The following is a 72,089-nucleotide window of genomic DNA, read 5'->3' as shown; positions in this document are numbered from 1 at the left end:
TAATATAACTCATTAACATCGTGTTTATGTGTTGTTTTAATTTTATTGTCAGTGAATAAAAATTAAATAGAAATGTGAAAATGTTATAGGGATATTCACTTTGCCCGGGTTAATTATTCGCTTTGCCCGTGTACCCGGGCAAAGCGAATAATTAACTATATTTTCTTTCTCAAATCATATCACTGTCCGTAGTTAGGAGAAACGAATTGCTGTTTTTTTATATATGTGGACAACATGTGTCACAACCAATATCAAGAAGATTTTATTTCGGGAGCACCAAAATATAGCCTGTGGCATTGTTTGTTCTTAGCTTATCCGTTTTGCCCGGGTTTACCCTACGATACAATTAAACGACAAGACGAAACATGTGTTGAAATTTATTTTGGATCTCCTTTATAGTATACAAATCTCTTCCATACACATTCCAAAAAGAAAATAACAAAAACACATTTAAAACTTAACAAAGGATTGGAAGAGTGGAGGAACTGGGGTTTGTGGCTTATGAAAATATGAGTAAAATTACTTTATCGGTACTCTTAGAGACATTACAGAAATTTTGCACGTGGGAAGAATTACATGATCAGTGTAGATGTGAGTTGCTGTAGCTGGATGCTTTGTGGTCAGAGCTGGCTTCTTCAGATTTGTGGTGATTGATTTCCACCTTCTTCTCATAATGGACTGGGTGAATGGCGTGACCTGCTCTGTGCATATGAGCGTGGAATCCGGTGTGTTTGTCAGCGTTGTAGTGTACAGTGCGAATGGTTCCATCAGCTTCAACCAACATATAGTGACCCTCGACTTTGTGGCCGTCTCGTTTCTCAACCTGTTCCTTGATGTCGTGAGTGTGTGGATCCTTCACTCCGTACTTGAACTCGTATTTTGGATGATGCTATTGGAACATATAAAATTAGACGAATAAGTATTTCTCTCTTTCAATTACATAATTCTTAGTGATGTAATTAGAACTACTTTGAATACATTGTAATTACATACTACTTACATGGTGGTGTTCTTAGTGATGAATATCAGCAAAAGATGGAGCACAGATCGCGATGAAGACAACAGCAATCTTTGTGAAAAAATGAAAGGGAAAAAACTCATGAATATTTATTTACTGTACAAAACAGTTTTCTGGAAAAGGAAAATAATATATTGCAGTACAAGCGTGGTAAGTGCATTATAACAGAATCGAGGCTTGTTTATTCAATTTCCGAGATTATGTTACACACTTAACGCATGTTTATTGAGTAATATTTTTTGGACGATCGTCATTTAAATAAATTTATTTTTAATTTTGAATATGGCAGAAATTTGTTTGATAAGTAAAAATTTGTCCTATAAGAAAATTGTAACGTCGTTGCCAAGGCAGTATGTAGGTTATTTTGTTTCAGTGTAAACAGTCATTGTTTCATCTGGTAATGAAATTTGTATTAATCTGATCAATATGAGAGTTTATATGTTTTGTAATCATTTAATGATTATGGTAAAAGAATTGGTTGAGGATTTAGTGAATGAAGATATTAAAGAAATATGGAGGATCAGATGCTGTAAGTTAATACCGAAAAAGTCTAAAAGAAGATATGAAATTGTATATTTTTATAAATAAGGTCTTCATTTGTTTCTACTTACTGCATAAGTTAGTAGTTTAGTGCTGTAAGTGATTATAACAGCGCTGACTTTTTTCTGTTTCTATAGCAACCAGAGAACGTGAGGTATTGTCCACTTACGAAGCATGTAAACAGCAATCGTAAGTAGGGAAAAAAGGCATGAATGTCCGAAAACTTATAAACTTATTAACTTTTTCATGTGGATGTGAAAATTATTGTTTTCAGTATATGAATGTCTGATGATATTTATATCGTAATAGAATACATTAGTAATTAACGAGTTAAGATTCATGAGAGGGGCCTACAACTTTAAGTTCGACGTGTTTGATTAAAGGAACTAATGGTATGTGAAACAATACTTTTTAGTTAGACCTTATATCATTTACTAGAAAAAATTAATTTTCGAAACTCATTAACCAGAAATGTGAGATAATGTATGAACGTTTTGAAGGGCTCGAAATCAGTCGAGGACGATGCATTTTGAAGGGCGAAAAAACTCTTAGCCTTCTTCACTAATACATTAAAGATGTATGTCCCAAGTAGTAGACTTACAGTACGTAAAAAAACCCTGTCTTTGATAGTTGGCTCGAGGAAATATTCATCAGCCATTTCTCGCCCATATTCACTTTCGACGATGAACTAATTCTGCTGCTGAATGTGTCGTTAAATAGAATATTACTTCTGTATGAACATCATCTCATGTCACAAGTGAATACATTGAAAATGAGCATTGTTTGCTTATTTAACATTGAAATTTTATGCTTTTCTTGTGATGAATGACTGTTCTGAACAGTACAGTACAGATATATTTAGTTTCTATTGCTATTTATTATTATATTTAAATTAACATGTGAATGAGCAACTGTGTAGAAATTATTAAATAGTATTAGTTGCTACATTTGTGCAATTGCATACAATTTTATATAACCAATGTTCTGATACAAAAATCTCCACTAATTAAATTTATAGTTATAATTACACTTACATAAAACTTATATGCTTCTAATTTGTCCAAACTACTGAAATGAAAACAAATGAGAATCGAAAATATTACTATTGAAAAAACCAAAATCAAATAAAGAAGTGAATATGCAAGTCTGAACCAAGATTATGTGTTATCTTTTACATCCTTGTGAGTATAAATTGAAACTTACTTTCGAGGTGGCCATGGTTGCTATAGGAAACTGTTGAACTGCGATGAGGTTAATGTGTGTCTACTAACATTTTGACTGTCTTTTTATATATATCATCACGAAGTAAAGAATGTGAAGCGTGAACTATGGTCACTCTTGAGAGAGTTATTAGTATTTATTGCCTTTCCTGTAAATGTGTTGATCGCATCGCATACTTCTGTAGGCAGTCAACAGCCCAAGGATTAAGTTACATAATATTCTATTTTAGATTCATTGCATTTCAAAGCTGCGGTTATATGACCGATTGACAGATTAACCGAACAGTGTTGCTAAAAACATTAGCAATTTTCAGGACAGAGTTATGCATTTTTTGGTATGGAATAGGAGCCATTTTGAATACCTTTCGTGAACTAATATCAACACGTGACAAAATTTAGAACACTGTTAAATTATTTGTAATGTTTCTCTTGTCTTTCAGTGTATTCTGAATCTCACCGGACCGGTGGACAACAATGATGTCACACAGCAGTGAAATAGGAACAAAACTGCTGGAAAGTTCGATGGCTATCATGGCGGCTGTACAAGTTGTTGTCTGTGCTACATGACAGAAGCGTTGCGATCGGAAAAAACAACTGAATGTCACATAGCGTGGTAGGCCTGTTGCTATGGTAACAACGGTTGAGTTAAAGCGGTTAGAACTTACCCACCAATGCAGTTCTGCCCAAACTCAAGAAGACTGAACTACCAACAAGATATGGAGGAATCCATCCGAAAGACAACAGCGTAACAATAGGCAACAGTGGTACAGTCATCCCAGCCAATATAAAGACTTCACATTTATTGTGCACACAATGTTATCATTGGTACTGTTCATCTTTGATTCTCTGTCGATTTTTGTATTGTCTTTTTACCTTCGCGTCAATTGTCAATTAATGTTTTAACATCAGTCATCTTAACGTCAATTGTTAGCTTTCATCAGGTGACAGCGTGGTAGTCCATATTGGCAACATAGCACTGTAGTTCCAAGCTCGGCTGCTTAACTGTCATGTCCCATCTTAAAAAAAAAAAACAAGTATAGTAAGATTTTGCGAAATTTCCGTACTGTCATTTCGTTCAAAGAAAAGAGAGCATAAACAATTTATTTCTTGAAGGAGTAGTAATAACTGGTCGTTCATAAGCCATTAACATATTGTTTTTACGTTGTGCTCATTACAAACAATACAGCAGAACCAAAGCAGAACACACTGCCATGACACAACAGTGCACGATGTCATTCGACTGCTAATTCCCGCCCTATACAAGAACCAATCAGATTCACTGATGGCGGCTGATGGATACTGCCACCACCTCTGCAAGCTAATGGAACTGGTGCGACACTGGTGGAGCATCAGTGACGTCATCGTTGAAATTCGGAACACCGTGATGCCATCAGATTGCTCAGCGCTGAGATTCGGAATACGCTCTTTACATTCTATGTCTTATACTAATACTATTGCAGTTAAATTTAAATAGTAGATCTACATTTTCTAATTTGTTTTTATTGTAATTTATGAAACATGTTTTTTTTGTATTTTTTATGTTTTGACAAATGAAAGATTCAAAAATTGAAAAATAACTGCATGGGAGCATAAAAAACAAGCTTACATAGCAAACTCTTTATAAGTGAAAAGCAACATTTTTAAAAATAAGTTGAAAATTTGAAAATACTTCTCTTTTCAGCGTCTATGCTTTTGTATGTAGAAGTTCTCCATAAAAATAAAAACTTAAAATTGTTTAGTCGACAAGTTAAAAAGTGTTAAAATTTATTTAAAAAGGTATATACCTTGGATAGACGGCCCGTTTCGACGCGGTGTTGCGTCTTCATCAGTGTCCCACGAACTACTGTTGATCTTGAATTCTGCCATTTGCATTCGTCAGTTGTAGGGGTGGGGCTGTGTTGCTCTTATGGTGGGGGTGGTTGTTTGTGTTATGTATCATGATATCGAACAATGTGAGGGTATTGAACTGTAATTGCGTATTAAGTATATGTTGTGGTTATGTTATTGTATGTTTATATATTTCGTATTGTTCTAAGATGTTTAACTGTGAACTTTTTGTTGTGATGTGTAGAATTTCCATATCTGTTTTCTATATTATTGTAGTCATGATTATTGTTGATAATATGTTCTGAGTAAGTTTATGTGATGTAGGGTTGGTTATAGCTTTAATATGTTCATTATATCTTGTTTGAAAGGATTTTCCTGTCTGTCCTATGTAAAAATGTGGGCAACTATTGCATTTTAGTTTGTAAACGCCAGTTGAATTATATTTATTTGAATGTTTGATGTGATTATTTAGATATTTCTGTGCTGTGTTACTTGTTTTGTATGCTAGCTTGTATTTTAGTTTTCTGAATGAAGTTGCAATTTTGTAAGTATTGGTATTATGATGTTAATGCTATGTATTTATTCTCACGTGGTGTTTGTGTTGGTTTGTTCTGTTTTTATTCTTCCTTTCTTATTAGTGTGTCTATCATGTTAGGGTTATGTCTTGTGCTATATATTTTATTGTGTTTAGTTCTTCAGTATAGTTGTCATTGTTCATTGGTATGTTAATTACTCTGTGTGTCATTGTACGGAAAGCTGCATGTTTATGTTGTATGGGATGTTTTGATAAATTGTGTATGTGTGTTGTGGTTGTGGTGGTTTTCCTGTATATTTTGAATTCGTGTCTGTTATTTGTTTTGGTTATGGTGATGTCTAAGAAATTTATAGCTTGGTTATGTTCTGTTTATATTATGTACTTTAATTTGGGATGTATTTTGTTGAGTTGTTGATGTAGGTTTTCTATTTGTCTTTTGTTTTCATTATAGGCCTATAGGACTATTATGTCATCTACATATCGATGCCAGCAGGGGCAGCTTTAGAGGTAGTGCCGTTGTGCCATGGCACAACCAGAATACAGAAGGAACAGGAGAATTCATATTAGGGAAGACCAGGTAACTTGATACCCTAAGGGTGAAACCTAACCATTTTTCCCCCATTACTACATATGCTAGTGGATTATGGTGATTTTCTAGTTTGAAGGTTGAATTTTCTTTTGCCAACTTCGTTTCGAATTTCGGTACTGACAAATTCTACAACTGGTAGTGTTTTTGTAACTGTTATGTTGGTGTTACTGTCGTACTCTATTTTAGCGGCGTCAGTACTGGCGTTATTGAAAATGTAATAGCACTAGGTTTCTGAGTCGGTTACTGGAAGTTAGTGAAATTCGAACTTATTAATAATTAATTAATATTAGTATTAATATTAATACATAATAGTTATTTTATGTGTTGCGTTGCGGTTATAAATTCAAGAATAGTCAGATAAGTACGAATAAATATAATATACTTGGGCGTGATAATGCACGTGGGTAATCGATAGAAATATTATTTCACATTTTAATTAATTTCTTTCGTGTTTAGATTTTTATTACAATGTAAAAAAAAAAATGAAATAGTGTGGCAGTGACTCCTACAAGGAAGAAAATGTGTGGCATTCAGAGTACGCTTCAGAAATCTGTAGTTCACATGTATAATGAGTTGAAGAAAGAAGATGATGAAGAAGGAATTATGCTAACGGAGACAGCAATTACAACCAGAATAGCAAAATTATTAGGAGTAAGTATTCTTAAGCATACATTTCAAAGTGGTATTCAGTTTTAGGAGTTTGTACTAATAATTTCATGATTGTGGTCAAACAAAACAAATTTTTAGGTTAGGCCTAGATGTTTAATCAAGTCAGTGATTTTCATATTGCCAAACTAAATACATTTAAGATACTGTAATACTGCAGTAGGTGACAGCTTAAATACATTTACAAATTAGACGAACAAATAATCAAACAGCACGAAAGTAAATTTCCTGTTTTCTCTTTTGGTATTAAATTAACCGTTCAGATCACAATTTACATGCCACATCGGCCGAAGAAAATACAAGTCATATTGTAATTATTAACTTGATATTCCAGTAAATATTACATGAATGTTGGCCTGTTATGGTGCTTAAAAATAATTCAGTTTTATATAATAACTATATAACATACTCTATAAAGCATAGGAACGTTGACTCTGGCTGAATAATTTATCCATGAGTGATCTAAGTAATATTAAATATGTTGTTTCTTCAGAAAAGCTACCCCATCCAAAGTACTTGTTAAGATATAACACTCGAGAGGACGAGGACGCACTACTGGGAAACTAACCATTTCTTTTCGTCCTGGACCTCTCGCATGTTATATTGGTAATTAGTAACAAGTTTGAGGGAGGGACTACTACAGTGCATTAGAATATACAGGTAAATGTCAAAGGATTTTTGTGCTGAAAGTATTTGTGGCTGTGAACTAAAATCACGTGTTCATCGCTATGTAAATATCACAGAAATCAATTAAACAAAATAAAATTATACCTTCTTTGATGTAGCTTTTCTGGAGAATTACCTAAATATTAGCCTACTTAAATCTATCATAGACCCAACCTAACATGTTGATCATTTTCTATTCATATAGCTGGTATCATGCATGAATTTTATGATATAACAATTTTTAGAAGTGTTATGTTATTGTTTGTTATTGCAGCTTGGCTTTACTACTGCTAGAAAAGTGATACATTCACAGAAGGGGACCCCACTTGTGACACCAGGAAAACATAGACTACGTAAACATCCAGTGACTGATGCTAATGATTTTACGAAAGATGCAATTGCGAGATTTATTTATGACAAGTTACATAAAGGTAGGAAGTTACAGGAATTATTGTGTTGATTTATGGAATGTAATTCTGATATTAGTCATATGTATAAAATTATGGCATAATTTTCATTTATTGTTACAGGGGAAGTACTAACAGCAGCAAAAGTTCTGGAACATATGAATGATAATTATGAAACATATTTATTTAGAGGATCCTTATCATCAGTGAAAAAAGTTTTGAAAGAGATGACATTTCTATGGAGCAAAGGGGATCCTTATACACATGTACGAGAAAGTGATGTTATTCGTTTTTGAGAGAGTATATAAGAAATGTGGAGCGTGAGAACCCTAAACCCGTAGTATTCTTGGATGAGACTTGGATTTTTATGAATGGTAAATTTCAATGTATTGTGAGACATTGAGTGATTGAAATTTTTACTGACAAATAGGTTAACACTTATGTGGAATATGAAATTGCAATTAGTATAGGCTACTAACTTAGTAATGAATTCAGGTGGGAACAACATGTTTTGCAATTAATAGTTTCATATTATAACTAGAGGTTAGTTATAAAATTCTTGAACGGTTTTCCTGTGTTTAAAATTTTAGTGTCTCTTAGAGTTTCAATGTGAATTGCTTTTCTCTCTCTGTTTTTTTAAGTAGGATCACCCACTTAGTCATGGAATAAACCAGGTGACGTTTCCAGTGACATGAATGGTGTTATTCGTAGACCAACAAATGAGGGTGGAAGATTAGATGCCAGAACGAAAGGTGGATTTATACTCTGTAAGTTATATTGATTTATATTTTACATAAATTTGGCAAGAGTAATTTTTTTAATCAGGGTACAAAAATATAAAAATTGGTGACTAAATAAAAACATGGGAAAGCCTTTCACCAAAGAGGATCTCATGTCATGTTATGTTCTGTTATGTGCTGTAATTGCAATAAAAGAATAAATTTGTTTTATTTTCTTTATTTAAATGCTGTGAATTCATGTGACGTAATTATATGCCCAGGTATAATTCTTATTGCAGGTGCTGATTTAATTTTTTCATGCAATTGAAAGAAAAGTCAGGACTACCATAGTGCTATGAATGGCCCTGTAGTTGAGAAGTGGGTGCAAACACAGTTGTTGACCTGTGAACATTAGGGCAATGCGTTATTGTCATGGATAGTGCTGCATATCATAGCAGACTTGTGGAAAATCAGCCAACAACAAAATGGAGGAAAGAACAGCTATTGGTGATTGCAACTGAATATAATAGATTTGTTGTATTAAATGATAAGAGTTGATGGTGTGATATCACCTTTTGATATTACATTGCAATATTAATTTCCATACTTTACAGTCATTATTATTATTATTATTATTATTATTATTATTATTATTATTATTATTATTATTACTACTACTACTACTACTACTACTACTATTGCAACTGTTTCTCTTATTTCTCATGATTAGGCACACTTATAGATGCTACTTTTTTCTTTCAGGTGAAATTGAATCTACATAACAATCCTAAGACAACAGAGCCTTGCCAATTACTGTCCTGAAGTGGCCTTGTCTTATGTGTTGTGTCTATATACAATTAATTCTTTCAGCTTTTTTCCCCCTTAATGTAATGAAGTTGTTGGTTGATTGTTATCTTGCACTCCAATATTTAACCGGATGATTGAAAGTTGTGTAAAGTTGGACAGTCAAGACAATGATCCATATCTTCATTGAGATTTCAGAAATGGCACATGGGAGATTCTGAAATATCAGTTCTTTGTAAATATTTGAGACAATCATGGCCTGTGATAATATGAGTACTGCCACTGTAGATTTTCATAGAAGTTCAGTTATTAAATTAGGTGTATTATTTTTACTATGTATTGTACTATATTTTTGTTTTGCTTAATTGATTAATTTTATATGCTGTAAATTGAATAGTAGACTGTAGGCCTATAGCTTAACTGATGAACTGTATGTGCTATTAATTAAATAGTAGGCTGTATATCACAAGTGATGAATTGTTTATGCTTGTAATTTGAAGTAATTTGCATGATATGTATTATCAATTTCTGTATATTTCAGCTGATTGAATTGTTTATACTTTTAAATTGAATTAACTTGCTTGCTATGTATTATATTTTATAGCTTAACTGATGAATAATTGTTTAGGTTTGTCAATTTAATAATCTGAGTGCCATGTACTTCATATTTTTAGTGGAGCCACCAATGTAGCTTAGTCGGTAGACTCGTTGGCCTGCAAATTCAGAGCTGCACTCGAGAGTAGGTTGGATCCCCCATTTGGTCTGATTAGTTAGTTTCTTCTGAGGATTTTCCTCCATCGTGGAGCGAATGCCGGATGGCCTATTGCAATTTTTTTCATGTGCTTTAGAATCTTTCCCATTTTTGTTACCACATTGTCATGTTCTGATCTTGTTATTCTTTTAACAGTGTGGTAAGATGCAGGTATAGATAACCTTACAGTAATTTTGCTACCTTTCAGCTACCTCATTACCTCCCACTCCATGAAGTTCAGGGATCCACTGAAGTACCAGTCGTCGATGTAATTCGACCATTTTGCTTAAAATTTTAAAACACTATAAAATATTGAGATTTCTTGCTGTTACGTCCAATACTGTAGCAAGAATATCTGATTTTGAATCTGATAGTATGACAGCCTTCTCAGATTTATGAAGTTGATACTGGAGATTTTGTAAGCTTAAAAGTGTGTCTAAATTTTCACTATCAAAATTAGTCAGTGTTTGAAGTTAGTTAGTTAGTGGCGTTTAAAAAGGGCGCGTCAGCTACTATGGCTATTTGCGCCCTTATCTAAAATCTTTCACTAAACACAAACACAATACAATAACCAGAACGTTTAAAAGAACTAAAAAGCATTGTCACGGTTAAAATGGGGCAAACAAGTGTTTGAATATAATTCCCTGTAAAAGGGAATATACTGGTATTGTACTACAACACCACTACATCTATAGCTAGGTAAACAGGATCCATCTATAAAAAATACTGTATGTAGTCACTCACTGACCAGATCATTTATCGTTTCTAATGATTTTTAAAATGTCTGGAGAAGTATCACATTTCTTAACATCATCTGTTAAAGTTAACTTATATACTATTCATTTTGAAATAACTTGGGATTGTGTTTTATTAGTAAAGTTTCCCTTAATTGAGCAAGTTTGAGTTCTCCAAGTAGAGTCAAAAAGTTTGTTGGGATTTTGGCTCAGTTTATTAATATTTGTGGACTGTGATTTTTTGTTCTAGACAACCATATTATCTGCAAATGATGAGATTATCATAAGATCTATCTCTTTAGTTAGACCATCGACATTAATATTGGAAAATGTATTCCTGAAAACAACAATGTGGGAAGCCCAGATGAATCTGTCTCTATTTACATATTTGTGACAATGAATCAAATAAGTCACTGACCCAGTGTAACACTTTATCATGGACACCCTAAGTTTGCAATTTCTTAAGTGATTTATATCTACAGAGCCATATGATCCTTGAAAATAAATTAAAATTGCTAAGGTGCTTTGTTTTCTGTTTAAAATATCTTTAATATCTTGACTAAAATTTAAAATCTGCCCATTTGTTGAATGTAATTTTCTAAAGTCAACTCAATAAGATGAAAGTTAGTTACTAGATTTCAGGAACCAATTCAATCTATGAAATCATCTCTTCTATAATTTTGGCTATCATACTGGTAAGTGGTATCTGTCGATAACTCGAAAAGATATTAGTTGAATAATTGCTTTTCAAAATTGATGTTATAATAGATTTTCTCCAGACAGATATTGTATTTTAGATGAGATTACAAGATAAAAGTAGTGAGTTTGCTTGTTTGCCAACATGTTTAAGAAAATCAGCATGTGTATTGTCTGGACTTGGAGATGTTTTGGGTCTTATGTTATTAAATTAATAGTAATATTCAGTTCTTGATTAAATATTGTTATGTAAACTAGATTGTAAATTTAATATTTCTTTCAGTTTTTCCTTAATAGTCTGACGTACACAGATAAAACTAACAACCACACCACCAACTAATCTAATAGAAATTAAAATATAATTAAATGTAGATAAAGTAATTAAAATTATAAATACACATAATAAACCATAACCCCCTAATTTCAACAATATACTATTTTATTCCCTTTTACAGCTTGTAGATAATTATTAATTATAGTTATTACTTATTAGCGTAATATTTATTGAACTTATTGGCTATTTCACTTCGTTTGAAAGATGTTATTGTGTATAAAAAGCATTTTTGGATGATCGTTTCATGCTGTATGTTGTGTATAAATCTATGATTTCTGGCCATCTGTTCTGTGTAATCCAATCTTTTGTATAGAATTAATAAAATACTCTTTTGGTAGTAATTATTTTATTAATTGAGTACTTAATTTTCACCAGCTCACATTTCTTGAATCATTTGTTTTTTCTTATTTAAATTTAGGACAAGAGCCAAAAAGAGACTTCACAGTTATGTATCATACATTTTTTCAATGACAGACATGGAGTTGCAGAAATAATAAGTGCAAGTGTAACATTACTAAGCAATTTACAAACAAATGAAATCTTTAAAAAGGTATCTAGAAGTGAAATTATTTATGGCTTTTAAGGAACAAAATTATTTTTGTAAGTTGATTTATTATTATTTCAGTTTTAGCCTATTTGCATTATCCATTTCCTTACTAATTTCAAAAGATAATCAGAAGTTCATTCGAATTCCAACCAAAAGTCAATTGGTTATTAATTTATCTACCTTTAGGAAGTACAGTATATGTACGCTGGAATCTTTGAAGTGAAGTGACAATAATTTAATTGGTCTTGGAACAGATTTGATGCTTGAATATTATATACTATACTTTGTTGTATATTTACATCTAGTAACCTATTAATGCTAATACTAATAATGTAAAGGAATAAAAGAATGGAACATAGCAATACACTTCTCATGTGATTCATTTCCTCCATTTCTCATATAGTTCGCCTACGAAAATATATTACAAATTATTGAAACTATTCAGAATAACCTTCCAACATAAAGGTAAAGTACGGTGAGTAAAGAAGTCATTCAGTACATAGGATCGTGATTTTACTACATGTGGTGATATCTGGTAACAGTTGGCAACACTGACAAGACGGAAATATTTGCTGTTTGGTAACTGAACTTACGTGATCCTCACAATTTCCCGCTCAAAACCTGAGAGAAACAAGTTACGCTTATACAATCTCTACCGTCAATATGATCTTTGCAGCGAAACACGTTGTAACCAGTGTTTGGAGGATGGATCTGTGCCAGGCACTACATCCTATAAGAAATATAACAGGATGCGCGCGCAATCTTCATGTTCGCTCGTCCTTTTCAGCATCTAAAGCATGATCTAAAATGTGCCAGGCACAAATTGCAGCTGGCTTTTGCAATGCTTGTAAAACTGTATACATCCACATTTTCTATGGACCTCTCGCTTTGTCTGTCCTTCCGCTTTGTCGGAACAAGTTTCTTAGAGAAAAGACTGCAACAATAAGATAATAAAATCTCTCCCGGTTTCTTGAAAACTTGGCTTGAGAAAGTTTTCACTTTATTATTTCCTCCAACAGTAGCAATTGTAGTGTGAACGTGTTAAGTCGTGAGGTTGTCATCGTTTTTTTTATTTTCTTGGGTTATTTTACGACGCTGTATCAACATCTAGGTTATTTAGCGTCTGAATGATATGAATGTGATAATGCCGGTGAAATGAGTCCGGGGTCCAGCACCGAAAGTTACCCAGCATTTGCTCGTATTGGGTTGAGGGAAAACCCCGGAAAAAACCTCAACCAGGTAACTTGTCCCGACCGGGATTCGAACCCGGGCCATCTGGTTTCTCGGCCAGACGCGCTGACCGTTACTCCACAGGTGTGGACTTTGTCATCGTAATAGTGATCGTGTTATCATGTTGTGTACTGTGAAAAAATGAATTCGATTGGCACTTTATTGAAATCTCCGTTTTCAACGTTAACATATGAAAACAAACTTCGTGTTAAAGAATTAGGCAGACCTACACCGCACTTAAATATTCATCAAAAGCAGCAAAGTGCTAAAGTTAACAGATCTCGCAAATTCAACCCAGATATTTATTTAAAAAGCAACTGGTTGTGTGGATGTGATGTGAAAAATGCGTTCTGTTTCCCGTGTGTTCTGTTCAGAGGTGAACTTAGCTGGTCAAAAGTGGGTGTGACAGATTTAGTACTGTTATGGGATAAAATAAAAACACATCATAAGTCAAAGGTTAACATGAATAATGTCGTCAGTTTGTCTGTGCTGGGTAAAGTGAACATTGAAAATGAGTTAAATTCACACTACAGACTCGCGATTGCAAAACACAATGAGCAAGTTGATAAAAACAGATATGTGTTAAATTTAATAATAAATTGCATACGATTTTGTGGGGCACTAGATTTAGCACTAAGAGGGCACGATGAATCTGAGGAGTTTTGTTTGCAAAATAGACAACTTCAGCAAAAAAATGATGGATTTATTTTCAAGTCAGGAGAATCGGCGAATGGGTTTTATCTATCGTGCATATTAAACCTGATCAACAAAAGTGCTCAAGTGCTCCAGTTGTATAAACTTTGGTGAGTGATTATTATTATTATTATTATTATTATTATTATTATTATTAGAGACGAGAATTTCATGCACTATAAAATCCCAAAATATGCAAGCATTCATGCACTATCAAACAATGAAATATGCACGATCAAGCGAAAAATACATTAAAATATGCACTTTTATTTTTGTTTCAAACGTCTTATTTCACTTCACTTTTTTTGCACAGTTAAAAACCTAACAACATTTTTAAATTGGTTTCTGTGAGGTTCCTTCACTTGTCAGTCAATATGTTTTTGTAGGCAGAGAATGACCTCTCTATATTGCAAGAAGTTACGGGTTTAAACTTGAATGAACATATTTGTGACAGTGTCAGGTCAAATTCTTCATTTAAGGTTTTGCCACAAATAACCTTCTTCACTGAACAAAAGAATCCGCAGTCCGGGTTAGCATTTATGACCCTGTCCAATTTGTTTTTCGCCGCTACATCCACTTTCCCATGGGCATAACTGAGGGATCTATGAAATTCTTTGAAGATTCTTTCTTTCGTTGCATTCTTGCAATATGTGAAACAGATGCGACATGCTGGTCGACTTGAAATTTTTTAGTACATTTCATCTGAAATTATAATAGACCTTACGGTTACCTAGATACGATTTAAAAACGGACATCGTCATTTAATAATTTTTTAAACAAGTTTTGTAATTTTTTTTACAAAGAACAATAAAATTGTCATATAAAATATTCGGAAACAGAACAGCATTGCTTAACTCTTTACTCCAACAGTCGCAAAATACGACATCCTCATCTGACCAAATAACATATTTTCCTTTACAGTAATCCACTGTGCAAAGAGTACACTTTTGGAATCTTTAAATTGGAAACATATTAGAACCACATTAACACGCGCAAACAGAATAAACAAGCACATTAACAACTTACGATATTCACACACTGCAAACACAGTTTAACGATGATTCCAATTTTAGAAAAATCTAAATTGCTACTAGTCCGCCGCGGCCCGCAAGGTGAAGTGACTGAAGTGGCTCTTCACCTACATTTTAAAATTATAATCACAATAATTATGCGTTTTCATTTTATCATAGTTATAACCTGCTCACAAATCTCCTATCGCTATCTGAAAGATGAAAGCCTCGTGAAGTGTCTGGGTGTATCGCTGCACACTTTCCCTTTCGTGTCGCTTGCTGACACTCACCCCCTATATAATGTAAGAGTAGGTACTGGTTTTCAAGAAGAAACGCTTCTTTTTCCACATTTCTAATACACAGGCCTGTTGTAGGTTGCCATGGTAACGAGCATTGACCCTCCAAGGATAGAAGAGCCGTTCCTTTGCTTATTCAAGGAATAAAGAAACAGGTTTCTAAACACCCCTCGCTTGTCCAACCCGCCGAACCCCGACAAGGCGACAAGTGCAAACCCATTGTCAGTTTTATCCATTTCTTGGTGAGAGAAACAAGTTAATTTTGTATTTGTGTATTATTTAGTGATGTTCATAAGTGATTTTGCGAATGAATCCAGAAAACGATGTAGTGTGTAATTTATTAGAGACACCGTTTTCTCGTTGGCGCGAGGAAGATAAGAGAGACTTATTAGTGTTTAATCGCCCAACTCCGCGTTTATCAGTGTCTGTTAGAAAACAAAAAAAGTCCGGAAATTCTTATCAATTGCATTTTAAAAGTACCTGCCTGGTATGGGGAGTATACCTGGTTATGTGGCAGTGTTTTTCTACAAAAACTTTTCTGCTGGGCTTGCCTTTTATTAGGAGTGAAAAAGAACGTTTGGAATAACGCGGGGTTTGGCGATTTTGCGAACTCAACTCGTGCATTTCACAAAAATGGGGATTCGAGTGAGCATTTGAAGTGCGTATTGCAATTGAAACAAGTCGAAAGAAATTTGAACTCAATTCGCGATGCGTTACAGGAGTCGTCCTTATTGTGTATTAAAATATTTAATGAGAATGTTCGGTTAAACAGGAACTTTATGAAAGTTGTGGTTCAAGCCGTTATATATTTAGCGAAACAAGAGTTGCCATTTCGAGGACATGATGAACAAGTTTCGTCACATAACCGCGGTAATTTCAAAGAACTGCTCCAAACTTTGCTCTCCGTAAGTTCCGACGAAGTTAGAAATCAATACAATAAAATTAAATGTGTATTCAGCGGCGAGTCTAAGACAATACAGAACGAACTAATTGAATGTATTTCAGACTACGTATGTAACCAAATCAAGAAAGAAGTAAGTGAAACTGATTTTTTTTTTCATTGCAAATTGACGATGCGACGGACATTGGACAAAACTGTCAATGCTCTATAATAGTAAGATTCGTGACTTCACATGGTAAACTGGTGGAGCGTTTCTTAGGTTTTTATGACTGATAGGACTGCACAAGCCCTGTTTGAACTAATAGACAGCATCTTAGGGCCTTTGAATTATCGTAATAAATTGATAGGACAGTGTTACGATGGCGCTAGTGTAATGTCAGGCCACATAAATGGCCTACAGAAAAAAGTCAAAGATGAAGTTCCTCAAGCTATTTTCATTCACTGTCTAGCGCAACGTTTGAATTTAGTTCTGCAACAGAGTTGCAACAGTATTTCAAGTTGCCGAATTTTCTTTGCAAACCTAAGCGGAATTCCCACTTTCTTTCATCATTCAGGTAAACGTAACCACATTCTAAATTCGATAGTTGGAAGGCGAATTCCAACAGCTGTGGAAACGAGGTGGACATCGAACTCCAAAATACTCAAAACAGTAGTAGAGAATTGGGACGGTTTAAAAGAGGTTTTTGAAGAAATAAAAATAAATCCTGGAACTGATAGTACTTCCATCCGTCAATGCGGAGGGTTCTTGAATGACATGAATGACTTTGAATTCAGTTTTTTGGCTCTGGTTTTTTATGACATATTCAGTCTAACTGATGTTTTGTATGATGTTCTGCAAAATAAATGTTTAGATATAAGTTACTGTGCAGCTAAAATTCGAAGTACTTACGATTTGATTAATAGTAAAAGAAATGAAGAATACTGCAACAAAATATTTCGTAATGCAAAAGTGAGAAGTAACTCCAACCATAAAAGACACCATGCCCAATTATCCGATGAAGACATTTTCTTCAAATACAAGTCATTGTTTTACGAGATAGTAGACAATATTCTGTCACAAATTAATACTAGATTTTATGACTTGAACAAAGTATCATTTCTAAGTTTGGTAGATACAACAAAATTTAAAGACTATTCTAAAGAATTTCCATCAGGTGCTTTGCAGAACTTGATCGAGTGCTACCCATCCATATTTAAAAAAAATCAACGTTTACAAAATGAACTTGAACTTCTTTATGGTGATAGCAATTACAGTGGCGTTAACGCTTTGAAAGCATTGGAGATGTTACGTCAGAGTGATGTTCATCAAGACGTATTCCAGGAAGTGTATAAGTTGTTTTCACTTGTAGTGTCTTTGCCATCCACCAGTGTGTCCGTAGAAAGAAGTTTTTCGTGTCTAAAGAGAATAAAAACTTATTTGCGGAATACAATTTCCCAGCAGCGTTTGTCCTCCTTGGCCAACATTTCTATTCATAGAGAACTTCTTTCGGAACTTGAAGGAAAACCCAGCTTTTTAGACGACATCATTGACAAATTCGCAGCCCTGAAGAACAGGAGAATAGACCTACTCTACAAGAGATAAGGTAAGATAGAAAAAATATTGTTTCTTGTCACATACAGTTGTCAGCACTTCACTTGTCTTCTGAATCACGGGCCGCCCCTGCTACTAGTACTAGAAAAGGAAGAGAATTTACAACCCTCCCTGACCTAAATTATTTGTCGGAAATTTCCTTGAACCCTCTATATTTCCTCTCTACTTACTATTCTCAAAATATCCAACGTAATAAATTCATTTATGACAAGCAGTGTATAGAGGGTCGTCGGCAAAGTGTTGTAAAAGTGGAATTTCGTCCAGGGCAAGGTCCTCTGACACCTTATTGTGAAATTCTTTACATTTTATTTAATTTTTCTGTTGTTTAGTTTTTTTTCTTTTTCTTCTTCAATCCTGATTCCTGAAGCTAAAATATGGGACATAAAATCGAGAAACTGAGGTGTCCACACAAAACCATTAAGACATGCACTTAAACTGAATGTAATGTATATTATATGCATTATTAAGCTAAAAATTACCTAAATATGCATTATGCATGTTTTTATCCCTAAAAAGTCGAAAACATGCAAATATGCACGGGAAAAGTACACATATTTGGAACCGGAAAGTAATGAAATGGATAAGTACAAAGTTTGAGCTATGTCCTATGTTCCTATAAAACATGCATTTGCAATTCTCGTCTATAATAATAATAATAATAATTATTATTATTATTATTTATTATTATTATTATTATTTATTTCTTTTCTTTGGTTTAGACCATAGGCGGATCCAGGGAGGAAATAGTAGGAAAAAGAGTTACCCTCCCCCTTAGGGTATCCTGGATCTGCCACTGATTTTGGCACTAGGCATTAAATATATATGAGCCGCCACTGCTTTGAAATGACTAGAATTTTCTAATTCTAATTCGTTAGTTTGTAATTCTATATCATGCACTCTGGGAAGGTGAACACTGAAGTCAGTGAATTTTTTTAATGTATTTACACATATAGCACACTTCAAAGCTATAGTTCTGGACGATTCCTGGTCCGTACCAGAGTACCCAGAATGTATATTGTTGTAGTGTCTTTTTAAATTGAATCTTTTATTAAACGTCTTGTCACACAGTTCACACGTGAAACAATTAAATGTTGACATCTTGACAAATAAGAAAGCTAAATAAGACTATATACACACATACCCAACTATATATACACATACTATACATAACTACAATGAAACACGCATACGGTATGTTAACAACGAAATGAAATGTTACAACAAATGAAACCAAAAAAACATTGCACGGGACTTAAAACAAACTCAAACACAACCCGCCAGTGACAACTCTAGTAACGTAGTGGGAGTAAAGCCGAAAAGCCGAACTTAATGACTGTATCACATATTCTGGTTTTTAAGTGCATACGTGCATGCAGATTTGCTGTTTTTCAGTGCATATGAATCTGCTCCCTACTTATAAACAATGTAGATATTATTGTGTGGTTAAGTCTACAGTAAATTGGTGTCATAAATGAAATATGATTTATTACCAAACTAATTGCAAATAACACGAAATAAATAATATCATTCATTACTAAGCATTTATTTGTTTAACAAAACTGTTGAATTATAACTAGCACAAACCACTTCATACGCAGTAAACTGAGTCATAATACATCAAAATAGTGTATCACTAATAATAAAAATATTACGACTAACAAACAACACAGATACAAAGTAAAAATAAGAAATAAAATTCAATAAAATTTTATATGGTTAAAAAGTGTTTACCTTTACTAGTGTCAGATAAATATACTTATTTAAATTGGTTTCTGTTGCTTTCTTTCTTGTACTGATTTTTACAGTTTGTTACATCTTTGGCGACAGCTAAATGTGAACTATTTTTTATTTGTAACCGATTCCTTTGTTCTGTCTTTGACAGAGTTACTGCGAAAATTATTTCGTAAATATAGGAAGACGAAAAAGAAACAAACTTCGCTGCTCGCTCATATTCTCTTCTGACTTTACTTTTATCAAAATTGGTAAGTACTCACAGCCGGCAGTAGAAGTTTAAACATCCTGTTCAATATTAATTTTGAAATCTCCTGTTCTTCATCACATCAAAGAAAGTTTTCCTGTTGTAGAAAATAATTAATTTACAATCCTCATATTTCGTTTCCGAAAATAACTTTCGGACGGAAAATACAGATAAGACGTTTCCACAACTGCATTGAGATGGTTCGAGATTAAATTACCACTTTTGATTCATTAGTGTATTTTTTAGATTCACCAGCAAACTCTGACTGCATTGAAAATTAAAAACCTTCCTTTTACAACCATCTAGCAATCGTATGTTTTTTTTTTCTTGAATTCTTCGATCTCGTTTGTGCTGTGAAAGGGGGTTGCCGCATGTTCTTGAAGACTTAATTGAGAAAATTTATTTTTGAAGAAATATCACGAATATAATAATATCTACACTACAGTACAATATAGCATTTACCAAAATTGAAGCGAAATTTTAAGCTTTCAATTAAGATGTTTACTGGCTCGGTCTAAAAATTTCCATGATCCGATATTGGGCAGTGTCACGATGGTTGGAAGACACTGAGTTAGATTATTCAGTCACTAGTGGGAAAAAAATATGCAGTCTATTTTCCTTTTTTTTGTACATAGTATTGCATACGAATTATCAAAGGAAGTTACGATCTGAAAATATAATGTAGTCTCTTATTTCTGGCCTTCGCTGAATTAATGGGGAGACAATGCATGTATAGAATTTCGGAGCTGTAATATAGCACAATCAGACCATGATTTTGATAATTTATATAGGAAAGACACAAGATACTTTAGGGAAATGTAGAATTATAAGAAAGATTTTAGATTTAGCTAAAAGTCTCGTATCTTAAAATTATATCAGGTTTAGCATTGACGTATATTGATTTTTATTTTATTTTTTTCTCTGTACGTTTGCTCATTTATTCGTTTATTTTTTGTTCACTAGTTTCTTTATTTCCGTACTTTTCAATTCAATTGTTCCCCTGCTTACTCATATGTTGAATCATTTTCTTCTTCGTAGTTTAAATTTTTGTTTATTGTTTGTTCTTGGTTCATTTTTGTTTATTTCTTCATCTTCGCTTTTCTCAATATTTCATCTTTGTTTTATTTTAATTCTACATAGAAAAATTCACAACATCGTCTAGCCTCTAGTGCACTAATTGCATCTATTTCGTAAAAAAAAAAAAAAAAAAAAGTTTCTTGCTAAAAGAAATACGACACAAAATATTAATATGCAATATTACTTGTACGTCTATTACAAAGAATGGTAGAAGTATTTTATATAAAGAATTTCTAAAGTCATAAACATATATTACGCAATGCTGTGTGTTATTGTCTCCGGAAGACTGTAACGTCACTCCTACAAGCACAGTGAAGACAATACATTACCTAAGTTCCTCAAGGGTGACCAGATTTCGTATCGCAAAGTATTTACAGTAGGTTCTGATATATAAAGGCAGCTTATATATTATCGAGCATACTATAATCAACACATTGGAGTTAACTGTTCCTTACAGCTATGATGAAGCTAAGTTTCAGCCTTATTTCCAATGAATTTCGAATTAAACAGTTCTTTCGGAATGCCTTCAAAAGTACGATAATTGTACGTAATCATATTATAATAAGACTCCTTTAAGCATAGCCTGTACTGTACCAGATAATAATTTCATGTTGGAAAATTTATTGCTCTTCAATTATTAAGAATTGTTAATTCATAACTGAATGGTACAGTACAAAATATTTTTTTTTCCTATTGGCACACATTAATTTTAATATAGATTTAACAACTGTTATTCGTATCTAAACTTTATTGGTGGCATCCAAACAGATCCACATTTTTCAGTGACTTGTGTTCTTGCACATATTATTTTGACAAAGGAAAGCTTCAGTAATGCCTGGAAGAGACAGAGGTGTAGAACTGTACAGCCAAGTACCTAAAGCCAATGCCTGGATTTTTAATAAGTCTGGACTATCTACATCTGAATGGGTATGCCTCAAAATGAATGCCAATTTAGCAGCAGTTAGAGGAGTACCAGGTTGCTCTTTGGACGGATCCCGGTGCAGACATGGCTGCCCGGAGACTGAAACCCTTGTCCACGTCCAAGGTCAGTGTAACAGAGGTTTACTCCTCCGAAATGCCAGACACCATCATGTTCGATCCTTAATTGCAACTGCTTTAAGAAAAAAGTCTTGGATAGTAGAAGAGGAAGTTTTTTGCCTTGCTACTAATGGCTCCTCTAGACGTATTGACATCATAGCGTATTCCCAGACTACCAAGAAAGGATATATAATTGATCCTACCATAAGGATTGAAACGGGGAGTAGCCAGCCGGAGGATGTCAATAAAGAAAAGATCAACATTTATCTGCCAACAGTTGATTACTTCAAAGCAAAATACCAGCTTGAAGACATTGAGGTGATTGGTCTCCTTATTGGAGCTCGTGGTGTGATTCCCAAGTTCTTTGAAAGCTTCAGGAAGACTTTTGAACTACCACAGACACTTACTACTGACATCATAACTTCAGTTTTGAAACGCTCTTGCCAAATTCTGAGTCATCATATTCACTCTGTTTAATTTTTTTTTATTCACTTTATATTCATATATGTTTATTTTAATTTTCTTTCTACAAAATTTATGTAAACATTTAATATTGTAAAATTCATGTAGGAGAGTATACTGAGTCCTTCTGGACTACCTCCAATGGGAGGCAGTTATTATCTTATCTATCGAGTAACTTTATAAATTATTATGTTTTCTTTATTCTGGAGTGCAGTAATATCAAAAGAGGAATTTAAAAATTAAGCAATTGTCAATTTTACGTTGATCTTTTATTACGTCACTTATGCAAATTTCTTTTTCTGAAAAAGATTGCTGTCGTCTTGCTGGTGGTCTTTTCTCTCTCCCTTGCTGATGATCATCACGAAGAACATCACGTAAGTACACTCCATAATACATTTAACATAATTATCAAATCAGTGATATTGACCTATTCTGGTCGGAAATGGAATATTTAATTTCTGTTTTAATTTTAACAGACACACCCAAAGTATGAATTCAAGTATGGAGTAAAGGATCCACACACTCATGATCACATGGAACAGGCTGAGAAACGAGATGGCCACAAAGTCGAGGGTCACTACATGTTGGTGGAACCTGACGGAACCATCTGCACTGTATGCTACAACACTGACAAACACACCAGATTCCACGCTCATGTGCACAGAGCAGGTCACGCCATTTACCCCATCCATCACGAGAAGAAGGTGGAAATCCACAAAGCTGAAGAAGGCAGTTCTCATCACAAAGCATCCAGCTATAGCAATTCATATCCGCATTAAATAGCAGGGTCATATTGATATCAAATATTTTCGTATTTATTTACTTCTAATTATATTACTTTTAGTATAAGTCATGCGTCATAAACCTGTTTAACCTACATTCATAATTTATTTTTACTTATTTGAAGCATGAATAGAGAGATTGTTCAATCATTTGTTATTTAATTTAGATTCACAATAAAATATGCTCACATTTTACACTTTGGTACTTAATTGTTTGAACTTCATTTTACAATAAGCCTACACATTTATATTTAATCAGAAAGGAAAGGTTGTAATTCCTTACGTAAACTATTTACGTTACATAAATATATACATATTTACATATCTTAGAGAATTGGCAATTAAATTAATTGAGAAAAATTGAAAATGGGATGAATAAAAACCCTGCAATAATGAGATAAAAATTTTCTTACGGTTCTTCATTACACGTACTTGTGCATATGATGAAAAAGTTGGCAAGTTGCATGCATTTTATGAAAGTAAATAATCTTTCTGATAAACTCTAAATAATGCACGAATTCAGAAGGTACCAGTCTTCGCATTAAGAATATATCAGTAAAATACTGTAGTTAATTAAATGTTAATAAGATATATTGAGTGAAAGGGATTATAAAATAGTATCCTAAAAAAATGAGTTATCTAGAATCAAAACTGCACTTTATCCAAAAATCTGATTTATTAGAAAAGAAGAAAAACTAGTACAGTTAGACCCCAAACTAAATTTAAGGCAGATAAGTTCTAGTTTGACACCAAGCGAGCAGTTTATCACATTTCCTGCAAAATTCTGCACTGAACATTCTTTAATTCCATATTTCTTAATTTGCAGTTTGATTCTAGGTGACTCAAATCAAAATTGTATTCAAACTTTAGAGATCTCTATAAACTTACACAGGTTTATATGTAGAAGTTGAACCTGAAGTAATGTTACATATTCTGATGAATGATGATTTAGTAAAGAGCAACAGAAAAATTATAATGCAATTTTATTTCTCCAGAAGAACGTGCATTTTAAAATACATTAATTGTGCGATCGTACAACACTGTAATCAGTAGGGAATGCACTCTAGGTTGTTGCATTGTCCTGAACAACCCTTTCACCTGGCTCCAACCAATACGGCTTTTCGTATATATTTCACCAAACATATTCCTATTGCTGATCCTTAGAACTTCAAAGTATGCTAAGTAACAGAATTAAATTACGTATTAAACTGGTTCAGAAACCTAAATAACTTCAGTTTCTCCAAACAATAAAAACAAGGATGTTCCATGTTGAATCTTTCGTACACTACTTTTAACACTTGAATATAAATAATTGATTAAATGGCGATCTTACTCGTGTTAATTATGTAAGCATGTGTGTCTTACAGCTGTTTCGGTGCTACTTTACACCATCCTCAGAGCCTACTAGATCTCGACGCTATCTCAACTTCACTGCCTGTTGTGTGGGTGCGTTCGTGTGATGAAGAGTTGTGTCAAATAGTGTGTGTGTTCTGAAATTGATCTGTGTGTTGAGAATTTGATTAGGGTGTATTTTAGTCTGTCTGTATATTTCATATTGTTCTAGTATGTTGAGTTTTTGGTTTTTGGGTTGTATGTGTAGGATTTCCATGTCTGTATTTATGTTATTGTATGTGTGGTTAGCATTAGTTATGTGTTCAGCATATGTAGATGTATTGTGTCCTCTGGTTATTGCTTTAATGTGTTCTTTGTATCGAGTTTGGAATGATCTGCCTATCTGTCCAATGTAGAAACTGTCGCAACTATTGCATGTGAGTTTGTATACGCCTGTGTGGTTGTATTTATTTGTTTGTGTTGTTTGTGTGTTGAGATGTCTTTGTAGCGTGTTTTCTGTTCGGTATGCTATGTTCTATTTCTGTTTTCTGAATGAGGATGCGATCTTGTGTGTGTCACCCCACACAACACAAACATGCTGCATTCAGGACAATGGTACACAGATTACTCAACATACCCATGAGCCAACAACACTACAATGAAGAAGTGAACACAATCAATACATAGTACAAGAAAATGGTTACAACCCAAACATACCGTAACAGAAAACATCATAAGGAAGACAAAACAAAAACTCAACAAACACAAAAACACAACACAAACACAAGAACACAAGAAATAGGCCTACATCACAGTAATATACGAAAACAAAAACACACACAAGGTATGATGAAACCCGTACAAAAAATTATAGACATCGACTGTAATTCTGATCATTAGTGTGAGAAGCATACAATTTTATTTTTAAATGCTGAAGAATTATGCTTTCAGTTTCAAAGAACAAACAATTTCTTGGTACAGGAGTTGTTTTTTCAAATGAGGAATACTTAGGATGGTAATTTTCATACTAGGCTACAAATTTCTGGGGTTGTTTTACCAAATGAGGTATACTTAGGATGGTAATTTTCATACTAGGCTACAAATTTCTGTGTGTGGTGGGTCCCTATCACAACAGCATGGCGTGTCCTCAGGTTGCAGATAGAGGAGACAGCCTCCAGATATGGAGGGTAGCTGCGAATATATTGAATAAGCAGTCGTGAACAGCCGATAAGGGGTGATCCTCCATCTTGAAGATTGGGCGAAGGGCTAACAACCCATCACCGTAAAAAAAAAAAAGATTGTTATGAAACCACAACATAAGACTTGGAATGAGACTGATTCTCTGGCATGACCACAGCAAACTAGGCATAATAGCTCGACTATTGATCATAGTTTTTTGTATTCGACAGATACTGGAAAAAAATGGGAATATAAGGGTACAGTACATCAGTTATTCATAAATTTCAAAAAGCCATATGACTCGGTTAAGAGAGAAGTTTTGTATGATATTCTTATTGAATTTGGAATTCCCAAGAAACTAGTCTGATTAATTAAAATGCGTCTCAGTGAAATGTACAGCAGAGTCCGTATAGGTCAGTTTTTATCTGATGCTTTTCCAATTCACTGCAGGCTAAAGCAAGGAGATGCACATACTTTTTAACTTTGCACTAGAATATGCCATTAGGAAAGTTCAGGATAACAGACAGGGTTTGGAATTGACCGCGTTACATCAGCTGCTTATCTATGTGGATGACGTGAATATGTTGGGAGAAAATCACAATCTTTTAGGGAAAACATGCAAATTTTACTTGAAGCAAGTAAAAACATAGATTTGGAAGTGAATCACTAAAAGACAAGGTACCGTATATGATTATGTGTCGTAACCAAAACATAGTTACAAAATGGAAATAAAGAAATTGGAAACTTATCCTTTGAAAAGGTGGAAAAGTTCAAAATCTTGGAGCAACAAACATAAATGACACTCGGGAGGAAATTAAAAGCAGAATAAATAATTATGGGAAATGCTGTTATTATTTGGTCGAGAAGCTTTTGTCATCCAGTCTGCTCTCAAAAAACCTGAAAGCTAGAATTTATAAAACAGTTATATTACTGGTTGTTCTGCATGGTTTTGAAACTTGGACTCTCACTCTGAGAGAGGAACAGAGGTTAAGGGTGTTTGAGAATAAGGTGCTTAGGAAAATATTTGAGGCTATTGATGGATCAACTTAATTTTGAGACTGATCCTGATGAAGTTCTGGAGCAGATGCGTCGTTATGTCAGAAGAGCAAAACGAATTAGGCTGCGACCAAATAATTTTGAAGAGTGGGATGACGAGGAATTTTTGAGACGGTTTCGAATAACGAAATCTACTGCACTTCATGTATTACATGAAATCAATGATCAACTGAAACATAACACAGTTAATAATAAGGTACACTATATCGGTATTGCATTAATATTTTGTATAATAGCACTATAATAATTATTTTTAAGTACATTGACCTGTAATACAGCAGAAGTGAGGTTAGAATGTTGCTTCATGCATGTCTTCTGTTGCCCTAAGAAGGTATTAAAGTGATTGATATAATAACACATGGCAACCTACATTAATAACAGTTTCAAAATACTTTTGCATAAAAAATAATAACAGTATATAATATATACAAATAGAACTTTATATGGTGAACTACGAATTCTTCAAAATTGTTTTACCACTTTAAAGTACACATGTATTCACATATTTGACTTACAGTCAAGTCGTATGTACCGTAAACGAAAGAAAAATTGAGAGCCGACACCAATTTCGCACCAAATAAGGGTGGAAAGTTGCTGTAAAAGTAGAGGCCGGTGGAGAGGTATGGACAGGGGAGATCGCTCTGTCCAGGTGGAAGAGGTAGGCTGCAGGGAGGGGCAGCACATTCATCTCATTACTGTGTTTCCTTACTTATTACAGAGAAAAGACAAGTTTTCATAAGATCGAGTTAGTGACAGGTTAGGTTAGTAGGCTTGCATATACTCACAATTGTCTAAAAAAAAAAGTCACTACTACATGCAAACCTCTCTCTCCCAGGCTATCCTATAGGGAGTCCTTGCTATTTGCCTTCTTTTGGTAATGCTATTGTAAACATTTACCGGTAAAGGTGTAACCATATCTCATTATTTGTACATTTTTCAGAAATAATGCCTTATCTCCAATGGACCAACTACTACTGGCATTGAGGTTCTATGCCACTAGAGGAACACTGACAACAGTAGAAGATTTTGTGGGGTTCACAAAGTTACAGCAGGAACTGTTATCAATCGAGCTAGTGCTGCACTTGCTGCTTGGTTTAATTAAAGTGATGACTTTTAATGCTTCATTGGGAGTAGTTTTATTTGCGCCAGTTATTAAGCGCAAGGCTCGATTTTTTTTTCTTTCAAGGGATATATATATATATATATATATACAGTGAAACCTTTCCTTATGGACACCTCCAAGATACGGACACTCCTCATATACGGACAGGTTTTTATGTCCCAACTGAAATAATATAGAAATAATGATAAATTTAACTCTCGTTTACGGACACTCTCAGACACGGACAGCTGATTCACAGTCCTAAAGCTTGCTTTACCTGCTGACTGCGGACAGAACCTGGATTTCAAGATCTAATATGTTACAAAAATGGAAAATTTTGTACAGAAATTCCTTAACATGAAAGAAGACAATAAGAGCCTTGTAGGCTACCACTAGCCCAGCCGGCTACCCCTTCTTAGCTGGAAGCAGGTGGATAAACAGAGGCATAAAATTTAACCTGTCTGATGGGTCCAACGTTTCCGCGATCGTGAAATTGTATTCGACATATGATAGGGTTAGTAGGATTATTCTCTTCACTTCAATCAGTTGTTCTGTTTCGAGAGACATGGCACCTGAACGTAAAGGTTAAGGGGACACTCAACTTAAGAATTGGAGAAAAAGTGTCATAGAAATGAAAAATTAAATTTCTACACTAATTTACGTGACAGAACTAAATCAATACGCAGAATTCTTCCCCTATTCATTGAGAAGTCACAGTCAAATGCACAAAGCCAAAAAGTAAAAAATGATAATTAAAAGTAATATTTCAATTAATGATTGATTAAAAATTGAAATATTTTTTATTTTGAAAAGTATTGGATCTAATGAGCTGAGATTTTGCATGTTACTTTTCATGTGTATATTAAACTTTTTCTCCAAATTTGAAAAAGATTGGTCAAATAGGAAAAAAGTTCCAAAATATAGTTGAGTGTCCCCTTAAGTTGAAAAACTGTAAATTATATTACTGTACACCAGTACTGTATTTTCCTTTTTCGGTTTTATCTACTGTAGTTCAAAGTTGCAAAGAAGTTACTGTAGTACAGTAGACTGTATTTAGAATTAAACTACAGTAATACATTTAATTTAAAGCGTGAAAGGATACATAATGCATATTATAAATTTACTGTTAGATTGGGGAGACTCCCTCCCAATAAAGGACACCTCCCAGTTGCGGACAGATTGTTACGTCCCTTCGATGTCCGTAAATGAGAGGTTTCACTGTATGTATGTATGTATATATATATATATATATATATATATATATATATATATATATCCTCCTCTCTCCCCCACTACCTCTCTCTCTCTCTCTCTGATGCTGTTATGAATACTTCTGAATAGTATTTAATACAGGTTTTATGTACATATTATAGGTCTTGATTAAAGTTTTCCTAGAACTGTCTCATTTTGTGTCTGCTAGTTGTTGTTTAGTCAACTGTCCGAAGGTAGAGTGGAACACCAATAAGGCATCACTCATGAGGCAACTGTCAGGAGATAATGTGGTAGGGTAGCCAGTACCCTTCCCCTTCATTGCATGTATCACTCACCAGTAGGAGTAGGCCTAACATATTTCACTAATCAGATTTAAGATATGCTTGCTATAAATTATTAATTTAACAAACTAAAACGGTTTATTGAATTTTAGACGTGACAGTTTTTCTTCATTTCCTGAAAGTTTTGGAATTGGCATTTACGTTTTGCAAAAGTTAACTAATCACAAACATAACAAAAATTGTTTATGTGATTTATGCAGTATTTCGAGATATGTTTCACTTTATAAGATACTTTTACCACACTTAAAATTAGGACAAAGAAAACACAGGTTATAAAACTCGTTTTATGAATGTAAGTTCTAAGTTCCAACTCAACTGGAAATTAATACTAACTCTCACAGTCTAATGAGGAATAAAATTTATTTTTATGAATTCTAACGTCACAAGCAACAATGATCTAAAGTTACAGGTCAATTGTTAAAGCAATAAAATGAAATATTTGAAATAGTTTCTTTCCATTAGCATGATAAGGATTGTATATAGTAATAAAAATAAATAATTTTTTCTACAATTACAAAAAAAAGTGGTGGGTGGTAGAAAAATTCTGACTTCATTTTTGGAATCCGCAGATGACATTACACAATAAATAGTAGAAATTGTACATTTAACAAAATCACTGTTGACCATAAGAAGGCCTAATATCCTATATCTATTATATTATTAGAAATATATTAACATTCTATGTATTTTAGCTTAATTCTGCTACATAGGTTGTATTTCAGTGTTTAATTAATAGTTCATAGTACTTTGTTGTTTAATTCGTAAATAACTCTTGTATACATGTAGCTCTTATCTAAATCAAATTGTTGAATTCTTTGTACATATGTATGTATACTTTTTGCTGGTTGAGTGGAAGAGAAGGCCTTACGGCCTTAACTCTGTCAGCTAAAATAAATCATTATTACAGTATTATTATTATTATTATTATTATTATTATTATTATTATTATTATTATATCTATGACAGAGTAGAGACAAAACAAATGCCGTTACAAAATACGAAATTCGAAATGCACAGTAACTTATGATACCAGTAATCTACTGTTCTGAATGGATGCCGGATGGACATCATTCTAATTGTGTATGCATTTGAAATCTTAGTATTATTTTTAATCAGCATATAATTCGAGGAAAAGATTATATGCATTTCCTTAAGGTCCGAGCCTGACAAGCATAAGTGAATTTGAACCCAACACCGGCTCATGGGCTTGACCTGGGCCCATGCAGAGCTCTACCATTTGTAGCATGTAAACTCAATCACACTAACACTTGTAGAGAGATTCATCTACCTACTCCGAATTGCCTTGAAGTAAGGACCTGAAACAGAGGAATTACAAGAATGTATTCATCAAAGCTATAGAGGCAATTAAAGATACTGTCCGTTACTCAGGAGAAGACGAGCAGAAAGAATGTGACCTTCTTGACCTTCACTGCTGATTATTATAAACATAGCTCAGATAAGCATCCCAGTAGCCATGTTATTACTCGTGCAGGAAACATGAGTAACAACGCGTATGGAAATTAAAGCTAAGTTGAACAGAAGGAGACCTAATGTTTCCGCTTACTGCAGTACAGATATTGCACATATTGTCGTACGTTATCTGTTCACATCCCTTCCTCCTCAGTCCGCTCTCGTCTTCTCCTGAGTCACCGACAGTAGCTTTGTTGTTAGTGATGCTACTACTTAGGGTTAGTAAGTTACTGCTTGAAATGTTCATATCATTTAGTCAGATTTTTTTAAGTGTTCTTTTTAATTTTTATGTCTAATTTTAAGTTTAGAAGTTGTGCTTTTTTAATCTCAAAATATGTTTTCTTTGCTATTTCTATGTCATAGGCATGCAATTCCTACTTCCTCTTCTCCCTTTGGGCAAAATGTTCCTGCTGTAGGGGACTACACAAGTTTTCTCTGTGATCCAATGAATTTAGTTTCTGCCACTAATTGAAGATGGAAGATGTCCTTGTAGATGGGCCACCCATTAAAGAGGGGTGGGGAAAGTAATGTAAAAACTGCCAATGTTGCTTTTGATATTCCAAACCCCATCTATTTCTGAACATGAGGACATGACTTACTTTCATTTCAAATCATTCTTTATTACAATGTTAGCATTCAACTTTCAACTAATAAATTTTTTTAAGAAATCACTGTAATAGTACTGAAGTTCATGAATTTCTAACATCTCAAGTATAATTAAGTCAACATTAAACTTACAGTTCACAGATGGAGAAGGATTTTTCATTGTGGCTAATGCTTTCCTCAGAGGCTTGCTTTTTCTTTCCTTCTTTTTTCTTTTTTAAGCATCCTTGATGTGTAACTCGATCAGCTATTATCCCATTATCAGCTGAAATATTTAAAAGAGGGATATATGCTTATATTCAGACCTTTCTACACTGAATAAACCAGTAATTTCACTTAAAACTTACATTCATTACATTACGTAGACATTCATACAGTGGAAAAACCTCCATCTGCTGCACCAGTTGACCCTATAATATTTTAAGAGTGGAATTAATTCTTAAGGTATTTAATTCTGGAGAAAGATTATGTTTTATCATAAATGTGTGGACACTTCAAAGTCAGCAGCTGTAACAGTATTGTATTTTCTAGCGTGCTCTTAACCCAAACTCATTTTTAACAATAAGGAAGTGAAGCTGCAATAGAAAAGAGAGAGAGAAGAAAAACAAGCAAATATTTCTATTGTAAATATAATGCAGTCATTTTCTGTTTTATCTTGTGAAAAGATATTTTTCAGTTTTTCTGTACACAAGATGTCATTCACAAGTTTCAAAGTGAGAATCCTCACAGTAAAATTGAAATAAAACTTAACATAGGGTAATGTAACCTAATCTGATTACAAACCCATTACAGAGAAATCTCAAAATAAATTCTTCCGTTTAGTGCACTTTCTACTTTTAGGCCTACATTTATAATTTTCAAATTCTCACTCAAATCCCACACAATATTATAATAAAAAGATGTTTAATTTTTATGACATCCATTTTTTGTGACCATTTCATTTTATGTACAATTTATACTTTAACTTATTTTTTTTAAACTTTTGCATCTAATTTATCTACTGCTTGCTGCGGATTTCATATAGTATGTGTGTTAGTTTTATTTTCAACGTGTTGGCTGAAAATGTGTTTACATGTTATAGCTATTTCAGATTGGAAAAGTAAGCATCATACATTGAATGTGAAAGAACATTTTGTAGTAGCTATAAATCAAATTATCTGGAGATATTGTTGAAACGTCCAGTTTCACTTTAAAAACTAAAGAATTGCATTGTGAACCTGAATAAAAATAAATAAAAAAGAAATAATAGGATTATAATGTAATACCAACATTAAATTAAATTTGTACAACCATTTTCAAGAATCTAGCATTTTTTCCATCTCTAAACCTCATCATCTCTTCTGCTGGCTCTTAATTCCTTACAAGCTAACCTCATTTGTGTTATTAGCTGTAACGGTAACAGTGGAACTTGGTTTAGTTACTACTTCAGCTGTAAATAAATGAGTGAATCAATAAATAAATAAAAAGAAAAAGAATTCAAAGTAGGCTATGTATTTTTCAAAATCTGTGTTATACAATTTTCTCTGCTTAATATTTAATAGTTTGTATAACATATAAGTGAACTTATGCATTGAATATGAATCAAAAACACTGGGAAGACCCTCAATTGATAGGAGAATTAAATCACTTACCTTGGCTAAGTTTGGATTTGGTTTTGCTTCAGTTGGAGGGCCTCCACCTGTTTGTAGCCTGCATTGTCTCTCTGCAGCAGCAATTTTCTTTGTGTTCTTTTTCAAGAATTCAAATTTGCTTCTCAGCTGTTTTCAGATCCTTGTATTTGTGCTGATATTACTATATTCTTCCCATGTTTCATCCTACATTACTGATAAGGAAGAAAAACTAGGTTAAATCCATATGCAACCTGCAACATTAGACAATATATTTCTCTTTTTCCCATATCTAAGTTTCTATACCTAACTAGGCAAAAGCTTTTAATGAACGAGTGTCAGTACAATATCAAACATATGACTCTGCATAGAAAGTTTGGAAAAAAAACTTAATATCTAGTATCTGTCCTCTCAGTCCACTCTCTCTCTTCTCAGTCTACTCTATGTACTCTCAGTCCAATCTCTGTCCTGTCACTATATTCTCTGTCTTCTCAGTCCACTCTCTCTCTTCTCAGTCTACTCTATGTGCTCTCAGTCCAATCTCTGCCCTCTCACTATACTCTCTGTCCTACCAGACCACTCTCTCTCTTCTCAGTCCAATCTCTGTCCTGCTGCCACACTCTATGTCCCATCAGTCCACTCTCAGTCACACTCTGTGTCATCTCAGTCCACTCTATGTCGTATCAGTCCACTCTCTGTCCCCTCAGTGCACTCTATGTTCTCTCAGTCCAATCTATGTACTTTCACTACACTCTGTCCTCTCAGTCCACTCTCTGTCCTCTCAGTCCACTGTAAGTCATCTGCATCCACTGTCCCCTCAGTCCACTCAATGTGCTCACAGTCCAATCTCTGTTCTGTCACTATACCCTCTGTCCTCTCAATCCACTCCATGTCATCTGATTCCACTCTATGTCTTCTCAGTCCACTCTATGTCCTCTCAGCTCACTCTCTATCTTCTCAGTCTCCTCTATCTCCTCTCAGACCAATCTCTGTCCTGTCACTACACTCTTTGTCCTACCAGTTCAGTATTTGTCCTCTCAGTCCACTGTCTGTGCTCTGAGTCCACTCTATGTGCTCTCAGTCGAATCTCTGTTCTGTCACTACACTCTCTTTGCTCTCAGTCAACCCTCTATCCTCTCGGTCCACTCTATGTCATCTGAGTCCACTCTATGTGCTCTCAGTTCAATCTCTGTTCTTCCACTGTCCTCTCAGTCCACTCTATGTCTTCTGAGTCCACTCTATGCCGTCTCAGTCTACTCTCTGTCCCCTCAATCCACTCTATGTGCTCTCAGTCCAATCTCTGTTCTGTCACTATACTATCTGTCCTCTCAGTGCACTCTCTGTCCACTCAGTCAACTCTATGTCCTCTCATCCACTCTCTGTCTTCTCAGTCCACTCTATGTGCTCTCAATCCAATCTCTTTCCTGTCACTACACTCTCTGTTCTTCCAGTCCAACGTCTGTGCTCTCAGTCCAATCCATGTTCTCTCAGTCCACTCTCTGTTTTCTCAGTTCACTCTGTATGCTCTCCATCCACTCTATGTGCCCTCAGTCCAATCTCTGTTCTGTCACTACACTCTCTGTGCTCTCAGTCCACTCTCAATCCTCTCTGTTTACTCTATGTCATCTGAGCACACTCTATGTCCTTTCAGCCCCCTGTCAGTCCTCTCTATGTGCCTTAAGTCCAATTTCTGTTTTGTCACTATACTCTTTGTGCTCTCACTCCACTCTGTCCTTTCATTCCACTCTATGCATTCTGAGTCCACTCTATATCCTTTAAGGCCACTCTCTGTTCTCTCAGTCCACTCTATGCCCTCACTGTCCGCTCCCTATCTTCTCAGTCCATGTATGTACTCTCAATCCAATATTTGTCCTACCAGTCCAGTATCTGTCCTCTGAGTCCAGTCTCTATTCTCTCAGTCCTATGTCCCCTCAGTCCATCCTCTGTCCTCTTAGTTCACTCTATGTGCTCAGTCCAATTTCTGTTCTGTCACTACACTCTCTGTTCTGTCACTACACTCTCTATACTCTCTGTCCACTCTATGTGCTCTCAGTACAATCCCTGTTCTTTCAATACATTCTCTGTCCTACCAGTCCAGTATCTGTCCTCTCAGTCCACTTTATGTCCTCTCAGTCCACTCTCTGTCTTCTAAATCCACTCTATATGCTGTCAGTCCAATCTCTGTCCTGTCACTACTCTCTGTCCTATCAGTTCAGTATCTGTCCTCTCAGTCCACTCTATGTCCTCTCTCTCTCTTCTCAGTCCACTCTATGTTCTTTCTGTCCTGTCACTATACTCTCGTTCTACCAGTCCACTCTCGTACTTCTCAGTCCATTCTATGTGCTCTTAGTGCAATCTCTGTGCTATCACTACATTCTCTGTCTTACCAGTCCACTCTCTGTCCCCCAGTCCACTCTATATCCTCTAAGTCCACTCTGTGTCTTCTCAGTCCACTCTATGTGCTCTCAGTGCAATCTCTGTGCTGTCACTACATTCTATGTCCTACCAGTCCACTCTCTGTCTCCCAGTCCACTCTTTGTCTTCTCAGTCCAGTCTATCTGCTCTCAGTCCAATCTCTGTCCTGTCACTACACTCTCCGTGCTACCAGTCGAGTCTCTGTCCTCTGAGTCCATTCTATGTCCTTTCAGTCCACTCTCTGTCTTTCAGTCCATTCCCTGTCGCGTCATTGGATCTTTACATATTCTAATTTTACGATAATTTGCAAGGTGAAGTTTTATTAATGTGCTGCCAGTATAGGAAATTAAAAACAAACACTGAAAATACCTTAGTTTTGTAGTGTGGAGTAGTAGAAACTCGATATGATCACTGGGAGAGCTGTGGTCCCACCGAATCCGCCCTAAATAGGTTCCTTACTTGTAGGAAAATCGTCATACTTGAAGGAAGAAGGCGGCCATATTTCGTCGTTGTGACGTTACTTGAGGTGGAGTGGGAGAATGATTGCAGTGTTGTCAACTGTGGTAACCAATCATATTATCTTACACACCTAACAAAACAAAACATGACCTAACCTAACCTAACCTAACCTAACGTGCTACACACCTATTGTAACATTCCTTAACGTTTAGCACACCTGCTGTAACATTCCTCACAGTTTCATTTCCTTTGCCGATATTGGCATCCCTGCTACACCTGTACCACATCGTCTGCTGGAATTCTGAGTCCATCTAGTGGAAGTGAAGTGAAACTGCGACTCTGTTAATTACGTTTCCGAAGTTGTTTCTGTGTTATCTGCAAGAATTATTGTGTCATTGTAGTGATAATTGCATTTATATTGTACAATAAAAATTGAAATGTGTCGTGGCTGAGATAAAAGTGTTCTAAATTGATTTCCAGCGCCACAAAAAGTGTGAATATCCATTAGGAGTCCGTTGGAAGTGGCCGTAGGGTACTAAAACTCGACCATTTGCAATTCTCTCATACATGTTCTAAGGAATTACGTCTATACGGGAATCGAACCCTGGTAATAATGTGTTTGGTTCCTTTTCCGCACGGGTTTCCTGAGCTGGAGGCATCGTATGAATGCAACTCTGGTGTTGTCTATAAACTACGTCCACGATTTCATACAGTTACAACCGGGAACTCTTCGTTAACAGAAAAACCACAATTTAAGTCACAATGAGTTAGTGTGCACTCGAAGTTGGTTGCTTGACGGTTGTCAGCCCACTTTGAGGTCTGTGGATATAGAGGGAAAAATTGGATCGGTGTCAGATAGAGTTCCCGGGTAGCTCAGTTGGTAGAGCATTGGTACGTTAAGCCAAAGGTCCCTGGTTCGATGCCCGGCCCCGGAACAATTTTCCCTCGAAATTATTCAAATCAACTTTACAGGGAGTTATATCTGAAATCTTGATTTGCATAATACACGTCACTGTTCGTTAACAGAAAACCACAATTTAAGTCACACTGAGTTAGTGTGCACTCGAAGTTAGTTGCTTGACGGTTGTCAGTCCACTTTGAGATCTGTGGATATGGAGGGAAAAATTGGATCAGTGTCGGGTAGAGTTCCTGGGTAGCTCAATTGGTAAAGCGTTGGTACGTTAAACCAAAGGTCCCGGGTTCGATGCCCGGCCCTGGAACAATTTTTCCCTCGAAATTATTCATTACACTGATAGTTAACCGTAGGCTAATAATATTGGTATATCTATTCGCTATTCGCTCGTTATGTTATATTAATTATTATTTTCAGGAAAGAAGAAGAGTAAAACGGAAGTTTGCTGAAATCTTTCTCTCCCTCTCTCTACTGTGATAGTTGTAGACGAAGTTGAGACCTCCATTATGACATTGGAAGCTGATACTGAAAATGAAATTCGGGTTCTGTCGAAGAAGAATAAGAAAGTTAAGGAAAGAATAGTTTTGTGTACGAAAAGAGAATAAAACACTGCAACAGTATAAATGGCAAGTGGTGAAATCAGTGGGTGATTTGAAAGATGTGTTGGAAACTGCGAAACAGAAAATCTTGTTTGAACACGAGTTTTGTGATATGTCACGTTTCATTTCAAAGACTTTTGTATCTCTTCTCAAGAGACATATGAAAGGTTAATGGTAAGAAGCAAAAGAAACAGTGTGATGGAAACATACTGGTAACAATTAATTTTCTTTCCCCAAACACATATAACTTTGTTAAAGAATTTGATACAGCTCTTCCTAATCCTCGGACTCTATACATTTGGTACAGTATCGTAAACAGGGCCATAGAGAGCCGAAATGGGCCCCCTCGCTAAGATTCTACGGGCCTCCCTTTCAAAGATATACGAGTGTTGAGAACACTCATATGTGAAGTAGCATAACACTGACCAATGCTTTTTATTATAGACATTACAAAAGTGAACAAATATTTTACACTACTCTATTCTCTATTGTTTATTTTAAATATACACACACACACTAAGTCACTAACTTACATTTTAGGAGAACATTACTTTTAAGAAATCTTGCCTTTAGACTTGCAAAATAGTCTATTTTCTTAAAGTCCAACTCTCGTGCAAGACTGCTTTCCAAAGCTAAGGTGCCAAGACATGATAGTCTCCCTTGCGACATTGTTGAGCGAAATATGTCCTTCACACGCGCTAACAGGCTAAACAACTTTTAATGGCAATGTAGTAAATATGCGCAAAGCAATGCAGAATTTGAAGATAGATTGATCAGTTTCTTTTGAGTAAGGACATTCAGGAGTTGAAAAGTTTTTAAGTTATTCTTAAAGTTTACTGGTTGAATAGACAAATTAATTCTAAGATCCCAAGGAAGTTGCCACTCCTGGGATCACCAATAAGGTGGGTATCCCCTCTCAGTGGCAAGCCTCTTTCACATAAAAACAGAATCATATCCAAAATACGGATTAAAATCTTTCTCCAATTGTCCACTTCATTCTTAAAGGTTTTAGAATGTAACACATCAGTGCTAAATCCTCACTTAAAGGTTTCTCCAAGCTCCACCGCTCTAGATAACAAGCCTTATGACTAGCACTATTTTTATGTGTAGGTAATTTATCATAGAGTCTCTTCCACCAGAAAAACCTCCAAGAGAACATAATACTGAACGTGCAACTTGCTGAAGATGCAACAGTCAGTCTCTTGGTACGCTTTTTCCATTTTTCAAGGTTCATTGCAGAACACAATGAGAAAATAAATTACACATCCATGTCACATGGAAACTCTTTGGGGAGTGATTTAGGCCCACGAAGAACTAATTCTTGAATAAACCCAGTAGAAAGCTGCAAATTTTCTAGTGTCCCGATGTCAAAATCAAAAGGTCTAGAGGTTGCTGCCCATGATATTGGTCATGGTGCAAGTAGGGCAAGGAAAATCTGATCGTGTTGTATTTATTGATTCGGAACGTTCATTAGATCCTGATTTTACTTCGTCTTCATCTTGAATATCTTTTCTTTGATCCAAATATTCACTTTCCACTTCCTCCTCCTGTTCACACATTCTTACTTTCTTCAACACAAAACCAAAGCTTTCAAATGTTATCTGTCTTTTCTTAGATAATTCTTCCTTCGTCTCTTTCTCCTTTCTTTCCTGAGTACCAGATTTATGATAACTCAGCCACCGGCGTAGCTCAGTCGGCTAAGGCGCTTGCCTGCCAAGTCGGAGTTCCACTCGGGCGTGGGTTCGATTCCCGCTTGAGCTGATGATCTAGTTGGATTTTTTTCGAGGCTTTCCCCAACCGTAACGTAAATATCAGGTAATCTATGGCGAATCCTCGACATCATCTCGCCAAATATCAACTCACTATTACCAATTTCATCGACGCTAAATAACCTCGTAGTTGATACAGCGTCGTTAAATAACCAAGTAAAGAAAATTATAACTCATGATCTGCAAACAAAATTGATTAAAACATTAACATACACGGTTGTCAACTTCCGAACAAGCCAACCAAACAACTGTTAGTCTGTGTGTGGCGTGGAATGGAGATGGAACAAGCGTGTAGCCTACTATCTATAGTAGTAGAGAACTGTTTTCCCAGTAAATGCCACGCCCAATGCAACGATTTCACTATGATCCGTGTGTGTAAAAATGTCGCATAAATTAAATAATATTATTACTTTCAGTTTTACATTTTAAATTATCTATATACGAGGAAGAGTCAAAAAGTAACCTTAATAATAATACTTCATCACTTTTCAACATAGTATACCAGGAACACTTGCATTGAAAGTTCGTAATTCTATCAGCACGTTATCCAGGCCCCCCAAAAGCCCCAGGCCCCCAGGATACAGCCATGCCTTCCATACCCTCTCACCGTGCCTGATCGTAAATGCAGTTCATTGTAGGCTACAGATAAATGAGATATTAATATTCTCAGTATAATATAAATAAAATGTTAATATACAAATAATTGTATTTTTTCTATGTTTATTATGTTATAGCCTGTAGTTTGGGCCTTATAAATCATCCAATTTCTTAATAAAAATATAGCAGTGGATCAAACCAAGACTCAACAGTTTAATAATACTAAAAAGGTAAGTAGTTTACATAATTTTGTGGTGCAAAACATGAATTAATTAAATATAACGTTTATTTTCTTTGAGAAGTTTGTTGCTCCATTACCATGAAAAGAAAAAGATTTAGGCCTATATTGCATAAAACTGCAATAAGTTTATTTGATATACTAATGCGAAAGTGACTCTGTAACTATGCGTTTTCAATTTTTTTTCACGGCTTTCAGTAACTATGACCATGGCCGACTTGATGCTCGCTTCACTTCTCCTTTACCGGCCTTGACAATTCATTTTGATCCCTGTGTTAAAGCTGTAATAGAGAAAATGTGAAATTCCCGCCAGATGGCACTGACTCCCAAGGTTCACTGAGGAATGTGTGTATGGTTTCTTGTACGATTATAATTAGTAATATTGCGCTTCTTTCTATTGGTATGTGAGTTTATAGTGATACTAGCCGTACCTGTGCGCTCCGCTGCACCCGTTAGAAATAAATATAAAGTAATTACATAATTAAAATAGGACGTTTGATCCAGGGAACATTCGTGTTTGTTAGAAGGATAAATCGTTTAATATGTTACTTGATTGAAATTGTATTTAAATCATTAAAATGCGATCATTTTGGTCCAGATACTTCTCATTTAGTGCAATGACAATTCCTTTAACATGTTTCTTATTTGTTATTACATGCAACCATAGTTTAATGAAGATTAACATATCATTTAGTTTTAATGTGTAAACTTTATATTACTTGCTATATGTTTCCATTGAATTATGGTAATAACTTAATTTTAACCATTGTTTTCTACGTCTTCAGTAAATGGCGCGTGGCCCACTATGGTTCTGAACCCTTCAAATAACTTAAATAGTGATACAGCATAAACAGTGATGTGTAATTATATTTCTTTCTTTCGAAAATGTAAGAATTCACGATCTCCTATGTACCACTCCCATGGAATGAATAAACGTGTTTTTTCTTCCTACTCAAAAATTTTATATTTTGCACATAGGAATTACTGCAGGAACAACAACGCTACAATCTGAGGCGGCAGTGAAAATGTATTGTATTGTTCTTGTCCAAGACCCCTTATAGACGAAGTCATTTGTTATTTCATTGCTCCGTCTTAGATGGCGTATTTTAATTTTAAAACTCATTTATCTCATTAAATATCAGTCCTATCAAAATTCTGCAAAGAATAAAACTTATCGCAAATCATTTTTAAAGAAACATTTGTTATGTAACATTTTTGACAAAAATCAATAATAAACGAGATATTTCGATTTATTTACTTCAGGCCCCCTTATAACCCTCCTTTTAAATAGAGAATTTTGAATGCCATATAGCCTAAAATCTAAGTTACAGCGAACTTAATTTATATTCCAATTTTCATATAAATCTGTTCAGCCATTATCGCGTGAAAAGGTAACAAACATACAGACAGACATACAAACAAAAATTTCAAAAAAGCGATTTTCGGTTTCAGGGTGGTTAATTATATATGTTAGGACCAATTATTTTTGGAAAATCGAAAATTGCCAGAAAAATTTCGGCTACAGATTTATTATTAGTATAGATGATTCAAAATGACATATTGTTGTGTACCATTGTGTACTTCGAATAGAAAAAAAAAGACTGGAGGAACAATATCATTCCACGTATTTCCGAGTGACAGGGAAAGATGATTATATTTCGTGACCAGAATATTGTACGAAATGGAAATATAAAAATTGGAGTTGTATCCTACGAAGAGGTGAAATAATTCAAATATTTTATTTTATTTTAGCAGGTTATTTTACGACGCTTTATCAGCACCTTAGGCAATTTAGCGTCTGAATGAGATGAAGGCGATAACGCCAGTGAAATGAGTCTGGGGTCCAACACCGAAAGTTATCCAGCATTTGCTCATATTGGGTTGAGGGAAAACCTCGGAAAAAACCTCAACCAGGTAACTTGCCCCGACCGGGAATCGAACCTGGGCCACCTGGTTTTGCGGCTAGACGCGCTAACCGTTACTCCACAGGTATGGACAAAAAATTAAAATATCTTGGAGCAATAGTAACAAATATAAATGACATTTGGGAGAAAATTAAACGTAGAATAAATTTGAGAAATACCTCTTAATATTCGGTTGAGAAGCTTTCATGATCTAGTCTGCTGTCAAAATATCGGAAAGTTAGAGTCTATAAAAACAGTTATATTACCGGTTGTTCTGTATGGTTGTGAAACCTGGACTCTCATTTTGAGAGAGGAACAGAGGTTAAGAGTGTTTGAGAATAAGGTTCTTAGGAAAATATTTGGGCTAAAAGCGATGGAATTAGAGGAAAATGGAGGAAGTTACATAACACATTGTATTCTTCACCTGACATAATTAGGAACATTAAATCCAGACGTTTGAGATGGGCAGGGTGTGTAGCACGTATGGGCGAATCCAGAAATGCATATAGAGTGTTAGTTGGGAGGCCGGAGGGAAAAAGACGTAGATGGAAAGATAATATTAAAATGGATTTGAGGGAGGTGGGATATGATGATAGAGACTGGATTAATCTTGCTCAGGATAGCGATCAATGACAGGCTTGTGTGAGGGCGGTAATGAACCTCCGGGTTCCTTAAAAGCCATAAGTAAGTAAGTAAGTAAATAAGGGAAAGATGCGAAAATGCCTTAAAGTGATTTCACACCAAGAATTTGTTCCTAAAGCAACTCCCCATCTTCAGTCGTTTGTAGTTTACATTTCAGGGAAGAAGATTATTCTAATAATGGGAAATTTAGACTATTAAAACCAAATGCTGTGCCAACAATATTCCCTCATTATCCTAGGTTAAAGTGACAGATATCAGAAGACCATGACGAACAGTTACTAAAACTGATCTCCCTCCACCCAAGAAACGCAAATCTTTTAGTAATATTGGTTTTTCACTATTTCAACAAGATGTTCCGAGTGGCTCAGCATCAGTTAATGACATTCACTTCTTGCCAGTTTAAAATGACCATAAAGCGGCGCAAACAGACGTCAACTGTGTGAAGCTAAAAAGAAATTATTAATAGATTGCATGTGAAAATTAAATTACTTAATCAGGTGTTACAAGAGAACCAAGATGAGATAACGAAAACAACCGAAAAACTCCAACTAATTGAAAGAGATCCGTTACATAAAGAACTGGAAAATGTAAGGAAAAAACTGATGAAGCCAGTATTCATGCAAAATTGATTCTAGATCAGCTGCTTAATCATCGAAAGAGAATACCAAACAAGAATATATTAGAAAATTTGTGTTCAGAAATTGAGCCGTTACTGTGTAGATGCCCTCTCTTGCAGTGCCAATTTGTGATGAAGACGCCCAAAAACGACTTGCTAATATCATTACTGTGAAATTTGTTAGGCCACTTCTAGATAACATTGCAGCAGCTTTAACTGAAAAACTTGTTCCTTCGAAGAATGCAGCTTATATTCCACTGAATCGCAAAATCTTGAAACTATGATTCTTGAATCTGCAATATCAAGTGAAATGTATCAGTGCAGTGAGTGAAATAATAAAACTTAGTACAAGTTATTGTAAATAATTACCCAAGTGATTACTTGGAAACATCGCAGTTTAGCCTAGGGGTGCTACCCAGTGAATGAACTACAAAATTAAGCCTCTGTCATCATGTTACTTAAACTGAACAGGTTACTATGTGTTACCTTCCCTGCTTTTAAACTCTCGTTTTTACCATAATTAATTAAGAGAACTAAACATAATAATACTTATTGTTTTCTTATTTATTATTTATAATTGTTGTTATTATTAGTCTACTCTTTAATCATTTATTTTAATTCATATTGAGTATTTCTTCTGTGGACACCACACCTTGGCAGACAGTGCCTCGTGGTGGAATTGAGAAATTATCCAATTTCAACATAAGATCACAGTCTACTATATACAGTCGCGAAGCTTGAGGTGATTTTTTTTGCAAATCTCGTGATAAAGCACTCCAAGTGGTTAGCAACTAGAAACAATAGACTGTCCACGGTCGACTTTGGACTGTGTCGCATTTCCATCGAGTGCTAGCTCATTGCGTATTTCACATTGATGCTTGTGAAATGTTGTTATTGGTTGTAATGAAAATGTTAATGGCTAAAATACAATAATTGGAATAATAATATTTTACTAGAGACGTAGACAAATTAAGTTTGTTTTAATGAAATTTATTGATCACGTTTTATTTTCAATTCTGATGGGATTATTATTGCTTAGGCCTACTTTTTTTTTTCAAAGGATATGTTTTTAATTATAGCTGTTAATTTTGTTGTTATTTTTATTTGTTACTTTACTAAAGACGTAGAAAAAGTCTGTTACAATAAAATTTATTGATCACGTTTTATTTCCAATTCTGGTGTGATTATTATTGCTTAACCTCATCCCACTTTGTTAACTACGTAAGCCTACACTACAAGTACCGGTACACGTAAGTTACTCCATTAATTCATATTTCCATTATTATTGTTGTAAAGGGAAATGCAAATTAATATTTATTGGTTTTATAGTTAATTATCGCTATAATCTTGAATTAGTGAAGCGATTATAGTAAATTTGAGTTCGTTTTGCACAAACAAAAATAATATTAACCTATTTCTTGCAGGTATCTTCGAGTTTATGGTGGAATTTAATATACTTCATTAAAATAATAAATTAACTTTATGCATTTAATATTTCAATAATGGAAGGAAGGCGTTAATTTTTCCAAAAGAACACGACAACGAAAGTGTAACATATTTTGTCGTCTGCTAGGAGAGAGATCTGCGATGATGAGGCGATAGTAGCGATCCTAGTGGTGGGCAACTACTCATGTTTGCAATTTTACTACATATTGAGCTTCGCGACTGTATATAGCAGACTGTGATAAGATTACTATTGTCAAGGCCGTATACAAAAAAGCGAAGGTAACATCAAGTCGGCCATGCTATGACAATGTGGTCATAATATAGGAGGTGATGGAGCGTCTTTCATGGCACCCAATTATATAAAAAATATTTGGCAAAATTATCAACATAAGACGCAATAGTTCCAGCACGAATTGCTAGGGAAATGACCAGTTTTCATAGTATTGCATCTTGAATCTAATGAGTGTTATATTTGTAATAATTGAGGGGGGGGGACTACAACAATGCATTAAAATACAGAAGAATCAAATTTGTATAATTTTAACAACTGTGGGCTACAACAACGTATTAGAATACACAAGTACCAAAAGATTATTATCCTGAAAGTACAATATTTGTTGCTGCAAACCAAAACCATGTTTTTACCACATTACACATCTCGCAGAAGCCAGTGAAACAAAAGAAAATTGTGCCTTCTTTGGTGAAATTTTTCTGGAGAAATACCATTATTCCCTCACTACATTAAACGGCATGCAGGAAATTGTATTTCACTTTATCGCGAAACGGAATGATAGTGTTCACATTTTCATGAACAGAAATAGCATTCTCTTCAGTCAAATAATGCAACCCCTGCATCACGAGTACAATGAAGAAAACTGAATCCTTAATAAATTATCATGTTGACTAGCAAGTAATACATAGAGTAATATCTAATATAAAATCATATATTTTCATTGTTAAGTATCATGTGATAATAAAGTCATAATTTCATTCATAGCCAATCTTATGTTGATTGGCATTGCAAATCAGAAACATAACCTAATTAATGTATGATTAAATCGGTTGATATCTGCTTCCAGTTCTTCTTTTATTTGAAAACCTCTCCGGAATAAGGACATAACCAACAAAACTGTAAATTCATGTTTCGTTAGAAAGGAAAACTATTTCTGGAGCATATTTCATTAGTGCAATATTTACTATCACAAACATTTCACTAAACAGGGATAAAAGTTTATTCTGCCATTGAGTTCAATTTATTCTTATAAATAAATGCTTTAAAATTTATTTTCCTACCGACATCACATATTTCAATAATATTGATATTGCATTCCTTTTACCGGGGAGGTTTTCAATTTAGTATTATTATAGTTATCGTCTCGTGTATCATACTTATTTGTATGACATCAAAAAATTTCACTAGCCGATCTGACATATTAGAACAATTTTACTAAGTTTTCTGCATTTAAAACAGCTGAAAAATATTTTCCCGATACCTGTGTGTCAAATTCGCTAGGCTAGCGATCAGAGTGAGAAATGTGTTTACCTCGCGCGAGGTGAGCGAGAAACCACAGTATAAAGAAGATACAGTAAGGTCAACTAGCCCATTTCGTGGGAACAAATTCTGAGTGCACATGTCACGAAACCGGGTGTATTGTCTGGAACCTCCACCAGATGGTTCTCCATCTACGACAGGCTGGCATAATTTAATATTAACTGAAAAGATTTATTACTCATCTTTTAACAATATGAAAGACATGAGGCAAAGGAATGGCAACATAATCATAATAATAATTACTTCCGTATATAAACATCATGAAAATATTTACTAATTGACGCTAATTTTAAAGTCACTGGTAGATGCTTATGTTGGTAACGTAATATTCAATCATTAGCTACATAGATCATGACATTCGTTTCGATGAAGTTACGTCAACAATGGCTATAATAAAATTTTGTTGACTAGCTAATAACATTATATGGAAAGAAATGCAATGGATATGAAGAAACAGAATAAAACGGTAAGCACTTCGCTAATAGTAGTCTATGTTTTACTTCAATCATAAACACTGCGATTTTATATGTATTTTGAAAAGAAAAAATGAATTTTCATTAGACCTACATAATAAGACACAAATATCACTACAGAACAAAGGGATAATTACAACAGTTAATACAAAATTTCATCTGAAAGTTTAGCATGTATGAACAGCTGATCGCTAAAATCAGCTGTTAGCGCTGCCGATACTAGCGACATGGTTGGATTCATTGAGAACTACACCTCCCTAAGTTTGATTTTAGTACCAACAACATCAAAGGTGCCGACAAGAGTTGTCTCTACTGTATCTTCTTTATACTGTGGAGAAACTAGTTGTAGCACAGTCTATTGTCCGCGCAACTTATCTAGGCACCTGGGTTCTCTACTGCTCTCTCGCTGCCCCGTAGCTATCTGCTGGCTTCTGACTGTCGCTGAAGCAGTTGTACGTACAGTTACAAAAACATCATTCGGTATTTAATTTCAGTGCATTCTATTGGATATGATATGTGAAAGTATATGGTTTCACAAAATAACAAACATAAATAAATTACATTTTTCTTCTTCTGTGTGCTATACAGTATGATCACAACTCCAATTAAGGCCCATTCACAATGAAAATTAAACATAAACATAACGTAAGCATAAAACCTTGTGTCCATGTTATTTAATGAAAGCATTCACAATGAATTACATAAGCATAAACATAATCTTAATCATAAGACGTTAACATGAAAGTTTGCAAACTCCAAACTTTCATGCTTATGTTTATGCGATTTGGAAACAGTACCACAAGCGGAAAGCGTGTTTTCACTTTTTGTTTAACATCTCATGGGCTTTGCCTACAGGCAATATTTTGATCTATTGGCAGTGATGATAGCTAGGCGCGCAACATGGAATCATATGACGAAAAGTTGATTATTTTATACCAAGAAAACCCTTGTCTATACGACAAGAAACATAAAACATACAAAGATATTACATTAAAAGAGAATGTTTGGAAAAAAAAATAGCACAGGAAATGAATTCTGAAGGTAGGTATTAGTTAAATCATTTTATAGCTAACATTATTTTATAGTTCAAAGTATTGGTGTTTCAAAATATATTAGTATATGAATGCAGTTCGCATTATTTACAGTAAATATTAAATTAATTATTAAAATAGCTATCATTTCGATATATGCAACATCTTCTCACGTGAAGAAGAAATCTCTGCTATTGTTGCGTGGTTAAGAAACTAAATGACTTAAGGGAGAACACTAGTGAGTTTTTCTTTTGCAATTTCCAACCAATCTGAATGATTTTTATACACCACATGCAATGTTATAAAACTAAGTACCATGCAAAATTTGAAGCTGATTGGTTGGGAAGTTATTAAATATATTATATTTTGTTAATTTGCATATTCGATGAGCCCCAAAATTTCACTTGGGATGTTTAAACGTTTTTAAATAATTAATTGAACCCTACTTGTGATTTGTGAGTGCAAGTTTGCCACTTTTTGTATGTAGACGTAGGTTATTAATTTTTTGTAATTTAATAATCATATTTAATTTTTTTTTTTTTAAGTTTTATAGGGTATAAATGCTCCTTAACTAGGCCATATTGTGAATATCCAAAAAAAAAAAAAAATGCCACTACAGTTCAGTGGCGTATACTGGTTAAAGGGTTTGGGCTACCGCTGACCCTATTATTACACAAAATATATCTAACAATTACTTTAATTTTAATTACTATGGTAAAACTAATAATACAAAATGATTACATTATGTTATATTATAAACTTCTTCTTTTGTAATTTCCTTGGGCTACCGCCGGTAGCCCCAGTAGCCCGCAAAATACGCCCCTGCTACAGTTTGTTAACCAACCTATTAGTGATATATATGCAAACTTTCACAGCAATCAGACGAAAAATAGTCTGGAGTGTTTTGAAGATATGAAAATGTCATTCTGAGAAAAATGGCAATTTGTAAAATACCATGCGACAAGTGAACTCACTTGTCTAAAACTACCCAGGACCATAATTATGTTCCTGCTTTTTTTTTTCTTTTTAGCTTCCTCCTCTACATGTTTTTTGGGTTTTTTTATCTCTCTCTGAATCTTCCTCTTTTCAGAGCTCGCTTGTACGTTTTCTCTTTTCGTTGCATTTCTTTTAAACAATTTGGGCTACCTCTGTCAGTTCAGCATCTCTAATGGCTATTTTAAATTTTTCACTTTGGAACCAGCCCTTATTAAATTCTGACATACCATTTGTCACTGCAAAATCAATTCCTTTCTTTGAAACAAATATTTGTTTTGGACATTTGGCCCAGATAACTGAATGAACACATTCACTTGCATTTTGTGTGGCACCCCGTGTACACCAGATTAGAATTTCATTACATACCAAACGTTGACATAGGGGAAAACTTTGTCACTACTTCAGGGCTGATGCTTCATTTTGTTGTAACTCTGAGGCTCCTTTCCCTTAGCCTGGCTTCTGTTGTAAAAGCACCAGGAATCGACACCTGTCGGACAGTGATTATGGCTTGGTTTCTGGTCAGTTGACATGCAATGGCGCAGAGTTGCATAAATAACCGTTTTCATATCCTGTACATCAATTGCAGCTCTATAGAAATTAGTGAGAGCTGAAATTGTATTTTTTCATTCAGCTTTCCCACAACTCTTCCTCCCAGTGTTATGCCTTTTACCTTACACTCCTTGACCAAATTAATCAGTCCTGTGCCCATTCGCGTGGCAACATGGTTTGTGCACTCCTCATTCATAATTTTGTCATCACCATAAATGTTTAGTTGAATCTAATGTTGGTATGTTTTAGCATCTCTATCTGACAATATGGTGTATCTAAATTTACATTTTTCAGAACGAGACCACAGTTGGTCTGCTGCTACCATCTCCATTGCATTGGAGAAGCCAACATAGTTTTTCTGGCATTCCTCACATCTCTTGTGGTCTTCAAGCCAGAATGAAAATTCAGGGGAGTCAGGACCCAAATCTGCAGCGACATATGTGCACATGTGACAGAATTTAGATAAGAATTCAAAATCAGCAACAAGACCAGTAAGAATCTCAATTACTAAACCGATTCCATAATTCGACATGTGACCTCGCTTATGCCTTGTTCCGTCATATGACGCAGCAATGTCGATTACGTCTTTACTTCTAATGGCAGGGTCACATCACATGTTTTATGAGCCTGTCGTACTGCACTGTGGGACTGGGAGAGGGTTTTTCTTTGTGCAGGGCAGTTTCTTTTGCAAGAAGGAATGAGTGACTGAAATGTTACCAGTGTCATTCCTTTTATTCCTTCAATGACACTAAATTTTTCCATTGAGGAATACCCTGCACCAGCACTAACAAAAGTCTTCACAATTGTTTTATTTATTTCAAATGGTGGTCTTTGGCTCTTGCTTTTGATTTTAGGGCCACAATTTGAACCACAGCTAGTACATTTTACTATTAGCTTAGTACAAAAATTTTTACGTCCTTTGGGACCTACTGTCCATTCCTACAAAATTAGTTGGCCTATATATACCCCCTAAACAATAAAAAAAGTCCTACACACTATGTCCTACACTCTAATTACTAAAAATTACACTCCTAATCTAAACTAAAACTAGGCCTATAAACACTTGAACTTAATCTAAACAAAAAATTAATTAAATTCATCAACACAAAATTTACACTATAGTGGCTATAATGACTAAATTATAATATATAGCATGCGCACAAAATAATATAATAAAAGGCTCTGAACAACTAATACAATGCAATTTATATCACCAGTTATTGATCATAATAAACGATCTGTAGATACAAACACAACACATGTTTGGCTCTGAAAACATGTGCTGAACATAGAAAGAAGTTCTAAATTCACCTACGAGATACCAGAAGAATGCAGGTCCTTTACAGTAAGAATTTTGATGTGAAAATAAATTTTAAAAAATTAAAAATAATTGCTAATGTCTTCATGGGGCATCACATCTACTGCATGAGATTTTAAAAGGCTCGCACAAGGTAATTTCAAAATGGCGGGACATAAAAATGTACTAAACATTTGTTACACATATATTAATAAGTGTTCAATGCTAAAAGAAAAAAGAAATTTCGATTTTTTTCCAGATTTTGGCAAAAAGTCACTAGTGTTCTCCCTTAAGGAAGCCGAAGGTTCATTACCGACCTAACATAATCCCTCCATCACACCCTATTCTGGACAAAGTTAATTCAGTCCTCAGCATCATAACCCATCTCCCTCAAACCCTTTCTACATCATAACAAGTAATTCAATTTAAATTATTTTGTTACAGTTAGCCTGTGCCAAAGTCGAATGAAGAATTTAAAAGAACGATGCACCAGAGAGAAGAAGATAATGACAGACAGTAACAAGAGTGGTTCTAAAGCATCGTACAAAGAACCATGGCCCTTATTAGCAATAATGAGTTTTCTGGATCACCATATAAAACCAAGGAAAACATACAGTAATTTTGCATCAACCCTACTAGACTCTACTAGCTCAGAAACCTGCAGTTCGATTGGAACAATCAATTATGACTGGAATGATACTACAGTTTCTGAATTTGATGTGATGTTTGATAGGGAAATTTACTGTTCAGAGTGAAGAAACTCCCCCTTCCCAGGGTAAAGAGCAAACTGATTCTAGTTTTTCAAACACAGAATCAGGGCCAGCGCCATCAGCAGTATACAGAAAAGGTAAAACACAACAAAAAGCTACATGTGAAGACAATTTGCGGCTTATAGCCGAGGCATCAAACCGATTCTCTCAAACTTTGGAAAGGAAAAGATCATCAGAGGATGTATCATTCGCGGAGTTTATTGCAACTCAGTTATCTTTATTAAAGGAAGATATAAAGGATGAAACCATGTTAAAAATTACAGAAACACTTATGGAAGCAAAAAAGAGAAGTCGTTTGCAATCTTAAACAGAACTTATTGTATTTTTACTGAAACAATGTTTTATGTACAACATTACTCACATATTTAATTGTCTTTCATAAATACAATTTAATCAGTGGCGGTTCCTGCATATTTCTTAAGAGGAAAGAAGTTAACAGCACAAAAGGACATGAAACATTAAAAAGAATGAAACATGCTATAAATTTATTAGCCTACATGCATATATATAAAACCAGGTATAGTTGGGGTTTGCCATTCCTTTTGTATAGCAATAATCTGTTCTTGTGAACTGAGTTTTCTAAAATATAAATATAATATAATATAAATATAATATGTTTTCACCTCCATTATTGTTGAATAATTGCACAAATTAACAATTACAAGGCTCATTCACAATTTATATAAACCCGACTTTAACTTCCAAATATCCTCCAAAGTTTCAAACCATGAATATTAGCCTATATCATGTACAATGAATAATATTTGATTTATAATTTTTAAAAAAAGTTTATATGGTGTCTTTCAAAACTCTGCGTTAAAACTGTTTTTATTGTGGCTCCTATGTGTTGGAGTCTGGTTGAATGCAACATCACTAGATGGCAGCGATAGCAAGCTTGCTGGACGACCAGTTGGTTTCTGTCTCCTACACTATTTCCCAGAATCAGAAGAGGATCTCCTCCTTATCCTTTCATTTACTTGCTTTAAAACTCTGCTTCTCTCAATGGCCAGTAGTGTGTTGTTGTCTATATGTATTAACTGCAGTAGAGGAGGAGAGGATTGACTTTTATACTCAAAAACAATCTCGCATCCTTCTCACAGTTTTCGCGCAGCACATGAGAGCGCTTCGTTTAAAACTCGATCAACCGAACAAACTGTGAACTTAAAAATTATCGAATCTTCCTCGAATTTCAAGGCACATATTTTAATTTATATTTACTCTCAAAAGAAGAATAATGTGAGGATGACGTTCCTCCCTTCTCTCCCCGAGGAACCGCCACTGATTTTAATAACATTATGTGAAGCTGAAAGTGAAAAGAGACTGCTTGTCGAAAAAAAAAATTAAAATATCAGGACATTTTTTAGATTTCATGAAAATAACATAAATTCTCAATCTTAAATTTTCGACTAGTGATCCCTTTTTGCTTTCCGCTTCATATAGTGTATTGTTGAACATGTCTATGTAGGCCTAATTATCTACAAGTCCACGCAAAACATATTGAGTTTGTCCTTGAATGGCACCAGCAGGTGTAATAAAGTAATTAGCAATTTCTTCTCGCAGTCTTATTGCTTCTGCAGAAGCATTTCTTGCACCAATTCTCAAATGGCCATTGCGAAGGTGATTTAATGCACCATGCACTGGAACATTCCTCCTCCATTCCCCTTCCTGTACTTGCCCATCATTTTCTCTGTCAACAAAACCTGGTGGACTGTAAGTTTTCTCTGCATTATTCAGTTCACAAAATCGAAGGAAATTGTGGAGACAAACTGTTGCTTTAATTATGTTATCTACGTTTTCAGGTTTAGCATTAATAACCCGATGGAAAACTCTCCAGCGGGCAACCAATATACCAAAGGTGTTTTCAATAACCCTGCGAGCTCGAGCATGTCGGAAGTTAAATATTTTTCTTTTCAAATCTGTTAAGGAAGCTTTAGAAAACGGTCTCATCAGCTTTCCTAACAGAAGGAATGCCTCATCACCAACTAGGAAATACGGAATGGAAGTTGTCATTTGAGGAAGAGGAGCTGGAGCTGGTAATGGGAGCAAATTATTTTTAACCTGTGATCAAATTCAGAAACCTTAAATATTCCACCATCACTCTGGGACCCATATGCTCCTATATCGACGTGTGTAAAACAGTATCTTGCATCGCAGACTGCCAGTAATACAACACTAAAAGTATGTTTATAGTTAAAAAACTGAGATCCGGAGTTTTTTGGGGCTTGAATTACTACGTGTTTTCCATCTATAGCCCCAATGCATGTTCCAGAGTTCATTGAAGTAATGCGCATATTGCATGTAATCATTTTCTGTGGGAACAGGAAGATATATTTCCTTAAGAGCACTCCAAATAGACTGTGTTGTTTCATTAATTATTTGGCAACATGTTGAGTGACCAATTCTATAGCTCCATGCAAGAGTAGACATCGAGTCACCAGTAGCCAAGAACCTGTGAAAGAATGTTAAGATTTAGAATTTCATCTAATTGTTTTTTGGTGAAAAGAGCGTTGAACGGATTCCGCCAATTTTGGAATAGGCACCGACGTACTTGAACTGCCAACACAGAAAACAAAAAATCACACTCAATCGCTTTCACCTTCATCTTGACGGGATAATAAAAGCTTAAACTAAACTAACCTAACCTAACCTAACCTAACCTAAGTGCGTCGGTGTCTATTCCAAAATCGGCGGAATCCGCTCAACGCTCGTTTAACTTTTTTTTTCATTTAACAATGTATTCCAACATGCCCTATACTGTTTATAAAATATATATCAAATAATTTTCTTACCGGAGAGTGATAGATAGACGGAGAGCTTCTGGTAATGGAGGACGGTTACTTTCCTTTCTTAAGAATGGGGCAACCAAGTTCAGTAATGTATCAAACTGGGTTGGGTTCATTCTCATGTATTTCACAAATTGTTGGGGATCATCAACTCTCATTTCCTCTAAAAGGTTATAAAAGTCCCCCTGTTGTATTCTTCTCTGATTCAATGGATGAATCCACCATCGTTTTTTACATCTCCGTTTCTTTGATTTCAAGTATTGAAAGCCATATACTGATGCCATTGTAGTTATTAGAAACATAAATTGAATAGCTACATCGTCAGTCATTGTGCAATTCTCCATTTTTATGTAATAGATTATGTAGTTTTGTTGATTTGGTATGTTTGTTTCCACACACGTGTTATGTTTACGTTATGTTTAATTTTCATTGTGAATGGGCCTTGGCTACTTAAGTTTGTGGCATATGTTTATGTGTTTATGTTAATGTTTACGTTATGTTTAATTTTCATTGTGAATGGGCCTTAACAAATGTAAATGACACTCGGAGGAAATTAAAAGTAGAATAAATAGCCTCCTATTATTTGGTTGAGAAGCTTTTATCATCCAGTCAGCTCTCAAAAAAGTTGAAAGTCAGAATTCATAAAACAGTATCGGTTGTTCTGTATGGTTGTGAAATTTGGACTCTCACTTTGAGAGAGAAACAGAGGTTAAGGGTGTTTGAGAATAAAGTGCTTAGGAAAATATTTGGGGCTAACAGAGGTGAAGTTACAGGAGAATAGAGAAAGTTACACAACCCAGAACTGGACGCATTTCATTCTTCACCTGACATAATTAGAAACATTAAATCCAAACGTTTGAGATGGGCAGGACATGTAGCACGTAAGGGCGAATCCAGAAATGTATATAGACTGTTAGTCGGGATGCTGGAGGGAAAAGACCTTTGGGGAAGCCGAGACATTGTTGGGAGGGTAATATTAAAATGGATTTGAAGGAGGTGGGACATGATTACTGTAGAGACTGGATTAATCTTGCTCAGGATAGGGACCGATGGCGGGCTTATGTGAGGGCGGCAATGAAGCTCCGGGTTTCTTAAAAATCGTAAGTAAGTAAGACATTTATCTTTTGCCTCTTGATCGCAACAAACAACCACTGACCTTATTATCTCCCTCTCATTACTGTGTACACTATATTAAAATTAAATTATGGTTTATTTAACGACGCTCGCAACTGCAGAGGTTATATCAGCGTCGCCGGTGTGCCGGAATTTTGTCTCGCAGGAGTCCTTTTACATGCCAGTAAATCTACGACATGAGCTTGTCACATTTACACACACTTAAATGCCATAGACCTCGGCCGGGATCGAACCGGCAATCTCGAGTATAGAAGGTGCGTATAATCTTGTTGCATCTCGTATTACTAGCGGCCATTGCATAAATATATCTTCACAGAACGCAAAATGACTGTAAGTACAGATTACACTAAGAAAGCAAATGTATTTTACCCGCCTCGTAGAACATTCTTCCCTCTCCTGCCCCGCTGCCGCTAGAAGCGACCCTGCTACACCTCGCGCCCGGCTCTTTTAGCTGCCCAGATAAGTTGCGCGAACAGTAGTATATACAGTCAGGAAGCTCAATACTTACTAAATATGCATACTGTACATAGCATGGATGAATATATAATAGGATGCGAAACTTACTGAGTTTCCCGTAACACATATTAGAGGCGCTGTTGTAGAAATTGATCTTGCTGCCACCTGTTTGGAGGAGGGGCGTTATTACATGTAGCAGCGCACCAATTAGCGAAACGAGGAACTATAATTATTCCATGCATTTAGCAGCGCACCTGTTGACGAAAATGTTAAACTGTGCAGAAAGTATTCCCTCCCACCCTCATCGATATTCAAAACTAACCCAATTTAAAATAAAACATTTACATTTTTATTCCTCACAGTATCTTCTACTGAAAATTCTTACCGGAGCCACCAGGAAGATAAAAGAGACGATCTATTTTACACTACCCAATTAAAATATAACCAGACAGAGACAAAAAAATAAAGCAAAAGGTTAGATAATTGGGATTGTATTCTTTGGGTATTTATTGTACAGCGCAATGGAAAAGTCTGCAATAACTACTTAGATAGTTCAATTTATTATATTACTATTACTTTACAATACATTCAACAACACTATTTTTACAACGTCCATAAACATCACTGTTTAACATACACTGATTATACACACGTAGTATCACCACAGTCTAATAGATAAGATACAGTCACGCAACTCATACGTATAAAATATGCCAACATTTGACAGCTGGCGCGACAGTAGCCCTCTAGCGGCAGGCAAGTTAAAAGTGTGCACACGACATATGATAACACATCAGAAAACGGGTTTTGCGTAATTTATTTTATATTTTTATGCTATGCAATAAGTGTATATGGTTCTTATTAATTCTACTTTAGAATCCTGGAAGAATTTCACACGCAGTTAATCTACAAGTTTCAGAATATGGGAATAAACGTAATTCTTTCTGCTTCTGAAAACTGAATCATGGCTCTGATCACGTATCATGGTTTGAAATAATATAATTGTTCGTGCGTGGTCGGTTAATTCAATTCATTCCTAAATATATTTATGAATCATTGGAATTTTTGTATTTCCTGTGAGAAGCGTAAAAATTAGTAGCTTCAAAATTGTAGGGCATATCTCGTACAGTACATTGCGTGGTGAACTCCTCTCCCTATTTCCTGAGAAATTAACAATTTTTCATACCGCAAATTGGGGTAAACTCGGCCGCTGAGGTAAACTTGAAAATAAAGAAAAGGGGATGATTTAAACATTAATATGAAGTTCATTATTTTTCCATTTCTTAAGAACAGGTTATTTTCTTTATTATTTTGAGTCACAAATAGTGCTGATGTTATGGTTTAAATTTTTATGGCAAGTTTACCGCATTTTACATTACATTTCCAGTTTTCACACATAATGCCTAATTTTAACTTATCCTACCTATATAATACGTAATTTACATGCACTTACTGTTAATATGACGTAGGTGAGAACAAATAAATGAACACACAATTTTGTTGAAAAAATTGTTATTTCAATTAACTCAGAAAATGTAGGCCTAATTTTATTTTCAGAGCAGAAGTGGTGTAAGTCAAAAATGGGTAATGATGGGTTAAAGTAAACATTCTGTAAAATACACCGCAAAGTGGCAGTTAATATTGAATGTATTTAAACCATTAATAGCCAGTGAATAGCACGAAGGATATATTAATTGCTACTTTGCGCTGTATTTTACATAATTTTTACTTTAAACTTCATTACCTGATTTTGACTTACACCACTTCTGCACTGAACGGCTCAAATAATCACTGGGAATGTAAAATCAACACCAATAACAGTTATGCAAATTATTATAGAAAAGATTGATTTTTATATTAAATTTAAAAAGACTCTTTTATTTCATGAGAACTTAATACGTCTGCCACATGAATCTACACCAACACATCAGAAATTTATCGACACAGTCTGGATTTATTCAAGAAGTGAATATTTTGCAAAAGGATTACTATACTCCATGAATTCTTGCAAAATTAACACCATGATATCTACTTGAATGCTATATAACATTCAACTTTTGAAAAATATAAATAAAAAAACACGAATACAAAAATTATGGAATTACTTGCATTAAAAACTGTAGATGCATTATCCTAAATCGGAATGGTTACACATTTACACATATGAACTCTGCAAAAAAAATAATATACTGTAACAGATATTTACTTTGTTTTTATTTAAACTGTCCTTCCTGACATACAAATAGGTAACTGATAATTAATAAATGTTTCATAGAACACAATACGTAGGCTACCTACAACGTGGATTATTGGTTATGACTGAGTTATGATTTTCTCTTGGTCTTTAGGGAATCTGAAGAACGACAAATTCGGAGATTTAAACTTGTTGTTACTGCAATTTTCGTCATTGCACACATTGCCTTTATTCCGACGCATGATTAAAACCTTATTATAACATCTCGCATCCCTTTAAAGCACGTGCTGGCTGTATCAAACCTATGACCAGTGCCTTGCCTGCCGCTTGGGCGCTAGTGTCGCGAATGTTGGCAAAAAAAGTGTTGAAGTTGCGAGACTGTATGTATTAGACTGTGGTATCACCACAGTCTACTAGACCGTGGTATCACTTTATGTTCACTTATTAAGGAACGGTCACACATCGCTACTTTTGCAGCGCTACTTTTGTACTGCAGCTGCAAAAGTTGTGTGTCGTGTTCACACGTAAGCCAAAATTAGCGCGCTGCACGCTACTTTTCGTGCTGCGCATCCCGAGTGCTGCAAAAGTTGCAACTGGAGGTTACGAGTCTGTTCACACACAAGGCGCTACTTTTGCAGCCGCAGACATGCTGCAGGTTTCCATCTCCGTGTTGACTTCTCAATATACATTTTGTGGTTATGTTCGCATTATTAAGAAACTCATGCGAAAGCTTCCTTATCTATTATTTGCTTTTCTGTCATATTCAAGTATTCAGAAATTGGCATTATTTCTACTATAAAGCTTTTAGAAACGCCTGTATACTTAAATGATAACCAACAGTATATTCACGTAATCAATGTTGGCAACCCTCCTGTTTGGAACTATAGTGAGGATCACGTAAGTTCAGTTCCCAAACAGCAAATATTTCCGCCTTGTCAGTGTCGCCAACTGTTACTAGATATCACCACATGTAGTAAAATCACGATCCTATGTACTGAATGACTTCTTTACCCACCGTACTTTACCTTAATGTTGGAAGGTTATTCTAAATAGTTTCAATAATAATGAGAATAATAATGAGAAATGTATTGCTATGTTCTATTCTTTTATTCCTTTACATTATTATTAGTATTAGCATTAATAGGTTACTAGACGTAAATATACAACAAAGTATAGTATATAATATTCAAGCATCAAATCTGTTCCAAGACCAATTAAATTATTGTCACTTCACTTCAAAGATTCCAGCGTACATATACTGTACTTCCTAAAGGTAGATAAATTAATAACCAATTGACTTTTGGTTGGAATTCGAATGAACTTCTGATTATCTTTTGAAATTAGTAAGGAAATGGATAATACAAATAGGCTAAAACTGAAATAATAATAAATCAACTTACAAAAATAATTTTGGTCCTTAAAAGCCATAAGTAATTTCAGTTCTAGATACCTTTTTAAAGATTTCATTTGTTTGTAAATTGCATAATAATGTTACACTTACACTTATTATTTCTGCAACTCCACGTCTGTCATTGAAAAAATGTATGATACATAACTGTGAAGTCTCTTTTTGGCTCTTGTGTCCTAAATTTAAATAAGAAAAAACAAATAATTCAAGAAATGTGAGCTGGTGAAAATTAAATACTCAATTAATAAAATAATTACTACCAAAAGAGTATTTTATTAATTCTATACAAAAGATTGGATTACACAGAACAGATGGCCAGAAATCATAGATTTATACACAACATACAGCATGAAACGATCATCAAAAAATGCTTTTTGTACACAATAACATCTTTCAAACGAAGTGAAATAGACAATAAGTTCAATAAATATTATGCTAATAAGTAATAACTATAATTAATAATTATCTACAAGCTGTAAAAGGGAATAAAATAGTATATTGTTGAAATTAGGGGGTTATGGTTTATTATGTGTATTTATAATTTTAATTACTTTATCTACATTTAATTATATTTTAATTTCTATTAGATTAGTTGATGGTGTGGTTGTTAGTTTTATCTGTGTACGTCAGACTATTAAGGAAAAACTGAAAGAAATATTAAATCTACAATCTATTTTATATAACAATATTTAATCAAGAACTGAATATTACTATTAATTTAATAACATAAGACCCAAAACATCTCCAAGTCCAGACAATACACATGCTGATTTTCTTAAACATGTTGGCAAACAAGCAAACTCACTACTTTTATCTTGTAATCTCATCTAAAATACAATATCTGTCTGGAGAAAATCTGTCATAACACCAATTTTGAAAAGCAATTATTCAACTAATATCTTTTCGAGTTATCGACAGATACCACTTACTAGTATGATAGCCAAAATTATGGAAGAGATGATTTCATAGATTGAATAGGTTCCTGGAATCTAGTAACTAACTTTCATCTTATTGAGTTGACTTTAGAAAATTACATTCAACAAATGGGCAGATTTTAAATTTTAGTCAAGATATTAAAGATATTTTAAACAGAAAACAAAGCACCTTAGCAATTTTAATTTATTTTCAAGGATCATATGGCTCTGTAGATATAAATCACTTAAGAAATTGCAAACTTAGGGTGTCCATGATAAAGTGTTACACTGGGTCAGTGACTTGATTATTTGATTCATTGTCACAAATATGTAAATGGAGACAGATTCATCTGGGCTTCCCACATTGTTGTTTTCAGGAATACATTTTCCAATATTAATGTCGATGGTCTAACTAAAGAAATAGATCTTATGATAATCTCATCATTTGCAGATAATATGGTTGTCTAGAACAAAAAATCACAGTCCACAAATATTAATAAACTGAGCCAAAATCCCAACAGACTTTTTGACTCTACTTGGAGAACTCAAACTTGCTCAATTAAGGGAAACTTTACTAATAAAACACAATCCCAAGTTATTTCAAAATGAATAGTATATAAGTTAACTTTAACAGATGATGTTAAGAAATGTGATACTTCTCCAGACATTTTAAAAATCATTAGAAACGATAAATGATCTGGTCAGTGAGTGACTACATACAGTATTTTTTATAGATGGATCCTGTTTACCAAGCCATAGATGTAGTGGTGTTGTAGTACAATACCAGTATATTCCCTTTTACAGGGAATTATATTCAAACACTTGTTTGCCCCATTTTAACCGTGACAATGCTTTTTAGTTTTTTAAACATTCTGGTTATTGTATTGTGTTTGTGTTTAGTGAAAGATTTTAGATAAGGGCGCAAATAGCCATAGTAGCTGACGTGCCCTTTTTAAACGCCACTAACTAACTAACTAACTAACTTCAAACATTGACTAATTTTGATAGTGAAAATTTAGATACACTTTTAAGCTTACAAAATCTCCAGTATCGACTTCATAAATCTGAGAAGGCTGTCATACTATCAGATTCAAAATCAGATATTCTTGCTGCAGTATTGGACGTAACAGCATGAAATCTCAATATTTTACAGTGTTTTAATAGTTTAAGCAAAATGGTCGAATTACATCGACGACTGGTACTTCAGTGGATCCATGAACTTTATATGGAGTGGGAGGTAATGAGGTAGCTGAAAGGTAGCAAAATTACTGTAAGGTTATCTATACCTGCATCTTACCACACTGTTAAAAGAATAACAAGATCAGAACATGACAATGTGGTAACATAAATCGGAATGATTCTAAAGCAAATTAAAAAAATTGCAATAGGCCATCCGGCATTCGCTCCACGATGGAGGAAAATCCTCAGAAGAAACCAACTAATCAGACCAAATGGGGGATCCAAACTACCCTCCAGTGCAGCTCTGAATTTGCAGGCCAACGAGTCTACCGACTAAGCTACATTGGTGGCTCCACTAAAAATATGAAGTACATGGCACTCAGATTATTAAATTGACAAACCTAAACAATTATTCATCAGTTAAGCTATAAAATATAATACATAGCAAGCAAGTTAATTCAATTTAAAAGTATAAACAATTCAATCAGTTGAAATATACAGAAATTGATAATAAATATCATGCAAATTACTTCACATTACAAGCATAAACAATTCATCACTTGTGGTATACAGCCTACTATTTAATTTGCAGCACATACAATTCATCAGTTAAGCTATAGGCCTACAGTCTATTATTCAATTTACAGCACATATAATTCATCAATTAAGCAAAACAAAAATATAGTACAATACATAGTAAAAATAATACACCTAATTTAATAACTGAACTTCTATGAAAATCTACAGTGGCAGTACTCATATTATCACAGGCCATGATTGTCTCAAATATTTACAAAGAGCTGATATTTCAGAATCTCCCTATGCCATTTCTGAAATCTCAATGAAGATATGGATCATTGTCTTGACTGTTTAACTTTACACAGCTTTCAATCATCTGGTTAAATATTGGAGTGCAAGATAACAAATGACATCAACTGCTGAACACTTGGTATCAATCAACCAACAACTTCATTACATTAAAGGGGAAAAAAAACTGAAAGAATTAATTGTATATAGACACAACACATAAGACAAGGCCGCTTCAGAACAGTAATTGGCAAGGCTCTGTTGTTTTAGGATTCTTATGTAGATTCAATTTCACCTGAAAGAAAAAAGTAGCATCTATAAGTATGCCTAATTATGAGAAATAAGAGAAACGGTTGCAATAGTAGTAGTAGTAGTAGTAGTAGTAGTAGTAGTAGTAGTAGTAGTAGTAGTAATGATAATAATAACACAGTCTAATACTTACAGTCACGCAACTTCAACACTTTTTTTGCCAACATTCGCGACACTAGCGCCCAAGCGGCAGGCAAGGCACTGGTAATAGGGTTGATACAATCTCGTTCAGCCAGCATGTACTTTAAAGGGATGCGAGATGTTATAAACGTTTTAATCATGCGTCGGAATAAAGGCAATGTGTGCAATGACAAAAATTGCAATTACAACAAATTTAAATCTCCGAATTTATCGTTCTTCAGATTCCCTAAAGACCAAGAGAAAACCATAAATCAGTCATAACCAATAATCCACGTTGTAGGTAGCCTACGTATTATGTTCTATAACATATTTATTAGTCATCAGTTTCCTATTTGTATGTCAAAGTAAATACTGTTACAGTATATTATTTTTTTGCAGAGATCATATCTGTAAATGTGTAACCATTCCGATTTTGGATAATGTATCTAGAGTTTTTAATGCAAGTAATTCCATAATTTTTGTATTCGTGTTTTATATTTTTCAGAAGTTGAATGTTATATTGCATTCAAGTAGAGATTATGGTGTTAATTTTTCAAGAATTCATGGAGTATTGTTATTGGTGTTAATTTTACATTCCCAGTGATTATTTGAGCCGTTCAGAGCAGAAGTGGTGTAAGTCAAAATTAGGTAATGAGGTTTAAAGTAAAAATTCTGTAAAATACAGCTCAAAGTAGAAATTAATATATCCTTCGTGCTATTCACTGACTAATAATAGTTTAAATAAATTCAATATTAACTGCTACTTTGTTCTGTATTTTACAGAATGTTTACTTTAACATTCATTACCCATTTTTGACTTACACCACTTCTGCTCTGAAAATAAAATTAGGCCTACATTTTCTGAGTTAATATTGAAGTTACAATTTTTTCCACAAAATTGTGTGTTCATTTATTTGTTCTCACCTACGTCATATTAACAGTAAGTGCATGTAAATTGCGTATTATATAGGTAGGATAAGTTAAAATTAAGCGTATGTTGAAATGTAATGTAAAATGCGGTAAACTTGCCATAAAAATTTACACCATAATATCAGCACTATTTGTGACTCAAAATAATAAAGGAAATACCGGTTCTTAAGAAATGGAAAAATAATGAACTTCATAAATCAATGTCATATTAAGGTTTAAATCCTCCACTTTTTTATTTTCAAGTTTACTTCAGCGGCCGAGTTTACCCCAATTTGCGGTATGGAAAATAGTTAATTTCTCAGGAAATAGGGAGAGGAGTTCACCACGCGATGTACCCTACGAGATATGGCCTACAATTTTGAAGCTACTAATTTTGACTCTTCTCACAGTAAATATAGAGTTCCAATGATTCATAAATATATTTAGGAATGAATTGAATTAACCGTACACATACGAACAATTATATTATTTCAAACCATGATAAGTGATCAGGGTCATGATTCAGTTGTAAGGAGCAGAAAGAATTACGTTTATTCCCAGCTTCTGAAACTTGTAGATTAACTGCATGTGAAATTCTTCCAGGATTCTAAATTAAATTTAATAAGAACATATACACTTACTGTATAGCATAAAAATATAAAATAAATTACGCAAAACCCGTTTTCTGATGTGTTATCATATGTCGTGTGCACACTGTTAACTTGCCTGCCGCTAGAGGGCTACTGTCGCGCCAGCTGTCAAATGTTGGCATATTTTATACGTATGAGTTGCGTGACTGTAAGTATTAGACTGTGATAATAATAATAATAATAATAATAATAATAATAATAATAATAATAATAATAATAATAATAATAATAATAATAATGACTGTAAAGTATGGAAATTAATATTGCAATGTAATATCAAAAGGTGATTTCACACCATCAACTCTTATCATTTAGTACAACAAATCTATTATTTTCAGTTGCAATCACCAGTAGCTGTTCTTTCCTCCATTTTGTTGTTGGCTGATTTTTCACAAGACTGCTATGATATGCAGCACTATCCATGACAATAACGCATTGCCCTAATGTTCACAGGTCAACAACTGTGTTTGCACCCACTTCTCAACTACAGGGCTATTCATAGCACTATGGTAGTCCTGACTTTTCTTTCAATTGCATGAAAAAATTAAATCAGCACCTGCAATAAAAAATATACCTGGGCATATAATTACGTCACATGAATTCACAGCATTTAAATAAAGAAAATAAAACATAACATAACATGACATGAGATCCTCTTTGGTGAAAGGCTTTCCCACGTTTTTATTTAGTCACCAATTTTTATATTTTTGTACCCTGATTAAAAAAAATTACTCTTGCCAAATTTATGTAAAATATAAATCAATATAACTTACCAAGTATAAATCCACCTTTCGTTCCGGCATCTAATCTTCCACCCTAATTTGTTGGTCTACGAATAACACCATTCATGTCACTGGAAACTTCACCTGGTTTATTTCATGAATAAGAGAGAAAAGCAATTCACATTGACACTCTAAGAGACACTAAAATTTTAAACACAGGAAAACCGTTCAAGAATTTTATAACTAACCTCTAGTTATAATATGAAACTATTAATTGCAAAACATGTTGTTCCCACCTGAATTCATTACTAGTAGCCTATATTAATTGCAATTTCATATTCCACATAAGTGTTAACCTATTTGTTAGTAAAAAATTCAATCACTCAATGTCTCACAATACAGTGAAATTTACCATTCATAAAAATCCAAGTCTCATCCAAGAATACAATGGGTTTAGGATTCTCACACTCCACATTTCTTATATATTCTCTTAAAAACGAATAACATCACTTTCTCGTACATGTGTATAAGGATCCCCTTTGTTCCATAGAAATTTAATCTCTTTCAAATTTTTTTTCACCGATGATAAGGATACTCTAAATAAATATGTTTCATAATCATCATTCTTATGTTCCAGAACTTTTGCTGCTGTTAGTACTTCCCCTGTAACAGAAAATGAAAATTATGCCATATTTTTATACATATGACTAATATCAGAATTACATTGCATAAATCAACACAATAATTCCTGTAACTTCCATACCTTTATGTAACTTGTCATAAATAAATCTCGCAATTGCATCTTTCGTAAAATCATCAGCATCAGTCACTGGATGTTTACGTAGTCTATGTTTTCCTGGTGTCACAAGTGGGGTCCACTTCTGTGAATTTATCACTTTCGTGGCTGTAGTAAAGCCAAGCTGTAATAACAAACAATAACATAACACTTCTAAAAATTGTTATATCATAAAATTCATGCATGATACCAAGATTTACAGCTATATGAATAGAAAATGATCAACATGTTAGATTGGGTCTATGATAGGTTTAAGTAGGCTAATATTTAGGTAATTCTCCAGAAAAGCTACATCAAATAGGGCATAATTTTATTTTGTTTAATTGATTTCTGTGATATTTACATAGTGATGAACACGTGGTTTTAGTGCACAGCCACAAATACTTTCAGCTCAAAAATCCTTTGACACTTACCTGTATATTCTAATGCATTGTTGTAGTCCCTCCCTCAAACTTGTTACTAATTACCAATAGGCCTATAACATGCGAGAGGTCCAGGACGAAAAGAAATGGTTAGTTTCCCAGTAGTGCGTCCTCGTCCTCTCGAGTGTTATATCTTAACAAGTACTTTGGGTGGGGTAGCTTGTCTGAAGAAACACCATATTTAATTATACTTAGACCAGTCATGAATAAATTATTCAGCCAGAGTCAACGTTCCTATGCTTTATAGAGTATGTTATATAGTTATTATATAAAACTGAATTATTTTTAAGCACCATAACAGGCCAACATTCATGTAATATTTGCTGCAATATCAAGTTAATAATTACAATATGACTTGTATTTTCTTCGGCCGATGTCGCATGTAAATTGTGATCTGAACGGTTAATTTAATACCAAAAGAGAAAACTGGAAATTTACTTTCGTGCTGTTTCATTATTTGCTCGTCTAATTTGTAAATGTATTTAATGTATCATACCTACTGCAGTATTACAGTATCTTAAATGTATTTAGTTTGGCAATATGAAAATCACTGGCTTGATTAAACATCTAGGCCTAACCTAAAAATTTGTTTTGTTTGACCACAATCATGAAATTATTAGTACAAACTCCTAAAATTGAATACCACTTTGAAATGTATGCTTAAGAATACTTACTCCTAATAATTTTGCTATTCTGGTTGTAATTGCTGTCTCCGTTAGCATAATTCCTTCTTCATTATCTTTCTTCAACTCATTATACACGTGAACTACAGATTTCTGAAGCGTACTCTGAATGCCACACATTTTCTTCCTTGGAGGAGTCACTGCAACACTATTTCATTTTTTTGACATAGTAATAAAAATCTAAACACGAAATAAATTCATTAAAATTTGAAATAATATTTCTATCCATTACCCACGTGCATTATCACGCCCAAGTATATTATATTTATTCGTACTTATCTGACTATTCTTGAATTATAACCACAAAGCAACACATAAAATAACTATTATGTATTAATATTAATACTAATATGAATTAATTATTAATAAGTTCGAATTTCACTATCTTCCAGTAACCTGCTGAGAAATCTAGTAAAATTGTGTTGTGTATTTAATACCTGTTACAAATAATTTATTTTCATCACATTTAACATTAAACTATACCCCAAAAAAAAGTATCATTGGCACATTTGGATGGTAACACTGGTTGCAACGACAGCAAAAGTTTCAACAAAACCGATATAAAAAATGCTGCGGCTGCAACCCTGAGAACCCTGTTCACACGTCGCTACTTTTAAGCTGCGCGCAACATGCAAAAGTAGCGGGCAGCAGGTTCCTTCTTCTTTTTTTTTTTTTTTTTAATATTGGTCGAACAGCAAACTTGCTATACAGACCACTGTTAAATTATGGAATATTACATGCAGAATATCATGTTGAGGTTCGCTCTAAAGGCTCCTCTAATTAATTTAATTAAACTTTTTGTGAATTATGTGAATAAAAATATGATGATTTTCTATGTTAAATTTATGAAGAGTCGTCAGTATCACTAAGAAGGATGTCTTGAGGGAGTTTCCTTTTGAGTCTAAATGGCTGACAAGATCTTGCTCCAATGTTATATGACACAGCTCCAGGAACACCAGGAAGATTGTTGAAGAAAGATTTTGACATTGAATGGATGTACTGTTCTAGTGGAAGAATTCTCAATTCTTGATACAGTTGTTGATTTCTTACAAACCTGCAGTACGCAGGAACTTGTTCTGGAGAACTTGCAGGCGATGCATGTGAGTCTTATTTGCAGTCCCCCACACTGGCGCTGCATAAGTTAAAAGAGGTCGTACAAGCGAGGTGTAGAGTAGCATTGAACAATCCAATCCAATTTGTGAACGTCTATTAACCAAGGGGTATAATTTTCGAATTCTAGAAGAGGTTAGTGTAACAATGCGAGTTATATGGGCATTCCATGTAAGTTTCTTGTCTAATAATATTCTCAAATATTTTGACAGCTTCTTAACTAGACAGCCATGTAACTTGTTCATTTAGAAGAACCAAAGGAGGTGGATTATGAATAGGCCTTAAAGAGAAGATTTTAGCTTCTGTCTTGGTAATGTTGAGTAGTAATCTCCAGTCAGAGAACCATTTAGACAGCTTCTGTAAGGATGTCTCAAGAGTGCTGATTGCAGTATTTAGGTTACTATGAGAATAAAAGAGAACTGTATCATCAGCATACATAGCTATGTGTGACGGTTGTAAACATGGAATGTCATATCTGAAGATATTGAAGAGAAGTGGTGACAGTATAGATCCTTGTGGTACTCCGGCTAAAACTGGACGAAGCGTTGATTTAATGCCATCTATACGTACTGAGAACTGACGCTCAGATAAAAAAAAACTTTCCACGATGCGTGTGAGATAGTCAGGAAAACCAATTCTATATAATTTTAGCATTAAACCATCATGCCAAACAGTATCAAATGCTTGGGCAATATCCCGAAACACAGTGGCAGTATACTGTTTTTCTTCAAAGCCTTTTATAATTGATTCAGTGACTCTTTGCAATTGGTGTGTTGTAGAATGTTTTGGGCGAAAGTCAAACTGAAAAACTGGTATTATCTTGTTTTGGAACGTAAATTTACAAATGCGACGGTGAATAATCTTCTCAAACAATATCGATAGCGTGGGCAGTAAGTTAATAGGTCGATAACTTGATGGCTAGTGCTTAGGTTTGTTAGGCTTATGAAAAACAATGAGTTCAGCAAGCTTCCAGGCTCGAGGGAAGTACGCAATTAAAAGGGCAGCATTGAAAATTATCGTCAAGTAAGTAAGAGCTTTTTTGGTAACTAGGCACCAAGGAAATGTTTACAGAACCTGTGTCATTTCCACACTTATTAATATTTAAATCGCTACTCACAGTTTCCATTTGATCAACCATAGTATGAAAATCGTGTTCAAGTGTACTAGGATCTAAACCAGAAGAACCGGATTCATTTCCAGAAGAACCACTAATTTGAACTGTGTCCATGCTTGAAGAAAGTTTTTCACGCACTCGCACCAATGAATAATAATGTTAATTTGAAAACTAATTAAACCATTATTTTAAGTAATTAAACAACACTATAACAAAATAAACAACAATTAACACTAATATTGACTCTTCAGGTTGAAATAATCACAGTTAAATCACTCGAAAAATCAATACTGTATCAAAACAAAAGGCACATACATCCGATCACCTCGACGGTTCGCCTGCGAATCGGCAGCAGGTTCGGCAGCCGCTACTTTTCGGGTTGCACCGTTGTTCACACGTCGCAGTACAAGAGTTGCGCAATTTTTTGTACTGCAGCGCTGCAAAAGTAGCGACGTGTGACCGTACCTTTAGCAAGTTTCTGTCTGCCATCTTGCTCTTCGAGCAATATCTCGAACGAATAAATAGAGAACTCTGGGTATATTTTTTTTGAACAGATTGTTTCTTCTTAAGTACCAGGTCGGATTTGACCCTTTCCTTTTAAAAGAAGTGTAGGAGATCATATGGCAAGTTTCAGCTTAAATATTCCAAGGCAACGTAACTCTACCAATAGTAGAGGGAGCAAATTGATAATGTCATGTAAGAGGAATCGGTATATTTCTACTTATTAGTGGATTTGGATGGTTGTGGAGGGATGCTAGAAAATTTGTACGAAGAGTTTTGATGTAAGCTGAGAAATACAGTATGTCAAGATCGTCGTACAGTTGGCTATTTCGGATGAGGTAGTCCGCTCCAGTGATGGTTCGACAGATGGATCGTTGAAGACCGTCTAGTCGTTGAAGATGTCGCGCATTTGCTTGAGCCCATATTTCGCAACAGAATGTCATGTAGGATCGAATTAAAACTTTGTATAAAATGGTTTTGACGTTTAAAGATGTATAGCTCTTGAAAAATGAGTAAAGAAGCATATATCGTTGGAAGGCCTTCTCACGAATATGTGAGACGTGATGTTTAAAAGTAAGTATCTTATCAAGAAAAACTCCAAGGTACTTGACGGTAGTTGTGAAAGGTATGTTTTCATTTTGAATGGTTAAGGGCTGTACTTGCCGCGAAAATCTTCATGTGAAAACAACTGCATGCGATTTGGAGCCATTTACCTTAAGACGCCATTTTGTGGACCATTGTGTAATAATATTTAAGGCTTCCTGCATTTGTAGACAAGCAAAATTAATGTTTATATGTTTCGTATAAATAACAGTATCATCAGCGTATAGCGTAAGATTACATTTGGGATGAATTGGTATATCACGGACATATGCACAGTACAGGGTTTAACTTAAAACTGATCCATGAGGAACTCCTGCATTTATGACGCGAGCGTTGGAGAGACAGCGTCCATTTTGAACACGAAAAGTTCTATCTGGTAGGTAACTGGCGATAAGTTGAATATAATTTATAGGAATGTTAAGATTGTGAAGTTTATACAATAAGCCAGTGTGCCAAACAGTATCAAAAGCTTGCTGAATGTCGATAAATGTAGCTACTGTATGTTCTCCAAGTTCAAATCCTCTTTGGACGGATGTTGTTAATCTATGAAGTGTTTCTCTGGGACTATGGTGGGGTTTAAATCCAAACTGTTCATGGTGGATGACATCAGGTGTAGCTAAATATGGCTTTAGTCATGCCAGAATGATACGTTCAAAAATTTTTCCAAGGAAGTTGGTTAGACTGAATGGTCTATAACTTTGGGGTAATGTTGGATCTTTTCCCGGTTTAACTATTGGTATAATATGTGCTGTTTTCCAAGCTGTTGGAAAATAATTATGATGTATACATGAGTTGAATATCTTCGTTAAATGTGTTATGGCCCTTTTTGGTAATTTCTTCAGTATGGCTGGTGTGATTTTATCCGGACCAGGTGTCTTCTTCGGTGCTAGATTTCGAATTATGGTCTTGATTTCTTGTGGTCGTACGTGAGGTGCAGTTCCGGGTTCTGGACGATGTAATATGGACTGTACATGTTGCGATATTGTTGTTGAAAAGTCTTGTAGTGAGGAGTGATGATGGGAGGAGAATCGGTATTGAAAGGAGTTTGCAAGAGCTTCAAGCCTATCAATAGGCTCATAAATGAATGTACCACTTGAGTTTTTAATAGGTGTTGACTTTTTTCGATAGTTTTTCCTAGCATTCGTTTTTTAAACGTCCAAAAGGTTTTTCCTGTAGGCCTTATGTTTTCCACTGTGTCGGCAAACTTATTGATTTTATAAATCTCGTATTTTCTTCGGATTGCACGTTGATACCGATAAAAAGCTCTTTTTGCTTGAGGATCCGCATAAAGCTGCCACCGTTTTTGAGCTTGGTTTTTAGCTTTAAGAAGATATTTTAGTTCATTGCTACCGTAAACGTTATCTGATGTCTCAAAAGTCAATGTGGAGGACGTTTCATCGAATGTGTCTATTACAGTGTCAGAAAATATTTGTATAGCAGTTTCTATTTCAGAAGTTTTTAAAATCGGTATAGTACCCAAGATGATTTGGTGCAAGCGTTTCGTGAAAATATTCCGGTCTGTAACTTTCTCTGTAGAAGGTTGATTTGAACAAGGGCGCACCCACGGGGGGGGGTCCATCGGGTCCGGACCCCCCCCCAAAGTTGTAACATTTTTACTGAATTTTTAAGCGTTGATAGCATATAATTCCGTTTACCCTAATTTCACCGAAATGATTCACGTCCATGTACAGTACGTAACACTTCTGATTTTTCCTGTTAGCCAAGTCCATCTAATGGCATCCTACTATAATCGTTGGTAGCTAGAGCGCTCTGCTGCTGAAAACGTAGCTGAGTGCCATCAGCCAACAAAGAATGCACAATTCTGTACTCGCTGTGTTTCAACGATCACGTTGTCGTCACTGCTTAGCAGATTGAGTTCAGTGTTGCCAAAGTATCTATCATTGATTATAGTAAGTATTGACTGGTCTGTGTTTGTTTTTCCAAGTATTTGTGTCTTGAAGAATTATTAATGTGAAGTTGTGAAAACTGTTATGTG

The 72,089-nt window shown here is 34.6% G+C and overlaps 2 long non-coding RNA genes across 9 annotated transcripts; one reads left to right on the top strand and one right to left on the bottom strand.

Annotated features, from left to right (window-relative positions):
* The first annotated feature begins 5,970 nt into the window (after window positions 1-5,970).
* LOC138700170 (uncharacterized) lies at window positions 5,971-8,694 on the top strand. 2 transcript variants are annotated; one of them, XR_011332278.1, is made up of 5 exons: window positions 5,971-6,380; window positions 7,336-7,492; window positions 7,592-7,842; window positions 8,113-8,235; window positions 8,487-8,694. It is a non-coding gene; the product is annotated as an uncharacterized lncRNA (long non-coding RNA). The 2 variants fall into 2 exon arrangements; XR_011332279.1 differs by having other exon boundaries at window positions 8,110-8,235.
* Window positions 8,695-24,077: 15,383 nt separating this feature from the next.
* LOC138700169 (uncharacterized) lies at window positions 24,078-46,674 on the bottom strand. Of its 7 annotated transcripts, none has more exons than XR_011332275.1 (6): window positions 46,105-46,674; window positions 35,798-35,986; window positions 33,038-33,228; window positions 31,754-31,816; window positions 31,542-31,671; window positions 24,078-30,649 (listed from the first exon to the last, which is right to left on the bottom strand). It is a non-coding gene; the product is annotated as an uncharacterized lncRNA (long non-coding RNA). The 7 variants fall into 7 exon arrangements; XR_011332276.1 differs by having other exon boundaries at window positions 46,155-46,674; XR_011332273.1 differs by having other exon boundaries at window positions 35,798-36,262; window positions 46,105-46,192.
* Between the last annotated feature and the right edge of the window lie 25,415 nt (window positions 46,675-72,089).

Source organism: Periplaneta americana, chromosome 5 (genome assembly GCF_040183065.1).
Source record: "Periplaneta americana isolate PAMFEO1 chromosome 5, P.americana_PAMFEO1_priV1, whole genome shotgun sequence".
Lineage (NCBI taxonomy): Eukaryota > Metazoa > Arthropoda > Insecta > Blattodea > Blattidae > Periplaneta > Periplaneta americana.
Note: the sequence above shows the minus strand (reverse complement) of the source record. Positions and strands in the feature narration are given on the sequence as shown.